This window comes from Lactuca sativa, chromosome 3, assembly GCF_002870075.4.
Source record: "Lactuca sativa cultivar Salinas chromosome 3, Lsat_Salinas_v11, whole genome shotgun sequence".
NCBI classification, from domain to species: Eukaryota; Viridiplantae; Streptophyta; class Magnoliopsida; order Asterales; family Asteraceae; genus Lactuca; species Lactuca sativa.
The window spans coordinates 243,600,006-243,672,094 of record NC_056625.2 but is presented as its reverse complement, the minus strand read 5'-3'; the positions used below and the strand labels follow the sequence as shown (position 1 = coordinate 243,672,094).

The 72,089-nt window shown below is 36.0% G+C and overlaps 2 protein-coding genes across 4 annotated transcripts; both read right to left on the bottom strand.

Moving 5' to 3' along the window:
- Positions 1-34,860: 34,860 nt before the first annotated feature.
- LOC111883531 (pirin-like protein) lies at positions 34,861-37,437 on the bottom strand. Its single transcript, XM_023879856.3, has 7 exons — positions 37,044-37,437; positions 36,918-36,967; positions 36,771-36,809; positions 36,495-36,523; positions 36,341-36,403; positions 36,071-36,174; positions 34,861-35,594 (listed from the first exon to the last, which is right to left on the bottom strand). The coding sequence occupies exons 1-7, from the start codon at positions 37,394-37,396 to the stop codon at positions 35,111-35,113; spliced, it is 1,122 nt and encodes a 373-aa protein (XP_023735624.1). The 5' UTR covers positions 37,397-37,437; the 3' UTR covers positions 34,861-35,110.
- Positions 37,438-49,022: 11,585 nt separating this feature from the next.
- On the bottom strand, positions 49,023-54,029 carry LOC111883528 (uncharacterized). Of its 3 annotated transcripts, none has more exons than XM_023879853.3 (10): positions 53,904-54,029; positions 52,753-52,900; positions 52,498-52,666; positions 52,037-52,107; positions 51,633-51,770; positions 50,594-50,685; positions 50,148-50,419; positions 49,986-50,071; positions 49,790-49,891; positions 49,023-49,378 (listed from the first exon to the last, which is right to left on the bottom strand). In XM_023879853.3, the coding sequence occupies exons 1-10, from the start codon at positions 53,969-53,971 to the stop codon at positions 49,217-49,219; spliced, it is 1,308 nt and encodes a 435-aa protein (XP_023735621.1). In that variant the 5' UTR covers positions 53,972-54,029; the 3' UTR covers positions 49,023-49,216. The 3 variants fall into 3 exon arrangements, with proteins under 3 accessions (XP_023735621.1, XP_023735619.1, XP_023735620.1); XM_023879851.2 differs by having other exon boundaries at positions 53,759-53,992; XM_023879852.3 differs by having other exon boundaries at positions 53,831-53,989.
- Between the last annotated feature and the right edge of the window lie 18,060 nt (positions 54,030-72,089).

Sequence of the window (72,089 nt, the reverse complement as noted above, 5' to 3'; positions counted from 1 at the left end):
AACTGAAGAGGTAAAGAGTGTAGAATAATATCTATAGCCAACTCTTCATCGAAGTTGACATTCAACTTCAGCAAGCAGTCCACTTACATTTGCATCTTTTTCAAGTGGGTCGTGATGGACTCTCCATCCTTCATTTTGGTCATGATCATGGAGGCATTGATCTCATAACCCTCCTACCGACCACTTTGAATGGCACCTTTCCTCAAATCCCGGTGCATTTCATAAGGACAAAAGTCCTCATAGGACTTCTGAAGCTCAGCAGTCATGGTAGCGATCATTATACATGACACTTTGGTCATGTCCCTCTCATGAGTTTTGTACTCAACAATTTGTTCGGGAGTAGTAGTTGATTCATCAATCTCATTAATATCTTTATCAAGGACATATTATTTGTCATCATAACGAATAAACATTGGGATGATTCGAATCTAATCACTGAAATTCAATCCATCGAAGATGACCTTCCCACATAAGTTCATGAGGGAGAAAAAGCCATAAGGGATTGGTTTGGAAGCATTTTTTCAAGTAGACATCCAAAAATAAAGACAAAGTTTAGATTATATAAGGATCCTTAACATAACACCCAAAATGGAATATTAAGGCTAGGACCCAACACAATATTCTACAATTCGGAAGAGGATGTCGTAATCCAATTGTAAAATATTTGAAGGTAGGTAAATGACGATTTACCACTTTCCACTATGAAAAACAAAATTGAAGATTAGGTTTTAAATGAATTGAAATTCCTAGATTCTTTTGAGATTCATTGAACTCTTCAATGACATGTTTAAATCTTGATTATTCCCTTCAAGTTTGTGACTGGGATACCAAGGATCACAAACAAGGTGTGAATAACCATGCAAATTAGCTTGGTACTCTCGATTTTACAAATCACCTAATTAATATGTCGGTTAACCACACACACTCCATTGATCCATGATTAACACCAAGCTACCCTTTGCCACACATTGATAATGGTACACGAGACTATCACAGACTTAGCTTTTCTCTTTACCATTTGGTCAACCGAGTTGACTATGGCCGATCCCTTTCCATTGGGAAGAGAATGCTTTACTGGATATCCAATGTCATCATTGTCAATGTCCATAAAGTTTTAGGAAGTTGATCTTAGCAAATAGATAAGATCGTTAAGGGTCTTGTCATAGTCTGTTTCATAGGTGTCCCAAAGGAACTCACTATGTGACTTAGAAAGTGATTGAACCACCAACTTTCTCAAGACTTTGACACCCAACTCTCCCGGCTTGTCGATATGTGACTACATCTCCAAGATGTGCTCACACCTAGACCTTGCCTTGCCAATAGGGCTTGAGTGACCTTAAACTTTTCAAGAACTTGTGGGTTGGGGAGAATAATTGGAGGAGGTGAAAGAAGTATGATTTCCAAAGGACATCATCTTCATTTAGGAAACCTTGTTTCACTAGATTTGGGAAGATCATAGGTGTCTAGTACAGACATCTTTTGGGAGATATTCAAGATAGTTGATTTAAAGTCCTTAATATGACACCCAATATGAAATATTAAGGCTAGGACCCAACAAACTATTTTATAACTTAGAAGAGGTATGCCGTAATCCAAGCTATAAAATATTTGAAGGTAGGTGAATGACGATTCACCAATTTCCACCAAGATAAACGAAATGAATTATTAGGTTTTAATTGGTTTTGAAACTCCTAGATCTTTGAGATTCATTGAACTTTTCAAAGGCATGTTTCAATCTCGAGTGTGCCCTTCAGGTTTTGTGACTGGGATGCCGAGGATCACAAAACAAGGTGTGAAGTAACCATGCAAATTACTTGGTACCCTTAAGTGTTTACCCCTCAATCGATGTGCCGGTTAACCACACACGCTCTACCGATACTATGATAAACACTAAGTTACCCTTTGCCTACCTTGTTAAATACGAGTTAGTGTGCCGGTTAACCACACACGCTCCACTAACCGACTTAAACAAAGTGCAAAGTGTAATTTCATGGATTAGCACCTTATTCACATTTTTCTAAGTAACTAAGATTGGGTATTATTAAGAGTTTAGTTACTTAGTATTTATCATTAATACTTTTAATGAAGGGTTAATTACAGTCTTGTCAAACCCGTTCGGCTAACGACCCTCCACCGGTCAAGCAAGCGGTGGGTGAGAGTGGACACCCATTAAGTTGCCATTTTATAGGCAACAACCTTATACCCACCTTATAGACCGGCTTCGTGAATGAGGCGTACTAGCGGTAAGACTGACTTTACTCTTATACATATATATATTATTAACTTATAATATTATAAAGTATAAGGGTTGAATTTTAACTTTTAAAATTCTAAGGGCTAACTTGGAATTAAAGTATTCATAAGAGAAAACTTTACAAATTCCAAAACTTGAGGGCAAGTTTTGAAACTATTCAAAACTAATTAATTCCATAACTTATGTGTTTAAAGTAGTTTTAATCCAAAAACTCTTCAAGTTCCATAACTTGAGGACAAGTTATGGAAGACTTTAAACTAATAAAAGAATTAACTTTTCTTTATTTTATAACTTATGGAATTAATTAAGGTTACACCTTTTTTATTATTTTATTTTATTTTATTAAATGAAGAGACTCTTGGTCCTCCATAACTTGAGGACAAGTTATGGAGTCATAAAACCATTTAATTAGAACTAGACTCTTCATTTTTGTAACCTTTGCCAACTTTTATGAGTTTTAAGATTCATAAATGTGACTTATAAGTTACATAAACACATTTTATGAACTTCTTTTAGATTAATTTGGATTAAAACCAACTATCACATAATTTTATTCATTAATCTAAATTCACTCATAAAACAAGGTAACACAAAAAACTTTTGGTGATCCATAACTTATTCTTAAGTTATGGAATCCTTTAAAACATTAACACCAAATTTTGTAACTCCATAAAAACTTTGAATCAATTTTTTTAAAAACCTTTTCATATCCATAACTTATGGAGGTTTCAAAAATAAAACTCTTTAGATCAAACTTTTAAAACTAATAAAATAATCATATTATTTTATCTTTTATTAAATTTGACCTAATTCAACTCATAAAGCAAATTATTCAAATTTTACAAATAATTAGTTTTTCACAAGAACAAGTAATTATCTTAAAATTTGACAAACTTCATGTTTTTTTTTCAACTTTGAAAATAAAATATTTGCATCAATATAACAGAAAACAACCCGTGTCTCTGATACCACTGTTGGGTTTTGAGCATTCTAACCTTGGATCTATGTTTTCTCTATTATACATGCAAATAAGAACATCCAAGGTATTATCCTAATCTAGCATACAAAAACTATGAATGTAACAAGATAGAATACATACCTCTTGATGTAGCTTGATGTCTTCAAGCTTTAAGAGCTTAGCCCCAATAGTGTGGAAGCCTCAAGTGGAATCACAAATCACCAAGACACCTTGGAATACTTTAGAGAATATGATTACTTGGTTCTCTCTAGTGAAATTGGCTAGCCCTTCTTTAGTGTATCCACACACTAGTGCCTATTTCACCAACCAAAGACATCTTTATATAGTATGGAGGATTAGGGTTAAACCCTAATACCCATGACCTTTCATTTCCTAGGATCCATGGGTTAAACAATCCATGGACTATCCATGAAAGCTTAGCCCAACCTAAATGAACTTGGCCCATTCCATATATATAAGAGTCCATATTTAATTAGTTCCTTTTGATCACTTAATTAATTATAAATTAATTCTTGATCAATACTAATTAAATAATATGATTCCATATTAATATATTAGAACTTATAATATATTAATATTAGTCATAAACATACTATTCTCTAAAGATTATCCATATAAATTGTGTCGGTGAAGTGCAACCCAAATGGACCATGCCGGGTCGGGTCAAGTACATACCAAATATAGTTATGGACTTAGACATTAATCCAACAGTCTCCCACTTGGATAAGTCTAAAACTATTATTGCGTATGACTTCAAACCTAACTGGCAATCGTAGCTCTTAAAGTTGTTGTCGAACTCTGATCTTGTCAACGAACTTGTCCATTAGATAAGGGATCATATATTCCTCCATTCTAGATATCATATGGACTGAGACATGGATTATAATCATTCTCTCTGTCCATTTGTTGTTTCCCGATTTCCGATTTATGACGACTGACTAATTGAACAAATCAAATCAGTCCTGGCCCGGCCGAGCACTTCCATTTGTCATCATCAAATCATCGAGGGGACCACAGATATCGCTTTTATCCCGAAGGTAAAAGGAATGGATAAACTTCGACTCATATGGCTTGTTCTACTACTTGTTGAATCATACACAAAGGCACGTTTTATAGCACCGAGTTACCAAATGCGTTTTCGTGCAATCAATGTACAACCAACTCATAGTAACAACTCATATCTCTAGGTTTGAAGAATATAAGATATTATTGTCTCATGATCACTTGTGATAAAATCCATGAAGTGATTCCAATGAGCGCGGGTTGAATCCAATACTCAGAACTTATGAGCACTCATGAGTGTTGTAGCCCTTTGTCCAACACCTTAGACCTCTACAAGCCAACCCATGACAGTCTTAATTCATATCTACTTCCAACATATGACCGACTGTGGATGTTTGAATAACTTAGTCATTCAGGAAGAATAACCCAGTTTATTCGGGAAGTCAAAACATGCAAAATAAAACACAATAATAATTGAATCCAATATGGTATCAACCCTTTGAACATAAATAAAACACCTTTTATTTATCACCATATGATTACACATTATTCATTGTATACTGTTTCAGCTATCAACTTTATTCTTGAATTTAAAACAATAGTTGTCCCATGCTCCAAGCATGTACACTATGTTTTCTTAAACACTAGTCATGCCACACACCAAGTATGCATACTATGTTTGTCTATGATCTTTATTTTGTGAACTAGATCAATTGAACATAACTTCAATGATTCTCTTTTCACACTCCCAAATCCTTACTGCAAATGCAAGAATTCCAAATTCATGCCATTTACAGAAATCTGTTAGATTCTAAACTTATATGCATTGATCCTCTTGTAACGATTATGCACAAAGTCACAAAGACTTGGCAACAATCATTACAGAGTATTCCAAAGGAGATCAACTCCTTGAAATATCCTTCTTGCATTAAGTTTCCTTAATCTTACACAGATTGAAAATTCTAACTTTGAAACATTTCCAGATTCCATTTTGACTATCACTTCTGAACAAGAGTTGCCTCCTTACAGATTATGTCAGTATGGTCCTTCCAGAATTATCACTATACTTCCAATTGTCCTTGAGTAACCAATCTTTGGTAAACCTTAGATTGTCCTCGACAATTGTTTAATCCTTTTATTCATATCCAGTTCTAAACCTTTTCCCTTCTTAATGCCCTAGGCATTTTGGAAAATTTTAGAACGGATGAATATAGCACATGTAATCGATCCTATATCCGAAGCATATGGGACACGATTCATGATGTCTTACATAAAGACTAAACCAGTCTTTTGCTATAATATTTCCATTTCAATTTGCCAAGTTCTCATAATTCAGATTATGAAAAGGGATGCCGTAATCATAATCGAATTTTAGAACGCATATAATGGACCCATATACAGAATTTCCTTATGTTGAGCCATTCCAACATGAAATTCATATATATCCTTGACTAAATGATTAAAACCTCACGATCTAAGCTTATAGATTTGAGATGAAGCATAATTTCCTCTCCCTTAATTATAGCAAAACAACTTTTTCCCAATTGAAACTTTTGTTTTCTATAATTAACATTGCTAACTTGCAATACTTATCATAATTATCATGCTCCCACTAACATGATGATTATTAGCATAACACTTATGCTCCCACTAGCTTTGACATGTACTCAGAAATCAGCTGGACAGTCTGAAATTTAGATTCATACACCCTTTCCGTAGATAGCTCACCTGTGTGTCTAAGCAATTTCAAGAACCATGAAAAGGGATACCGTAATCATAGTCTCAATTGCTTAGACATTTGCCATTTCTCACAAGTCCATGTTAGTGTGCCGGTTAACCACACACGCTCCACTAACGACTTTTGAAAATGCAAATAACACAATTGATATCTTCGTAAAATCTACTTAGTGAAAGCGTTTCCTCACCATCATTTTCATGAACCGGAGAGAAACCTTATGACACTTAGATTTATATGGTGTATGAGTTCCTACCCATATGAATTTGTCAAACCATAATCACAAGACAAAGATAATGACAAATCCAAAACCATATGGATTGAACTCAATCTTAACTTCTTGCCACCTGGCAGCTCAAGGGCCTGCCATTGCTTCCAAGTTGTTATGCAACAAACTAAGAACTCTAAGAACTCATATGCAAAGCCAACTTTAACTGGAATAGGCACAGATATGTCAACACGATAGGTTATAAACCTCAAGTCGTGTGCTAGTGAAGAATTTCAGGTTTTATTCTTGATTATTTCTTGAGACTTTCAAGACCTTTAAGACTCCCACTGTCCTCTTGACATATAAGACTCCCTTGTCAAACATCCAAGAGATAGTGCGGATTCTAATCAAGAAAAACACTTTACCCAATTGGCCTAAGTTGGTCTTTGTTTTATCCAAAACATCACAACTTACCAATTTCAAATGTACAAGAGTAGAAAACTTTTACTCTTACATTTGATAAGTGTTTTAAACCTTCTTTAAGACATGTCACTCAAATGACAATCTTGGAGTATGACTCTAAGACTTGTATTGGAACGAAGTATGACTCATCTTCTTGATTTAACCATTTCAACAATTCAAGTTCCTCTTCTTAGTCATAAGAATGCACTAAGATTTCCTTAGAGAACTAATTTTGATATGGTTTCTTAATCATTAAGATGATCACAAAAACTGATACTAAAGTACTCTCCCATCTTTTCAGATTTGAGAAACTTTTATCCTTCTGCCTAATTTGATTCTTCTTATTCGCTCTGCCTTACATTGGAACCTTTTCCAATGTCTCAGAGTTACACTTAAGCATGTAAGTATAATCATATTTACTGAGCTTTAGTAAACTATGACGAATAATCTTATCGATCTTTTGTGGTGGACTTAATCAGTGCACAAGACTGTGTACTCCATCCTTTAGTCCTTCACTTGACTCACACATCCATGTGAACCAGTAATTAGTCTTAATTTTTCCAAAACTTGAAAGTTCTCATTCATCATGCTATATAACTTGCATGATTCCAAGTCCCGGTCCAAATGAAACTTGGGTGATGAGAATCTTTCCTTATTTGGTAAATATAGACACTACCACAAATGAAAGAATCAACTTCATATTTCCACTCTTGCTCTTAATGGAATCATATAAGCAACAATTTTTCCTCAAAAGCCATTGTAAGGATATTTTAAAATAAATAAAATCAAAAAAAATTTCTTTTATTTTAAAACTTTTCGGAAAAACTTATCCTTACAATCCATATGAAAACTTGCTGTTATCTATTCCTAAGCAATATCTCATAACTCCTAAGAAGTTGCTCAAGAATCCGATCTTCAAACTATGCGATAGAAATCCATCTAAGCCATCAGATTCAGCATATTCTTTCTTTAAGTTTCTTCACTTTTCTTTGATTCTTAAAACATCACCATGTGACCCAGTCACATCATGTATCAGGAATCTCAGAATAGAAACTTAACAGAGTTAGATAGTGGTCTTTACCTGAAGTAGAGTCAAACTTATTGACTTTAACATCCTTAGGTAAATTTGGCAGCTTCGCAACCAATGCCCCTTCCCTTGGAAATATAAACATATGGACCCTTTGATAATGGTACACGAGACTATCACAGACTTAGATTTTCTCTTTACCATTTGGTCAACCGAGTTGACTATGGCCGATCCCTTTCCATTGGGAAGAGAATGCTTTACTGGATATCCAATGTCATCATTGTCAATGTCCATAAAGTTTTAGGAAGTTGATCTTAGCAAATAGATAAGATCGTTAAGGGTCTTGTCATAGTCTGTTTCATAGGTGTCCCAAAGGAACTCACTATGTGACTTAGAAAGTGATTGAACCACCAACTTTCTCAAGACTTTGACACCCAACTCTCCCGGCTTGTCGATATGTGACTACATCTCCAAGATGTTCTCACACCTAGACCTTGCCTTGCCAATAGGGCTTGAGTGACCTTAAACTTTTCAAGAACTTGTGGGTTGGGGAGAATAAGTGGAGGAGGTGAAAGAAGTATGATTTCCAAAGGACATCATCTTCATTTAGGAAACCTTGTTTCACTAGATTTGGGAAGATCATAGGTGTCTATTACAGACATCTTTTGGGAGATATTCAAGATAGTTGATTTAAAGTCCTTAATATGACACCCAATATGAAATATTAAGGCTAGGACCCAACAAACTATTTTATAAATTAGAAGAGGTATGCCGTAATCCAAGCTATAAAATATTTGAAGGTAGGTGAATGACGATTCACCAATTTCCACCAAGATAAACGAAATGAATTATTAGGTTTTAATTGGTTTTGAAACTCCTAGATCTTTGAGATTCATTGAACTTTTCAAAGGCATGTTTCAATCTCGAGTGTGCCCTTCAGGTTTTGTGACTGGGATGCCGAGGATCACAAAACAAGGTGTGAAGTAACCATGCAAATTACTTGGTACCCTTAAGTGTTTACCCCTCAATCGATGTGCCGGTTAACCACACACGCTCCACCGATACTATGATAAACATTAAGTTACCCTTTGCCTACCTTGTTAAATACGAGTTAGTGTGCCGGTTAACCACACACGCTCCACTAACCGACTTAAACAAAGTGCAAAGTGTAATTTCATGGATTAGCACCTTATTCACATTTTTCTAAGTAACTAAGATTGGGTATTATTAAGAGTTTAGTTACTTAGTATTTATCATTAATACTTTTAATGAAGGGTTAATTACAGTCTTGTCAAACCCGTTCGGCTAACGACCCTCCACCGGTCAAGCAAGCGGTGGGTGAGAGTGGACACCCATTAAGTTGCCATTTTATAGGCAACAACCTTATACCCACCTTATAGACCGGCTTCGTGAATGAGGCGTACTAGCGGTAAGACTGACTTTACTCTTATACATATATATATTATTAACTTATAATATTATAAAGTATAAGGGTTGAATTTTAACTTTTAAAATTCTAAGGGCTAACTTGGAATTAAAGTATTCATAAGAGAAAACTTTACAAATTCCAAAACTTGAGGGCAAATTTTGAAACTATTCAAAACTAATTAATTCCATAACTTATGTGTTTAAAGTAGTTTTAATCCAAAAACTCTTCAAGTTCCATAACTTGAGGACAAGTTATGGAAGACTTTAACCTAATAAAAGAATTAACTTTTCTTTATTTTATAACTTATGGAATTAATTAAGGTTACACCTTTTATTTTATTTTATTTTATTTTATTAAATGAAGAGACTCTTGGTCCTCCATAACTTGAGGACAAGTTATGGAGTCATAAAACCATTTAATTAGAACTAGACTCTTCATTTTTGTAACCTTTGCCAACTTTTATGAGTTTTAAGATTCATAAATGTGACTTATAAGTTACATAAACACATTTTATGAACTTCTTTTAGATTAATTTGGATTAAAACCAACTATCACATAATTTTATTCATTAATCTAAATTCACTCATAAAACAAGGTAACACAAAAAACTTTTGGTGATCCATAACTTATTCTTAAGTTATGGAATCCTTTAAAACATTAACACCAAATTTTGTAACTCCATAAAAACTTTGAATCAATTTTTTTAAAAACCTTTTCATATCCATAACTTATGGAGGTTTCAAAAATAAAACTCTTTAGATCAAACTTTTAAAACTAATAAAATAATCATATTATTTTATCTTTTATTAAATTTGACCTAATTCAACTCATAAAGCAAATTATTCAAATTTTACAAATAATTAGTTTTTCACAAGAACAAGTAATTATCTTAAAATTTGACAAACTTCATGTTTTTTTTTTCAACTTTGAAAATAAAATATTTGCATCAATATAACAGAAAACAACCCGTGTCTCTGATACCACTGTTGGGTTTTGAGCATTCTAACACTTCCTAAGTGTACATGCAACCCTAAATACCTTGGATCTATGTTTTCTCTATTATACATGCAAATAAGAACATCCAAGGTATTATCATAATCTAGCATACAAAAACTATGAATGTAACAAGATAGAATACATACCTCTTGATGTAGCTTGATGTCTTCAAGCTTTAAGAGCTTAGCCCCAATAGTGTGGAAGCCTCAAGTGGAATCACAAATCACCAAGACACCTTGGAATACTTTAGAGAATATGATTACTTGGTTCTCTCTAGTGAAATTGGCTAGCCCTTCTTTAGTGTATCCACACACTAGTGCCTATTTCACCAACCAAAGACATCTTTATATAGTATGGAGGATTAGGGTTAAACCCTAATACCCATGACCTTTCATTTCCTAGGATCCATGGGTTAAACACTCCATGGACTATCCATGAAAGCTTAGCCCAACCTAAATGAACTTGGCCTATTCCATATATATAAGAGTCCATATTTAATTAGTTCCTTTTGATCACTTAATTAATTATAAATTAATTCTTGATCAATACTAATTAAATAATATGATTCCATATTAATATATTAGAACTTATAATATATTAATATTAATCATAAACATACTATTCTCAAAAGATTATCCATATAAATTGTGTCGGTGAAGTGCAACCCAAATGGACCATGCCGGGTCGGGTCAAGTACATACCAAATATAGTTATGGACTTAGACATTAATCCAACAGTCTCCCACTTGGATAAGTCTAAAACTATTATTGCGTATGACTTCAAACCTAACTGGCAATCGTAGCTCTTAAAGTTGCTGTCGAACTCTGATCTTGTCAACGAACTTGTCCATTAGATAAGGGATCATATATTCCTCCATTCTAGATATCATATGGACTGAGACATGGATTATAATCATTCTCTCTGTCCATTTGTTGTTTCCCGATTTCCGATTTATGACGACTGACTAATTGAACAAATCAAATCAGTCCTGGCCCGGCCGAGCACTTCCATTTGTCATCATCAAATCATCGAGGGGACCACAGATATCGCTTTTATCCCGAAGGTAAAAGGAATGGATAAACTTCGACTCATATGGCTTGTTCTACTACTTGTTGAATCATACACAAAGGCACGTTTTATAGCACCGAGTTACCAAATGCGTTTTCGTGCAATCAATGTACAACCAACTCATAGTAACAACTCATATCTCTAGGTTTGAAGAATATAAGATATTATTGTCTCATGATCACTTGTGATAAAATCCATGAAGTGATTCCAATGAGCGCGGGTTGAATCCAATACTCAGAACTTATGAGCACTCATGAGTGTTGTAGCCCTTTGTCCAACACCTTAGACCTCTACAAGCCAACCCATGACAGTCTTAATTCATATCTACTTCCAACATATGACCGACTGTGGATGTTTGAATAACTTAGTCATTCAGGAAGAATAACCCAGTTTATTCGGGAAGTCAAAACATGCAAAATAAAACACAATAATAATTGAATCCAATATGGTATCAACCCTTTGAACATAAATAAAACACCTTTTATTTATCACCATATGATTACACATTATTCATTGTATACTGTTTCAGCTATCAACTTTATTCTTGAATTTAAAACAATAGTTGTCCCATGCTCCAAGCATGTACACTATGTTTTCTTAAACACTAGTCATGCCACACACCAAGTATGCATACTATGTTTGTCTATGATCTTTATTTTGTGAACTAGATCAATTGAACATAACTTCAATGATTCTCTTTTCACACTCCCAAATCCTTACTGCAAATGCAAGAATTCCAAATTCATGCCATTTACAGAAATCTGTTAGATTCTAAACTTATATGCATTGATCCTCTTGTAACGATTATGCACAAAGTCACAAAGACTTGGCAACAATCATTACAGAGTATTCCAAAGGAGATCAACTCCTTGAAATATCCTTCTTGCATTAAGTTTCCTTAATCTTACACAGATTGAAAATTCTAACTTTGAAACATTTCCAGATTCCATTTTGACTATCACTTCTAAACAAGAGTTGCCTCCTTACAGATTATGTCAATATGGTCCTTCCAGAATTATCACTATACTTCCAATTGTCCTTGAGTAACCAATCTTTGGTAAACCTTAGATTGTCCTCGACAATTGTTTAATCCTTTTAGTCATATCCAGTTCTAAACCTTTTCCCTTCTTAATGCCCCAGGCATTTTGGAAAATTTTAGAACGGATGAATATAGCACATGTAATCGATCCTATATCCGAAGCATATGGGACACGATTCATGATGTCTTACATAAAGACTAAACCAGTCTTTTGCTATAATATTTCCATTTCAATTTGCCAAGTTCTCATAATTCAGATTATGAAAAGGGATGCCGTAATCATAATCGAATTTTAGAACGCATATAATGGACCCATATACAGAATTTCCTTATGTTGAGCCATTCCAACATGAAATTCATATATATCCTTGACTAAATGATTAAAACCTCACGATCTAAGCTTATAGATTTGAGATGAAGCATAATTTCCTCTCCCTTAATTATAGCAAAACAACTTTTTCCCAATTGAAACTTTTGTTTTCTATAATTAACATTGCTAACTTGCAATACTTATCATAATTATCATGCTCCCACTAACATGATGATTATTAGCATAACACTTATGCTCCCACTAGCTTTGACATGTACTCAGAAATCAGCTGGACAGTCTGAAATTTAGATTCATACACCCTTTCCGTAGATAGCTCACCTGTGTGTCTAAGCAATTTCAAGAACCATGAAAAGGGATACCGTAATCATAGTCTCAATTGCTTAGACATTTTCCATTTCTCACAAGTCCATGTTAGTGTGCCGGTTAACCACACACGCTCCACTAACAACTTTTGAAAATGCAAATAACACAATTGATATCTTCGTAAAATCTACTTAGTGAAAGCGTTTCCTCACCATCATTTTCATGAATCGGAGAGAAACCTTATGACACTTAGATTTATATGGTGTATGAGTTCCTACCCATATGAATTTGTCAAACCATAATAACAAGACAAAGATAATGACAAATCCCAAACCATATGGATTGAACTCAATCTTAACTTCTTGCCACCTGGCAGCTCAAGGGCCTGCCATTGCTTCCAAGTTGTTATGCAACAAACTGAGAACTCTAAGAACTCATATGCAAAGCCAACTTTAACTGGAATGGGCACAGATATGTCAACACGATAGGTTATAAACCTCAAGTCGTGTGCTAGTGAAGAATTTCAGGTTTTATTCTTGATTATTTCTTGAGACTTTCAAGACCTTTAAGACTCCCACTGTCCTCTTGACATATAAGACTCCCTTGTCAAACATCCAAGAGATAGTGCGGATTCTAATCAAGAAAAACACTTTACCCAATTGGCCTAAGTTGGTCTTTGTTTTATCCAAAACATCACAACTTACCAATTTCAAATGTACAAGAGTAGAAAACTTTTACTCTTACATTTGATAAGTGTTTTAAACCTTCTTTAAGACATGTCACTCAAATGACAATCTTGGAGTATGACTCTAAGACTTGTATTGGAAAGAAGTATGACTCATCTTCTTGATTTAACCATTTCAACAATTCAAGTTCCTCTTCTTAGTCATAAGAATGCACTAAGATTTCCTTAGAGAACTAATTTTGATATGGTTTCTTAATCATTAAGATGATCACAAAAACTGATACTAAAGTACTCTCCCATCTTTTCAGATTTGAGAAACTTTTATCCTTCTGCCTAATTTGATTCTTCTTATTCGCTCTGCCTTACATTGGAACCTTTTCCAATGTCTCAGAGTTACACTTAAGCATGTAAGTATAATCATATTTACTGAGCTTTAGTAAACTATGACGAATAATCTTATCGATCTTTTGTGGTAGACTTAATCAGTGCACAAGACTGTGTACTCGATCCTTTAGTCCTTCACTTGACTCACACATCCATGTGAACCAGTAATTAGTCTTAATTTTTCCAAAACTTGAAAGTTCTCATTCATCATGCTATATAACTTGCATGATTCCAAGTCCCGGTCCAAATGAAACTTGGGTGATGAGAATCTTTCCTTATTTGGTAAATATAGACACTACCACAAATGAAAGAATCAACTTCATATTTCCACTCTTGCTCTTAATGGAATCATATAAGCAACAATTTTTCCTCAAAAGCCATTGTAAGGATATTTTAAAATAAATAAAATCAAAAAAAATTTCTTTTATTTTAAAACTTTTCGGAAAAACTTATCCTTACAATCCATATGAAAACTTGCTGTTATCTATTCCTAAGCAATATCTCATAACTCCTAAGAAGTTGCTCAAGAATCCGATCTTCAAACTATGCGATAGAAATCCATCTAAGCCATCAGATTCAGCATATTCTTTCTTTAAGTTTCTTCACTTTTCTTTGATTCTTAAAACATCACCATGTGACCCAGTCACATCATGTATCAGGAATCTTAGAATAGAAACTTAACAGAGTTAGATAGTGGTCTTTACCTGAAGTAGAGTCAAACTTATTGACTTTAACATCCTTAGGTAAATTTGGCAGCTTCGCAACCAATGCCCCTTCCCTTGGAAATATAAACATATGGACCCTTTGATAATGGTACACGAGACTATCACAGACTTAGATTTTCTTTTTACCATTTGGTCAACCGAGTTGACTATGGCCGATCCCTTTCCATTGGGAAGAGAATGCTTTACTGGATATCCAATGTCATCATTGTCAATGTCCATAAAGTTTTAGGAAGTTGATCTTAGCAAATAGATAAGATCGTTAAGGGTCTTGTCATAGTCTGTTTCATAGGTGTCCCAAAGGAACTCACTATGTGACTTAGAAAGTGATTGAACCACCAACTTTCTCAAGACTTTGACACCCAACTCTCCCGGCTTGTCGATATGTGACTACATCTCCAAGATGTGCTCACACCTAGACCTTGCCTTGCCAATAGGGCTTGAGTGACCTTAAACTTTTCAAGAACTTGTGGGTTGGGGAGAATAATTGGAGGAGGTGAAAGAAGTATGATTTCCAAAGGACATCATCTTCATTTAGGAAACCTTGTTTCACTAGATTTGGGAAGATCATAGGTGTCTATTACAGACATCTTTTAGGAGATATTCAAGATAGTTGATTTAAAGTCCTTAATATGACACCCAATATGAAATATTAAGGCTAGGACCCAACAAACTATTTTATAACTTAGAAGAGGTATGCCGTAATCCAAGCTATAAAATATTTGAAGGTAGGTGAATGACGATTCACCAATTTCCACCAAGATAAACGAAATGAATTATTAGGTTTTAATTGGTTTTGAAACTCCTAGATCTTTGAGATTCATTGAACTTTTCAAAGGCATGTTTCAATCTCGAGTGTGCCCTTCAGGTTTTGTGACTGGGATGCCGAGGATCACAAAACAAGGTGTGAAGTAACCATGCAAATTACTTGGTACCCTTAAGTGTTTACCCCTCAATCGATGTGCCGGTTAACCACACACGCTCCACCGATACTATGATAAACATTAAGTTACCCTTTGCCTACCTTGTTAAATACGAGTTAGTGTGCCGGTTAACCACACACGCTCCACTAACCGACTTAAACAAAGTGCAAAGTGTAATTTCATGGATTAGCACCTTATTCACATTTTTCTAAGTAACTAAGATTGGGTATTATTAAGAGTTTAGTTACTTAGTATTTATCATTAATACTTTTAATGAAGGGTTAATTACAGTCTTGTCAAACCCGTTCGGCTAACGACCCTCCACCGGTCAAGCAAGCGGTGGGTGAGAGTGGACACCCATTAAGTTGCCATTTTATAGGCAACAACCTTATACCCACCTTATAGACCGGCTTCGTGAATGAGGCGTACTAGCGGTAAGACTGACTTTACTCTTATACATATATATATTATTAACTTATAATATTATAAAGTATAAGGGTTGAATTTTAACTTTTAAAATTCTAAGGGCTAACTTGGAATTAAAGTATTCATAAGAGAAAACTTTACAAATTCCAAAATTTGAGGGCAAGTTTTGAAACTATTCAAAACTAATTAATTCCATAACTTATGTGTTTAAAGTAGTTTTAATCCAAAAACTCTTCAAGTTCCATAACTTGAGGACAAGTTATGGAAGACTTTAAACTAATAAAAGAATTAACTTTTCTTTATTTTATAACTTATGGAATTAATTAAGGTTACACCTTTTTTTTTTATTTTTTTTATTTTATTAAATGAAGAGACTCTTGGTCCTCCATAACTTGAGGACAAGTTATGGAGTCATAAAACCATTTAATTAGAACTAGACTCTTCATTTTTGTAACCTTTGCCAACTTTTATGAGTTTTAAGATTCATAAATGTGACTTATAAGTTACATAAACACATTTTATGAACTTCTTTTAGATTAATTTGGATTAAAACCAACTATCACATAATTTTATTCATTAATCTAAATTCACTCATAAAACAAGGTAACACAAAAAACTTTTGGTGATCCATAACTTATTCTTAAGTTATGGAATCCTTTAAAACATTAACACCAAATTTTGTAACTCCATAAAAACTTTGAATCAATTTTTTTAAAAACCTTTTCATATCCATAACTTATGGAGGTTTCAAAAATAAAACTCTTTAGATCAAACTTTTAAAACTAATAAAATAATCATATTATTTTATCTTTTATTAAATTTGACCTAATTCAACTCATAAAGCAAATTATTCAAATTTTACAAATAATTAGTTTTTCACAAGAACAAGTAATTATCTTAAAATTTGACAAACTTCATGTTTTTTTTTCAACTTTGAAAATAAAATATTTGCATCAATATAACAGAAAACAACCCGTGTCTCTGATACCACTGTTGGGTTTTGAGCATTCTAACACTTCCTAAGTGTACATGCAACCCTAAATACCTTGGATCTATGTTTTCTCTATTATACATGCAAATAAGAACATCCAAGGTATTATCCTAATCTAGCATACAAAAACTATGAATGTAACAAGATAGAATACATACCTCTTGATGTAGCTTGATGTCTTCAAGCTTTAAGAGCTTAGCCCCAATAGTGTGGAAGCCTCAAGTGGAATCACAAATCACCAAGACACCTTGGAATACTTTAGAGAATATGATTACTTGGTTCTCTCTAGTGAAACTGGCTAGCCCTTCTTTAGTGTATCCACACACTAGTGCCTATTTCACCAACCAAAGACATCTTTATATAGTATGGAGGATTAGGGTTAAACCCTAATACCCATGACCTTTCATTTCCTAGGATCCATGGGTTAAACACTCCATGGACTATCCATGAAAGCTTAGCCCAACCTAAATGAACTTGGCCCATTCCATATATATAAGATTCCATATTTAATTAGTTCCTTTTGATCACTTAATTAATTATAAATTAATTCTTGATCAATACTAATTAAATAATATGATTCCATATTAATATATTAGAACTTATAATATATTAATATTAATCATAAACATACTATTCTCAAAAGATTATCCATATAAATTGTGTCGGTGAAGTGCAACCCAAATGGACCATGCCGGGTCGGGTCAAGTACATACCAAATATAGTTATGGACTTAGACATTAATCCAACAATATATATATATATATATATATATATATATATATATATATATATATATATATATATATGCAGAATATAAAGGGTCATGTGTAACCCTAATCCATACCCATAAGCTTATGATCCACCCATTTGATTTGGATAACCACTACATGGACTAACCCATAAGCCCATTAGAAATCAATCATGGACCATTAGCCCAATCCATATGTATCAATTTAATTAGTCTCTTTTGATCACTAAATTAATTCTTAAATTAGTTATTCATCAATACTAATTAAATAATATGATTCCTCAATTAATATATAATATTATAACATATTAATAAATCATAATTAACCTCTTACTCAAATATCCTTCCTAACATATTGCTTTGATGAATGCAACCCAAATGGACCATGCTACTATCGGGTCAAGTACATACCAATTATAGTTATAGGCTTAGACACATTTTCCAACAGTATATGAGCATACAAGCAACCATCAAGAACACCAACCACCCTTGAATCTTGACCACCAATTACTTTCCCAACTTGTAGAAACACCAAAGGAGGAAGTAAGGAGTAAGGAGATGTTAGGGCTTCATTAAAAAAGAAGGGGCTGCAAGAATGAGAAACCCTAGAGGGTTAGAGCATTTATATAGGGCACAAAATCTAAGATTTAGGGTTTTGTGCTAGAAGAGGCTACACGCTGCATTGCACAAAACCCCTAAAAGTACTTAGGATAAAAATGATTAAGGAAGAAGCATAATTGAAACTAGGTGTTACAATTCTACCCCTATTGAATCAAATTTTGTCCTTGAAATCTATTGCAATAAATAAGTTAGTGTAGTGCTCACTAATATTCTCCTCAGGCTCCCAAATCTAATCAGAACCCTTCCAGTACTTCCATTACACCTTCACTAATCATACTTCCTTGTTGCACATGGTCTTCGTCTTTCTATCTAAAATTACTATCCGTCTCTCCACATAGTTCAAATGCTCATCCACCTGAATATCATCCAATGGAACCACTGCGGTCTCATCTTCTAAGTGTTTCCTCACCTAAGATCTGTGAAAAGTGTTGTGGATCTGGCTAAGATCCTCGAGTAGATCAAAATGCAATCAAAATAATAGTTAATGACCTTTGACACTCTTTGTAACACAAAAATCACGAAAAAATAAATCCAAAACATGAGTACTTTTGAAATTAGATGGTAACAAATGAACTTTTCAGGATTTCCCCGTGTGAGAAGAATTACAAGAACTAATCAAATATTTGTTGCTAAAAGGAAGACAATAAGCAGAAAGCATGCAATTCAAAATCTATGAATGAGGATACCGAAGTCTTTTATGTCATTTGGTGAAATTGGCACCAACAACGGAGAAAGAGCTTTAAGAACTAGATAAAGAGGAAAAAGCAAATGGAGCAGATCCCACTGTTACTTGGATCCATGAAGAAGGTCATGAGTGTACGCATGTCCTTAATTTCAAAAAAAGAGAATGAAATAAGAAGAACACATTATTATCAATATAAAAAAAATTAAACAGGAAGAGGGTTTTTTTATAGCTATAAATGAAAATTTTGAGAAAGTCAAAAGATTTTTTTGGGGGAAATGAAATTTTTTAGGGCCAATGTATAATATAGGTAATCCCTTACCATTGCCAAAACGAAGTGCATCATTACCATAGTAGAGCTCAGAATTATCATGGCTAGCAAGGTCCAGAACCACGTGATTGTTGGAGCTACTATTAGGAAGCCATGTAGTTGGAGTTGTGATCAATAGTCAGCATAGGTTGTTGATGGTTGTTTGGGTCATACGCCGTTGGGTCACAATTAGTACACTAAGATGAAATGTGACCGATTTTAGGTACCATAAACTGTATTTTGATTTAATGGAAACTAAACTCACCTTGATTTCCTCCATTGTTGTTTTCGTAGTTGCGATTGTTTCTCGAGTTGTTTCTGAAGGGTTTTGAGCATTCTAACACTCCTAAGGTGTACATGCAACCCTAGAAACCTTGGATCTATGTTTTACTAAGATACATGCAAAAATGATTTTCCAAGGATCTAAACCTATCTAGCACAGCATGGGGAACTTTTAAACATAAATGCTAGAAGAAGAACATACCTTTTTGTAGTTTGGATTCCTTGAGAACGTTGTGAGCCTAACACCTCAAGTGTGATGCCTCAAATGTCTCACACGACACTACAACACTTGGAATAACCTTGAGAGAAGTACACTTACACTCTAAAATCAGCTAGCCCTCTATCTTGTAGAAGTAGTCCTGATTTTGCTTGCATAGGGGCCTTTATATAGTTGTGGCACAAGTAGGGTTACACCATGTAAACCCTAATTGTCATGGCTTTCCATATTCCATGATCCATGGGTTTGTAACCTCTATGGATTATCCATGGAGCATGTTATGGGTTTTAACTCAATCCATACAAACAATGGATCATTAGCCCAACTATACAAGAATAGATGATTTACACAATCAACCCCATATATTTAATTAGTATCTTTTCGATCACTTAATTAATTCTAAATTAATTCTTGATCAATACTATTTAAATAATATTATTAATATGTTAGAACTTATAATATATTAATAAACCTTAAGTGTTATTTCTCTCATTTAGTCTATCCAAGTGTTACAATGTCATGCAACCCAAATAGACCATGCTAACCGGGTCAAGTACATTCCAGGAATAGTTATGAACTTAGACACCTAATCCAATAGTCTCCCACTTGGATAATTCTAATAACTATAACTGCAAGAATGACTTGAGGAACTGATCAGCAATCGTAGCACTTTCAAGGTCTCACGGAACTGAGATGATGATGATACGCCATTTAAGATAAGTGATCATATAATCCTCTGTTCTAGATATCAGTCGGACAAATACATGGAACAATGTCTTGCTTATTTTCTAGTAGTTTGTTTCCAGATTTCCGATTAGTTTGACATAGAACTTAATCGAAAACATCAATTTAGTTCTGACCGGGCCTGGTACATAGGTAAAAACAAAATCATCGAGGGGCCCAAATATCGCTTCTAGTCCAACAAGGAATAGAAAAACTTCGACTCATATGCTTGTTCTACTACTTGTGGAATTATACACAAATGCATGTTTTATAACATCGAGTTACCAATGCATTTTCATACAATCAATGTATAACAAACTCATAGTCAACAACTCATATCTCTAGGCTTGAAGACTTATATGACATTACCATCTCACGACCACTCGAGATAAATTCCATGAAGTGATACAAGTGAGTGTGGGTTGAATCCAATACTCAGAACTTATGAGCACTCATGTGTGTTCTTAGGATGTCATCGTCAATACTGGTACACAAGCATAAACAAGTCTTAATAGGCCTTACAACAATTTATTATAGTATGGCCTACAATTTCCTCAAATCACTCATCATCCAAGTTCCTTCGTACCGCTACCTATGATACAAGAAACTGAGTGGTTCAGGCTTTGGGGGTTTGGTGAGCACATAGGGTTACCCACAATAATTAAGTTCTTTAATTACGTATTTCAGATCAAATAATTTACCTGGTTACCCCTTCTCGTTATTCTTACATATTGATCCTAGTATACTGATCTCAAGGAACATATTCTAAGGATAATCATCATCAATGGGTAGACAATACTACTTAGGGGATTCCTTAAGGAATATGTGTCCATAAGGCAACTGGGGGGGAATAGACTACATCAATGGACATATAGTTCACTAACACCTAAAACTTGTGAGCCTGCCAGCGTTTCCAATGAACTGTCTAGAATAGTCTTTGGTCATCATCTATACTCTGCCTGATGACTGGTTCATCAAAAGACAAGGCTTCTCATCATCATCTCATCATTTTCATCACCCGTCACTACCCAATATATTTTATATAAATATATGATTAAATCAAGTAAAATCATATAATTAATTTAACACACATATCAAGTAATATACATAGTATGCACACATAGCATTTAATCATCTAAATATTTTATATCTATGCGTAAGCTAAAAGTAACAATGTACTCACTTATTAGAGTGGATGACTGGAAAGTTGGGCAGCGCTTCGCTTCAACACTTGACTTTTCCTTTTATGTGACCTAGGTTCACTTATCACTAAGTCTTATTTTAATATTTCTTGCGACTAATGATGGTCTTGATTCCTTAACAATCCTAAAGTCTACATCAAGATCTATCAAGTAAGGAACAACCAGGTAGGATTATATCGGAGGTAGGGTCCGTTTGGTATATAGAGAACACCGTTTTGAAATCCCACTTTAAACACCTCACTAAATCCAGCCTAGAAATCATCCCCGTAAGTAGATCAATTAGTAATATAACATTAACGTCACTGACAAATCATATTATAAATTCATAACAATAACCAAGAATTTAATATAAACTAAATAATATTGAATGTAGTCTAACTTATAGATATTCCTAGATAGAAGTTGGGGACTTGCATTGACAGAGCTTCGACTTTATAGATAATATTTGTCGAGCTCCTAGGGGTCGACGCTCCAAAACTCAAATACAAAGGGAATTTTTGGGCTAAATATGAGAGAAATCGAGTAGAAGGTGTGGAAATGTTCTGAACTTCGAAAGTTGTTTGTACACAAAAAAAAAAAGGCAGGGCGCACCACACACCCTATATGGGCACGTTGCACTTTATGTCGGAGGACGTACATGTCATTCATCTAATGGTGAAACGTGGCGAGATCTTAGGGACTGTTAGAGACGCACGACACCCTTTGTCTGTATGCGCAGCTGCACGTAGACTTTTATCAAATCTATGAAAACTAATATCTTCTGCATACGACCTACTTTTTTGACACGTTTTATATCCACGTGTAGCTATCGACGAGATCCACAAATTTCATTTAAACTTCGTCATCTAATTTTGATATTATTTTTAAAGTTATATTTTTTTACCATGTTGAGACTGTTAAAGTCCATTAAAAGTTTATAACTCTTTCGTCCGACTTCCATTCTAACTATCTTCATGTCGAAGGACTCCTATTAACTAGATCTTCTATTCTCGTTTAGATTGTTTTGGAAAAAAAATAACAATCTAAAATTCGATTTTTGTGCTAACATAGTTACACCGAAAAATTAGAAAATCATAACTTCCTCTCATGAACTCATATTTAGGTGTTCTCTGTATGCACGCTCTCGCACGCTCTCGGTTTTATGATTACTACGACTTTCATTTAGATCACTTAGGGTAATAAGAGATCTATCTCCGATTCACTATTTACGAAGCTCGATGTCGTATCGGTTTGAACACGAAACTTCAACGAATCGTATGTTCTTTGTTCTAATCCTGATTTAAGCATTTCTTATATCAATGTAATCATCATCACAACTACTTCGACTTTCATCAAGGTTATTTGGCCTAATTATTATTCTATTTAGGATGCGTTTTATTTCTTATTTTGTTATATCGCATTAAGAATGTATACTACATATAACTGTACATAGAACACATAATATTCAATAAACCCCTTGTTCTCATCAATCATCATCTCCACAAGTTGAATCATAGTGGGAACTTCTCCTGTGAACTTCCTCAAATAACACACATGAAAGTTTTTATGAATACCTTCTAGTTCTTTTGGGAATTCTAGCTTGTAAGCTTGGTTTCCAATCCTCTAGAGAACTTTGGATGGTCCAATGAATCTTTGAATCAACTTTCCTTACATTCCAAATCTAATAAGTCCCTTTCATGGAGAGACCTTAAGCAACACTTGGCCTCTGATTTCAAAAGTAATCGTTTTTTACTTCTTATTTGCATAGCTCTTTTGTTAGCTTTGAGTTACTAGCATCCTTTCTCTGATTATTTCTAACTTCTTAGCAGTCTGATGGACAATCTCAAGGCCCATAAACTGCTTCTCTTTGCCTTCAAGCCAACAAGACGATGTATGAAACTTTTTTCTGTACAGCTCATGATAAGGTTCCATCTTAATTCTTGAATGGTAACTATTATTATAAGAGAATTCCACCAATGATATGTACTCATCCCAATTACGTATAAATTCCAAGGTACAAGCTCTCAATATATCGTCCAGTGTCTTAATCGTTCTCTCTCTTTGACCATTAGTTTGTGGATGGTAAGCAATACTCAGACACAACTTTATACCCATCTCTTCATCTTAGCTCTTCAAAAATCGAGAAGTAAAATGACTGTCACGGTCTAACATAATTGTCAAGAGAACACCATGATCTTTCACTATCTCTTTCCCGTAAACTTTTGCAAGTTTTTCCATACACCATCTCTCATTGGCTGCTATGAAATGAAAACTCTTCGTGAATCGATAAACAATCACCCAAATCATGTCATGACTATTCTTCGTCCTAGGCAATTTGGTAACAAAATTGATGGTGATGTCTTCCCATTTACCCATGGTTATTGGTAAAGGTTCTAGATTCCCATATGGTTTTTGATGTTGTGCCTTAATACTCGCGTAGTTTACACACTCGGCCACATAATTAGCAACATCGAGCTTCATCATCGGCCACCAGTAATAAGGTTTCATATATCTGATGTTGTGCCTTAACACTCACGTAGTTCACACACTCGGCCACATACTTAGCAACATCGAGCTTCATCATCGGCCACCAGTAATAAGGTTTCATATATCTATACATCTTGGTTCTACCTGGATGAATTGGGTACATGGTCTTGTGAGCTTCTTCCATAATAAGATCCCTCATTTATCCCATATTACGCATCTAAATTTTGTTTTGGAATACCTTCAATCCTTGACTGTTTGTACCAAACACTAACGTTTTACCCAAACATTCCTCCTTTCAGTTATATCCTTTCAACTCTTCAATATAATATTTATTGATACTCTCTACAGTTGTCGAGAGGATTATAATTTTCAATGCTCTTGGTATTTTTCTCTATGGGTTTATTTTTCTACTCAAAGCATCTGCTATGACATTTGCCTTACCAAGGTGGTAAAATATATCACAGTCGTAATTCTTGAGTAATTCTATCCAGCATCTTTGTCTCATGTCTAACTCCTTCTGATTAAATATATATTGGAAACTCTTATGATCAGTGAAAAGTTTTCCCTTTGTGCCATAAAGATAATGTCTCCATATCTTCAGTGCAAAACCATTGCTGCTAACTCCAAATCATGAGTGGGGTATCTTTTCTCATGGTCTTTTAGTTATCTAGATGCATATGCTATAAATTTATCCCTCTGGGTTGGAACACAACCTAATCCAACTCCAGATTCATCGTTGTAAACTGCAAAATCTTCCACTCCATCGGATAATGCGAGAATTGGTGCTTCACATAATTGCTTCTTTAGCTTCTCAAAATCTTCTTCATTCTTCTCATTCCATGTGTAGATAGTTCCATTGTGGGTCAATGTTGGTGATATAGTAGCTTGAAGAAAATCCTTGGACAAACCTTCGGTAGTATCCAGCTAATCCTAGAAAGCTACAAATCTCAGTGGGACTTTCTTGTTGTTCTCAGTTCATCACGACTTCAATATTTGATGGTTCAACCATTATACCTTCATAGTTAGCCATATGATCCAAGAATTGAACCTGTCAGATCCAAAAATCACATTTTTGAGAACTTTGCATACAACTTCTTCTTACTTTTTGTAAGTTCTTTCCATGCTCCAGCTGGCTCTTTAAGTAAATCAGAATGTCATTGAAGAACACCATTATAGATATATTAAGGAATGGTTTACAAACTTGATTCACCAGATCCATAAACGTTGTTGGAGCATTAGTTAGTCTAAACAACAACTAAAAACTCATAGTGTCCATATCTTGTTCTAAATGATGTCTTCTTAATATCTTACTCTCGTACCTTCAGATGATGATAACCAGAGATCAATCTTCGAGAAGTATCTTGCGCCTTGTAATTGATCAAACATTTCATCAATTCTAGGCAATGGGTATGTATTCTTCACCTTTGCTTTATTCAGCTCTCTGTAGTCTATGTGCATCCTCATACTTCCAGCCTTCTTCTTTATGAATAACACCAAAGCTCCCTAGGGTGAAAAAATATGTCAAATGAAACCTTTTTCCAACAATTTCTGTTATTGAATCTTAAGCTCATTCATCTCTGTTGGTGCTAGTCGGTATGGTGCTTTTTCTATCGATGTGGTTTCTGGTAACAAGTCTATCTGAAACTCTACCAGTCTATAAGGGGGAAATCCAAGAAGATCTTTAGGAAAGACTTCTAGGAAGTCATACACCACTAGTATTCTTTTCATCTCCTTTTTCTCCTTCTTCTCATAGATCACAAATTCCAGATATGATGTAAATCCTTTGGCCAAACACTTTCTAGCTTTCATCAGGGAGATGATCCCAAAATTCACTTTGCATTTGTCCCCGTACACCACAAATGATTCTCTTCCAGGTAGGTTTACTCTAATCATCTTCTTTCTACATAGTATCTCGACATCATTCGCATTAATCCAATCCACTACTAATACTATATGGAACCTGTTTAACTTAATGTTCAATAACTCCTCGTGAAACTTATTCCTATTCAAGTCAATGACGATGTTCTTCATGCATTTACTAACATGTATAAATTTGCCACTAGCTACCTGGACTATTAAGGCATTACCTAGTCTATCTACAAGAAATGATTGTCTTCTACCAAATTTATGTGATATAAAGGAGTAATTAGCTCTGGAATCAAACAAAACATTAGCAGAAAAATAAGTCACTAGAAAGGTACATGATAGGACATCGACTTCTTCCTTTGTTGCATCCAAATTCATCTGGAAAGATCTCACCTTTGGCTTCAGTAATATATTTGGCTTGGCAGCCTTTTTCTTCTTCAGGCAATCCTTCTACACATGCCCCTCCTCTCAACAACTGTAGCACACTCTCTTGTTGAATGTGCACTCATTGGAGTAGTCACCGGTCCTCCCGCATTTGAAACAAGTCACGTCATTGCTGCATCTTCCAGAGTGCATCTTCTTGCACTTCTTGCACCACTTTTCTTCACCGCTTCCCCCAAACTTCTTGTTATTGGGGCCAAATTTCAAAAATCGTCTCTTATTGTTGGATCTTGAAGATCCTCAAACTTCCTTTTCTCTCCTACTTCCACTCTCTTCGGACCCTTCTCTCTTGTTTAGGTATCAACATTCTTAGCTTCCCAGATGGCAGCTTTCAAAGTGGTTTCTAGCTTCACCGTTGGACCGAAATCCATCGATATTCCTCTAGCAAGCTTGTTAATCTTGGAGAGTTTAGTAGGATCCAAATAAAGAACAAGCTTCAGTTTCTTTGTAAAACTTGCAACATTCTCGTTGACGCTCATCTTGCCCTTTTTAGGTTCTAGAATTCGTTGTTAATCTCTAGAAGATACTGCTCAAAGTAATGCTGCATTTTTATTTGCACCAGAAAGTCTTCCCAAGACATCTTGCTAGCTTTTCCCTTAGGCATAGTATCAATCAGTAACTTCCACCAGCTTAATATTTAGTCTTCAACTGTCTGACCACAAGAACATTCTTTTGCTTGTTGCTACAGTCGCAATTTTCAAATACCATCTCCATCTCAGAGATCCCATCCATGACATCCACCGGTGTTGGGCTTCCAGAAGTAGTCGGTGGCTTGGATTCCATGAAATCCTTGTACTTGCATCCATGTCCATCGTTTCCTCTATCAGATTGGTCTATTCTAACTACATGTGGTTCAACTTGACTGACAGTTCAATTGTAGTTTCCTTCCTCTGACTGTTCTACGTTTAGATCAAGTTGCAAAACAGTTCCAATTGGTTCACCATAATATTGCATAACATTTGTCTCATCTCCTCCCTTTTTTCGTCCATCATATCTCAAATCATTGCTTGGACTCCTCCCATCGTGACAGGTTCAGCTACTAGCACCGATCTAGGTGCACGCTCGAGTACACGGGGCTCAAACTGCTGATTCTCATTACCTATTCCGCTTTGAGTTCTCACCATGTTGATCTAAACACCAACGCAAACATTAGAGACAAGAATATTAAGATACAGAAGGTTCGGACGCATAATACTCCTTATTACTCCGCAAATTTACATACCATTTCTAATATTGTAATTAAACGTTTAGAATCTTGAACATATAAAATTTCTAAATCTAGGTCGGCTACAGACCATTGATTTATTCAAATAATAGCATCCTAGGCATGCAACCTAAAGCATCTTAAGGCATCTTATCGCTATAACATGCTTTTACATAATCATTTAGCACATAAAAGCAATTTAGGCATTATTCCTAAAATAAACTAGTGCGTGTGTCATTTTAGGCATACTACCTAGAATATAGTAGACACTCATCTTACAATCATCGCTTAGCATTCCATGTTTAACTCTAGAAATCCTTAATTATTCCTAGTTCGCTTAACATAATGCTCTGATACCAACTGTGACATCTTCATTTTCACAGCCAATTTAAAACTTTTTATTTAAACTTTATTTATTTTAGAGTATAAATATTAATGTGGAATTTCTCCCAAATAATATTTAAAGGTAGTGTTTCTGAAGAAACATGATTCAATGATAATAAATATATATATATATATATATATATATATATATATATATATATATATATATATATATATATATATATATATATATATATATATATAAACATTGGGATGTTATTGTCAATACAGATATATAAGCATAAACAAGTTTTAATAAGCCTTACAACAATCTATTATATTATGGCCAATATTTTCCTCAAATCACTTATCACCCAAGTGCCTTCGTACTTCTACCTGTGATACAAGAAACTGAGTAGGTTAGACTTGGAGCCTTGGTAATTACATAGGGTTTTCAACCCACAATAATTAAGTTCTTTAATTATATATGTCACATCAAATAATTTACACGATTACCCATTCCTGTTATTATTATGTATTTATCCTAATATACTGATCTCAAGGAACATATCCTAAGGATCATCCTCATCAACGGGTAGACAATACTACTTAGGGGATTCCTTTAGGAATATGTGTCCATAAGGCAACCATGGGGAGATAAGGTACAGAAATGGACATATAGTTCAGTAACACCTAAAAGTTGCGAGCCTGCCAACATTTCCAATAGACTGTCTAGAATAGTCTGTGGTCATCATCTATACTCTACTAGATGACTAGTTCATCAAAAGTCAAGGCCTCTCATTGTCATCTCATCATTTTCATCGTCAATCACTACATAGTATATTTTATATAAATATATGAAAATATGTATATGATTAAGTAAAGTAAAATTATATAATCCATTTAACACATATATCAAGTAATACAGATAATAGGCACACATAACATTTAATCATCTGAATACATTATATCTATGTGTAAGTTGAAAGTAGTTATGCACTCACTTGTTAGAGTGGATGACCGGAAAGTTGGGTAGCGCTTCACTTCAGCACTTGGCTTTTCCTTTAATTTGACCTAGGTTTAATTATCACTAAGTCTTAGTTTAATATTTCTTGTAACTAATGATAGTCTTGATTCCTAAAAAATCCCAATGTCTACATCATGATCTATAAAGTAAGGAACAACCAAGTAGGATCATATCAGAGGTAGGGGCCATTTGGTATATATAGTATACTCATTGGAAATCTCACTTTAAACACCTCACTAAATCCAGCCTAGACATCATCCCCGTAAGTAAATCAAGTAGTAATATGACGTTGGAATCAATGACAATCTTATTTATAAATTCATAACATTGACTATGAATTTAAATATAAACTACACTAAAATAATATTGAATGTAGTCTAACTTACATATATTTCCTAGATAGAAGTCTGAGAATTGCATTGACATAGCTTCTATATGATAGCTACTATTTGTCAAGCTCATAAGGGTCGCAGAGCTTCCCTAAAACTCAAATACTAAGGGAATTTTAGGGCTAAAATCAAGAGAAATCAAGTAGAAGGTGTGGAAAAGTTCTGAACTTCGAAATCTATTTATACACGAAAAAGGTTGGGTATGTCGTGATTTATGTCGGAGGACTGCGTGGCAATCGTGTAACGGTGACACGTAGCGGGATCTTAGGGGCTGTCAGAGGCACGTCGCACCCTCTGTCTGTACGCGCAGTTGAACGTGGATTTTTACAAAATCTTTCAAAACTCATATCTTCTTCATACGAGCTACGTTTTCGATGTGTTTTATATCTACGCATAGCTATCAACGAGATCTACAACTTTCATTTAGACTCTGTTGGCTAATTTTGAATTTATTTATAAAGTTATATTTGTAAAAGGCTTAGACTGCTGAAGTCCGTTAAAAATTCATAACTCTTTTGTCTGACGTCCATTCTCAGCTGTCTTTAAATCAACGGACTCCAATTAACTAGATCTTCAATTCTCGTTTAGATTGTTTTGGCTAAAAATCAACCAATCTAAAATTCGATTTATGTGCTAACATAGTTATGCTGAAATATTAGAAAAAATCATAACTTCCTTTCATGATGTCAGATTTAGGTGTTTTCTATATGCACGCTCTCGGTTTTACAATTATTATGACTTTCATTTGGATCACTTAGGCTAATACACGTTCTATCCTTGATTCACTATTTATGAAACTCGATGTTGTATTGGGCCGAACGCGAAACTTCAATGAATCGTAACTTCTTTGTTCTAAGTTTGATTTGAGCGTTCCTTATATCTCCGGAATCCTCATCACAGTTCGACTTTCATCAAGGTTATTTGGCCTAATTATTATTTTATTTAAGATGCATATTTTATTTTTTATTTTATTATACCGCATTAAGCACGTATGCTACATATAAATACACACAGAACACATAATACTCAATAATTCTCTTATATACTTCATATAAAGGTTACAACTGTTGACCACTACAATTGTTTCTTCTTATTAATGCCTAGCGAGAAACGCATACGTTATAGCTTGTCAAGCTGTGATTTTGAATGCTTGAGGCGTAAAAAAACAGTTCATCATATAATCATGATAATAAAGAGAGAAAGACAATAAATTTCTTCAAAATCCATGGGAAATTGCCGAGCCAGAAGTGTCACTTTAGCCCATTGTATTCATTACAAAGACCAGATATTACACGCATGACCAAGTCTTTTTCCTTAACAGGTTCACCAATATATGCAAGAGCATCAACATACTCTTATGCCCTTGTGAGATAGGCGGAAAATGTTTCAACAGCAAGTATTTATAATTCTAGTAACTGGGTCCTTAGGGAGGAGGGAGTTGTTCCCATTGAACCCACCGAACCCACTGAACCCACTGCCACATCAGCTTTTCTCTTTAATTTTTCTTCATCTTTCCGAACCCACAACACACGGAAATCCTATCTTTTTCAACCCACTCAATTAAAAAAAAATACTAAGCAACTAAGGTACAAGTCTTAAAACATATGGTACAAGAGAAATGAGAGAGAGAGAAAGTAAAGAGAGAGGATGAAGTGGGTTCGTGAAACCAATTAAACAACCCGCCGAAGAGGGAGTGGTACCGGCGGTAACTCTATTGCTAATTAAGATTTTACCTTTATTATTTTGTATATATTTTTTTAATTAAGTGGGTTGAGTGGGTTGAGAAATATAGGATTTACGTGTGTTGTGGGTTCAAAAAGATGAAGAAAAATCAAAGAGAAAAGCTGATGTGGCAGTGGGTTCATTAGGTTCGGTGGGTTCAATGGGAAAGACTCCCTCCTCCCTTAGGGTGTACTCCTAGAAGACGTGTGAGGGACATAAGCTTGTTCCAAAGATAATGACATGTCACGAGAGGTACTGCCGAGAACATGTTTAAAGAAGGCGTCTGAAATAGCAAAGAGCAGTAACATGCGAATATGGGAATCATTAGAGAGCCATATTGAGAAATTAGGATTTGGCTGTGACCTTAGATCCTAGTCAGAAAGGGTCGTTGATGATACACAATGAATAAAACCATAAATGTAGCCAAACAGATTGTTGGTAAGTAGAAAGGGTTGGATCATCATCTTCGGGTGACCATAATTAGTTGGAGACAAGGTAAAACCAAACTTGTGTGAGTTATTGTATGTCTTCTCCGTTGTGAAGAAGGCAACAATCAAATCCATTGAAGAACATGTCGAAAGAAGAAAATAGAATAAGCAAAGTAATAAAAACAATCCCAAATTGGCGGTGCTAGGTTTTAACCTAGATAATGGCGGCAATATGGTTAACCTCCGATACCAAGTTGAACGAGATGATTGTATTTGGTAATTTTATTAATTAAATAATTGACAAATACCAAGGATATAAATAAAGTACATATTCACACGTTAGTCCCTCTAGAACACTTCTTCATTATTTATTCTACCGTCTAATAGTAACTTAATGGAGAAAAAAGATGCGGTATCAAAATCAAAATGTTTTGTAAAATTAGTATCTTTTATATGCAATTTGACAATATTTTATTTAATTCTATTTATGCTATGCAACTAGTTTTCTTAGATTATTCAGTTGTAAACTATAATCTACCTTCTTAATAAAAGAGTCTCATCTGCCACGTGTCACTTACAACATCAATTTCCCTTCAATGTTAAATTTCATTTTTGCCCCTACTTCATATCACACTGTCGATGACATGTACATGAAATCAATATAACGTTTCCGCTTATCGTTCACATTCATCAGAAGGAGAATCAAAGGAGAAATCACGGAATACTCACCGAAAATCTTCACTAAATTAGCATTATGAAGGTAATCCATTCCAATGTTTATTCGTCAACTCCCTATTTATTCCGATTTGTTTAAGGTAATTCCACAATTTTTAACCCTAATTTTTTTTAGATACGCTTTTTATCTGAAGTGAACTCCTTTCACTTCTCCAGTCCTCTATCTGGTATCAGTGTGGTTCTGTTTTGTCTTTCAGTCCTCCTGGGTTTTCCTTCAATATACTCGTCATGAAACTACATTTGATTCAAGGTTTGGAGATTATTTTGTTTATTTTTTCGTTTTGTAACGATATTTTTATATCATCATCAAATTCGATTCCATTTATTTTGATAGCCACACATCCCGTAAACGATATGAGGCTTTAATCTATCTTTGATGCTTTCATAATCTTGATTCTTTGTTGCTACTCTTTAGATTTCTTCTAATAGAGTTTCATCCAATGATTATTTTGATAGTAAAGTATCAATTTTTGTATTCAGGTTTTAATGTATCTATTTGGATTTATGATGAAATTTGATGTTTTTCATAGTTTTCTGAATGAGTTTAAGCTTTCTGAAATATTTGTTGTGTCCTGACTCCTCTCCTAATATGTTCCATTTTACTATTTAGTATGCCTACCTTGCCCTATAAAAAGACGACACCCTCCAGGGGATCTAGAATACGACTTGGTAAATCAAAGTTCGACATCTGAACTTTAATATTATATGGAATCACACTGTACTTGAAGGGTGTTCATGAAGTTGAATTTTATGGAAGCAAGAAAGTGATGATTACTAATAAAAAATGCACGCTACTTGAAGCAAGAAAGTTTTATTTTATAATAGCAAAAATGATATCTGCTACCAATTAAAGAGCATTTTCACATAGCAGAGATGTCTGTTGCCGATCAGGTTCTTTTTTAAAAGGGATTTTGTTTGTGAAATAAGATTTGCATTATATGTTTGGTGTTAATTGTTTATATTAATTTGGAATTTCAAACAATAATGTTCATTCTTACACTGAATTATGCTTCCAGATTAGAACCTGGATATGGCTATACTCCTCTGATGAGCCAATTACTGTAGTTTGTAGAAGTTTTAGAATAGTTAGGAAAGGTAATGTTAAATGCAGAGAATTGGTGGTTATATCTAGCTGGGTGTATATTGGTAAATTCTATTTTTTCATGTTTTGTTGTAGGTTTAGCTGGTGTTATGAAGGAAGAAATGACAAACGGGAAGACAAACATTTGGATTTGTAATCAATGGTTGATTGATTGATTATTGATAAGTGGTTTTATAGTTTCGTTATTGTTTTCTTATGTTTCTACTCACTGTGCTTGGCACACCTAGGCTGCCAGGGGATAATGGTTTCGCAAGCCTTAAATGTTCACTGACAAATGTAGGTAAAAACATACTTTGCTATCACTGAATGGTCAACTTGATCTCTCCTTTGTCATACTAATTTTTAAATATGGTAATTTAAGTGTTCTTTATTTAGGTGAAATTAATTATATGTTGTATTTTTTTTTTATATATTTAAAGGCGTATTTGGGGACAAAACTTGAATTTGAAGTGTATAATTTCATTGACTAAATGATATTGTGCTCACATAGATTACTTTGTAGAGTAATCCCTTAGATTGTGTTTGGTACACTTGACTTGATTGGGCTATCTTTAACCGTTTGTATGTTTGTTTTTTAGGTGATAGAAATAAAAGTTTTTTATTACAAGTTTTTAATTTGTTTATAATGCTTTGGTATATGATCATTTATATTTGTAACTGGTGTTGATTTCAAGATAAAAAAGAGTTTGATCAACTTGAATTTCAATATAAAAGTAAACAAAACTTATATCTTAATAGTTTAATAAAGTTTTATAATTCTTTCACCTGTGGTTTCTATGGGTTGTAACCTAGTTATATATACAATTAAATGAGAGAAGCCTTATCTACAGTAAAATAGTAACTTGTTTGACTTTATATTTTTGTTATATTTCTTTATAGTGATTTGACATTTTTGGTCATTGAAGTTCAAACTTTTACACTTGGACATAAAAAACACAAAAAATCTTCTTTACACTTTTGCCACCATATTTTTCCAACTTTAACAACTTTCACACAATTGCCACAACATTTTTGGCAATTTTCTTTTTTTAAATCCAACCAAAGTCCAAAAACCGCGAAGCCGGGGACTCTTTTCTAGTTTAAATAAAATTTGAACATATGTAACGGATTTAATATAGGGCCGGAGAATAATAAGTTTGGTTTTTTAGCATTGTTTTTTTATGTACTTTTAAGTGTAAAATAAATTTATCATTCTTACATGGTTAGTGTAATTCACTTAGGCACATGAGAGTAAATCGACAGATTTAACTTCGTGACAAAAGCCAAAGATTGAATAATCCAAGTTAATATGGATATATACTCGCAACATATTCTATGTTAAAAATAAAAGTTGAGAGTTCACTTTTATATAACTATATTATTAAATCTACATTATTACAATGATTTTTGCTTTATTCAGATAAGATCTACAATCTAGTTCACTTTTGTATAACTATATTATCAAATCCACATTATTACAATGATTTATGCTTTATTCAGATAAGATCTACAATCTTTTTTAATTTATCAAATTTATCTATGAGAAAAACACTAAACCCCAAAAAAAAACTTTTGTAAACAAAGAACAAGATAAACACTAACCCCCAAAAAAACCTTTGTAAACAAAGAACAAACAAATGACTCCAACATTGTATTACTATTACACATCTCAACCCATTTACTGAGATCTCCAATACTTAGCCATTTCAAACCCATTTTGGCAATATTGATAATCTTGTAAAGTCTTTTCAATCTCATCTTGTGTGTTCATCACAAAAGGCCCATACTGAACCACAGGTTCATTAATCGGTTGCCCTCCAATCAACACGAACCTCAATGGGTTCGACCCGTGGTTCCATACACTGAGCCCATCTCCTTGACTCAACACCAAAACATGGTGAGCCGATACTGGTTTCGAATCCATGGACCCAAATACTCCTTGTCCTTCAAGCACGTATACAAATGAATTCCAAGACTCGGGGATTTGTTGATGGATTTGCGCTCCGGGTTCGAGAGTGAAATCAAGAAACATTGTGGGAGTTCGAGTGTAAACTGGTGATTTGACCCCCATTGACTCTCCGGCAATGATTGTAACTTTGACGCCGCCCCTTTCGACTGTCTTGATTTCTTCTCGTAACAATTCTTGGTAATTCGGTTCAACCCTGTATTCGAGAAATATTATGTTAACATAAGATCAGTGTTTCTGTAAAAAAAAATGTTATTCTTCCAACAACTCTTTAGCCGGGCCCACACCTCTATGTAAACCAAGTAGACCCATGTATACACAAGTAACCTAATCTATATTAGAATTGAAACTTTTATACTATGATTGTGACAGCTTAAGACTCGAACATTGACTTTTTTATTCAAAAATGGTTTTTGTTTTTCTTGGGTACATAGTGGTCCATTAAGTGGTTGACATAAGAGTCATGTGAATTAAAATTCAAATATTATAGTTGCTAAGACTCGAACCCTTGTTTCTACGATATGATCATTTATCCAACAACTTCTTAGTCGACCCACACAATATATATATATATATATATATATATATATATATATATATATATATATATATATATATATATATATATATATATATATATATATTATTATGTGAAGAATTTAGTGTTCGTACATTTTGTCTTTGGAGGAAAGATTGATCCATAGTTGCAAACCGGTTTGGACACCTGAAGCTGCAGGCATCTCTGAATGAATAATCCCTCTTCCAGCCGTCATCCACTGGACCCCACAATACACATGTACATTAACATCATCATTAATCACGTTTCCTTTTCATATTATAGCAAGTAAAACAGATAAAATGTCTTTTCAAACTTACACATTTAATATATTTTATAAAAATATCCATTAATTAAATTCGTAACACAAATGAATAAAAAATTACCTGCACATCACCCGCTCTGATTGTACCCTTATGCCCAGAAAAATCTTGATGCGTAAAAGCTCCCTAAAACAATCCAAATAGTTCATGTCAGTTTTTATTTAAAAAAGTGACCGAAAATAAAATAAAAAAGAAATAAATATTACAAAATTGGTACCTCTAGCATGTATGTAACAGTCTCAAAACCTGTACCAAATATAATATTAATAAAAATAAGACTTCATAAAATTATTATATCATATTATTAATAATTAAAACACCAAAGAGTAAGGATGTTTAAGTAATGGTTCTTTTATTTTATACCAAAAAACTGTAGTAATTTATGCAAAATATATAATTAAATAAATCTAATTATGATATTTAAAACTAGTTCAATATAAAATATATTCCTTTTGATTATTTTTGTGAAACAAAAGAAGAAAGGATCATATACCTCTATGGGGATGATCAGGGAATCCTGCTGGAGCTGAAACTGAACAAAACAAAGATTTAATCAATTGTCAGATTCTTTCTATATGATAAAACCATAATCAAAACTAGTAATTTCAAGTTATAATCATCCAAATTAAGCAATAATTACCAGAAAATTCATCCAACATAAGGAAAGGATCCAGCGACTTCAATTCCGGCCTGCAAATCAAACCCCAAAATCAGTAATTCCAACAATGCGAGAAGATCAAAACTATAAACAAACCACAATCACCACCTTCCGATGCTTCTCCGAACAACAGCCCCATCGCCTTCGCTCTGACTCTTCGCCAACACCTTCTTCATCACCAATCTCGGCGCACTGAACCCAACTTCCTCCGACGCGGTGGTCATGACGAATTTGCTGCGATTTCTGCCGGAAAACGCCGTTAATCGTGTAGTGAGATGAGTTGTGATAGTGGATGTTAACGATTTGATCATGTATTTCTTGGAATCTGTAATTTGGGTTTGATATGGGGTTATTAGGGTATATATATAGTGTGTGTGGGTGTTTGACTTGTGGAAGGCCAACTCAGGGTGAAGGGGGTGGTGGTGTCGTGGAGGAATTAGGTGTGCACCAATCGAGACCATCCTTTTGATTCGTTTCCCATTACAGGAAACTCATATGCGATTACATCATAATGATGCATATATACCGTATGCAATTTAAGTTTAGAGGTCTTTTATGTAAAATAGAAAATAAAAGTGATTTTTAATAGATTTTTGGTTTTTTTTTTATTTGCACACCACACAAACATGTCTTTACGGGCGTAAGTAGGGCTGATAATTTTCGACACGATTCGCGACACGACACGAAATAAATGGGTTTGAGTTGAGTTTTTCAACCCGCCAACCCTACACCCATTTATTAAACGGGTCATATATCGGTTTCTTAAAAAATAAACGGGTTGACCCGCCAACTTGTTTATATTTTTAATAAAAAAAAATTTAATAAAAAAAATTATCTTATTTTTAAATGTATTTATGTATCAAGTATTAATATTTATTATTTAATAAGTATTATATAATATATACAATTGATTCATAGACCATTTGATTATTTTGACATTTTGACTCATGGTGGATGGTTTAAGGTCGTAAGTCGTAACCTATAAGGCTAAGTATGTAACATGTTTCTATAAATGTTTTTAATTTTTATTTGGATGTTTAAGACTTAAATGTCTAAAATTCGGACACACAAACCCAAATCTGACCCACGAACCCGCCAACCTGTGAACTCGTATAAATAAATGGGTTGACGGGTCATATATGAGTTTATGTTCCAAATCCGCCAACTCGTGACTTGTATATTTAAATGGATCGTATTTTGGTTGACATATTTTAACCCGCCAACCCGAACACTACACAATTGTCAAGCCTAGCTGTTAATTTTGTTCAAGACTACAAATGTAAAAGAAATAATTGTTCCAAAAAAAAAAATTTGGTACAGATATGAAATAGTCTTTTAAACTTTAAGACTTTTTTCTTTTTTTTTTGCCTAAAAAAACCCAACCTTGATTTGATATATTTAGTTTAAATATATATGTTTATATTTAAAAAAATATATATATATTTATTTATTTTTACAAAAAGATAAACATAAAAAAAACAAGAACTTTCCTTTTTCGTATGTCGATCTATACAACAAAAACTCAGAAAATAAATAAATAAATATAAACCCTTTATGTCATAATTTGTCGAATTATTTGCTTTGGGTTCTCATTGAATTTCAAATTTTCTAACAATTGTCACGTCATTATTATAATAATTAAAATATAATTAAATAATGAATTCAACGGTTAATCTCTTCTAAGTATAAACGGTGTGAGCAACGTCCACATCCTTTTTTGTGACGTGGCAAGTCTAAAACGCTTTGTTCACGGCTAAACCCCCCCCCCCCCCCCCCCCCTCTTTCTGTTTTCGTCCGTTACAAGTCATTTCGTTGCCCCCCGTTGCCCACATAACGATTGATAACGTGATATAACAATAATTTTTTTGACCGTTGGTGAACGGTCTATATCTAAAAAAGAAATTTTTTTATTTTACATATAAATAAAAATACAAACATAATTTTTAAACATACAATTTTCTCTCATCTTCATACTACTTTCAACTTTAAAAAAAAAAACCCCACTTTTCCTTGCAACCAAATATGGAGCAAAACCCAAACACCTCGCCTCCAAACACAAACACATTCATCCCAATGGGGTTCGCACAATACGAAAGTTATATAAACCTATTCAACTCAAACTCAGCTCAATGCGATTTCCAACATCCCCTTACATGCAACAAAACCCAAAGCTTCAACAAAACATATTCAGTGCTTTCACTTCCATGCAACGAACAACCACACAACCACCACCATAAATTGTTCCTGAAACACAAGCGGGAGCCAATCGAAAAAAGGAGAGGGAAATGAAAAGGGAAGGTAGTTGTGGGTACGGAAGAAGATCCTCCATTATGGTGGACATCGGAGGAGGAGTATGTGTTGGCGGTGGCGTGGTGTGGGACTTCAGAGAGTCCAACCATCGGAAATGATATGTGAAGAATTTGATTTTAGGAAATCGTGCTCGGCAAATTTCACGCGCTTACGAAGAAACAGTCATATCGCAATATCGATATGCTTAGTAGCAAGTGGACTCCGATCAGTTGCCGATGCACCAAGTTTAATGAAATTTTCATGAGACTAGAATCGCAAAAGCAAAGTGGTGCAAATCATTTTGATTTGTACAAAGATGCGCGGGAACAATATCAAGTCGAAATGGGGCTTGTTTTCGAGCTTGAAAAAAATATGGGAGATTGTTAGGCAAGATCCAAAATGGATTAAAGCGATAACACAATCAGAGGCAAAATCAAAGAGGTCTCGCAATCTTAGTTCGTTTGACATTTCCAGCGCACGAACTAACATCGACCTCAACACCGACATGAATGACATCCCCGATGACATTGAAGAGACCCTCCCTCTTTACGCCGACCAATCGGACGCGACAAAGCGAAACACGCTCGATGTCATGCGGACGAAACTGACAGAAAGGCACATGAGTTGGCAGAAATGAAAGCAAAGTTCGACCAACACAATCTGGTCGCCCAATAAGAGGTTGTTGTGCAACGTGAGCACTTAGAGTTTTTTCGTAAGCAAGCGGAGAAAGATGAAATGGTGAAGGATTTTCCAATTCTCCAGACTAGCAAAGAAAATATGGGACTACGAGAAGTGCAAGTGCTCCAAAAGATGAAGGAGAAAATCAAAAAGCAACGACTAGTTGATTGTTTTTTAGTTTTTAGAACATTTTTTTTTGGCGTGTAATTTTTTTTTAAGTTTTTAATGTTATGGTTAATCTAGGATTTAATTAAATTACATGTTGAGTTTTTTTAATTAATCCTACGTGATTAAAAATAAAATTGAAAAAAAAAACAATAAAAAAATGATGACGTAGAAAGTTAAAGATGTCATAACTAATTGCTAATTTTCTTCATTTGTTGTTATAATATCATTTTGACATGACATATGAGATGACACTTTTTTGGATGAGATAACTAATTGTCCATACCTACTAGCCTAATAGTTTTTTTTTTAATTTTAGATAATTTATACACATCTATTCTATAAACCCCTTATATTTAATTATTACTTTTTTAAACACACATTTTATCTTTATTTTATTAAAAAGTATTACAATACATTGTTTCAAATAAATATATTACAAAATATCGTAACAAAAAATTAATACGAAAAAGCTATTACATGAGTCATAAAAAACTATTGAAAAAATTTTATATAATCATTATAATTTTATATTTCATTTAAATGTTATTAAATATTATAAAAACAATTAATTAGTAAATAAATAAAATAGATTTAAAACTAAAATAGATTTAAGAATACAAAATAAAATATAATTAAAATATAAGAGGGTTAAACGACAAAACCTAGAAATATATCGACAATTCAATATATATTGAATGGTCAATAAAAAAAACTCTTTGCTCCAATGATAAAAAATAGTTGATCGATAATAATAAGCTTTAAAAAAATCTTCATTGGAGATGTTCTAAACTCAATAAAATCCTAAGAGATGTTGATTGTATTTATGTTCTAAACTCAATAAAATCCTAAGAGATGTTGATTGTATTTGATATATTATAATTTGTTTATGATTTGGTATAACCAGAGAAAATATAATTATTTTTTACTATAATTAAAACATAAATTACTTAAAACTTAAAAGAAAACCTAAATTATTAATTTTTAATTTATGATAGTAATCCTTGATTTGTTTTATTTTATTTTATTTTATTTATTTTGTATAGTCCATACATGATACCCATTTTATGTATATTTTTAAAGATTCATTTCCTAAAAACATTTATAGATTAGTTACCATCTTAACAATATTTTGGTTCAAGGGTATAATTTTAAGTATTTTATATAAGATAGTTGTAAATATACTTTTTTAATCTGTTGGCAATATATTTTATAAATAATTAAAATCGTTAAAAACCAATTGTAAGAGTTTAGTCTTAATATATCTTAATTGTTAATGTGATGAAAATGAGAAGTAAAATTTATAAATCCCAATGATTTCTTCTAAAATGTTGATTTTGTAAATACAAATCGTATACTGAAAATGGTTTTTAAATATGTGTTTTTCTTAAATGTCTGATATTATTATAAAAAACAACTAGCCATTATAAAATATTAAATATAAACACAAATAAGAAAATAACACTATATTCAAGACAACTAAAATTGACACGAGGTTTGAACTATTTATAAGAGAAATTAATTTTTATATGTCAGTCTTCATAAAAAGACACCTCGACCTTTTTCAAAAATAAATGTATTTCGGACTTACCAAATCATACATAAAGTATAGTAATTCAAATATGTGTTTGTCTAGGACATTTGACCTTTGCTTACATTTTTTTATAATGCAAATATAAATAAAGGAAGCCGCCAATGGTCTTACAATCAGTGTCATTGAAATTGAAGTCAAGTATTCACAACATAAAAATATAAATCATCATTTTAATAATAGTTTTTGCAATTTGTAGATTCTCAAGGGTCGAGAAAAACCTTGCAATCGGAAAAACAATAACCGAAGATCTCGCCAAACATTCACGCGAATGGGATAATCCAAGAGGCGACATCTTCCGAGGGATCTCAAATGGCAAAAGCTCTGATAGATTGGCCGCTTTAAACGCAAAGCTCGACAACATAGATCGAAGCATGAAGAAGATAAATAAGATGGTCCACGTCATACAAGTCGGATGTGACAATTGTAGCGGTGCACATTTAACTAAAGATTGTGACTCGAACGAGAACGATAATAAGAATGATCAAATATGCTACTCGACCAGGGACGATTATGTTGAGTGTTTATTCAAAATTTAGTTTAAAAAACATAATATTTACTTACTAATGAAAATTAATATTTCCAAGAAAGAAATAATTTCTAATTAATTATAAGAGTTTATTTAATATTTATTAAAATCAATTTCTAATAATAATCAATAGTATCAAGTTGTTGTTATAATGACCATTTACAATCATATATTATCTAGCTATATCATTTTATAATGACTATTGGACATATAGATCTTTCAGATTATGATATAGATTGGAGGCAGCCAAAAAAAGAAAGGAAACCAGATCTGGAAGCTCATTTAGATTGATTTGTTGAGGCATCCAAGAAACGTTAAAATAAGGTCCAAGCAGCCATGAGTAATCTTCAAGCCTCGATCTTGAATATTGAGAGGCAAGTGGGCCCATAGCAATTTTCACAATGTAACTATGCAGCCTAAGTGTCGCTACTTAGAGACCAATCGCAAGAAACTTCATACTTGTGACGCAACTCCATAACTGACCACAATGCAACTATCTTGTTTCTGAATTTTATATTGATGTTACAACCTCTCCGAATCAGAAAAGGTCCGAGCTTTTTCCTAAAAGTCCTGCATATGAAGAGTTCCAAAAGTTAGAAAGACCTAAAGTAAGCTTAGTGATTGATGAGTGTGATGAAAATGAGTATGGTACAAAGAAGGAAATCTTAGCAAGGGTAAAATAGAAGGCTACTACTAGGAAGGGTAATAAGGTTAAATAGGAAAATGCAACAGTTTGCCAAAGAAAAGGACTACAAGAAGGTTGAAGAGGGAGAAAGCTCAAAGAAAAATGAAAAAAAATGCATATAAGAAGAAAATGGCTAATAACAAAAGAAGGAAGCACGAACTGAAGATGAACAAGGAGGTATCTTTCCAAATAACTAAAAAAAACTTAAGTGGAGGTTAGAGTCTGGCTCACGTCTTGCAAAAGAAGTGCTTGTCAGGAGGCAAACTGACATTTGGTTGGCATTTTATTTTTAAGTTTTTGTTTAATTTTTAGTTTTTAAATACAATTTTCCCATTTGATTATCATATGTTGCTTTGATGTTTTTCAGATAAAGGAGGATATGGTTAGAAAAGATTAGAGTATGACAACATTCAAGTATGGGGTGGATTTATGTCACACCCCCGAACCAGAATGGCGGAAACGTTCGGAGGCAGTGACTTCGTTTTTGCAGTATCATAACAATTGTATATAAATGAAACATAGCAAATCCAAACATCATACATCAATATAACAAGCTTACATTGTTTTACATCATGTTTATGTTCTCAAATTTACACAAAAGAGACATCAGTAAGCAAATTCCAAAATACAGCAAATAATCCTAAGTCCGCGATCCATAACTTGCTTATTGATTACCTGAGAATACAAGTCGTTTCAAAAGCGTCAACATAAAATATGTTGGTGAGTTCATAAGTATTTTCGTATAAAACTTTGATGATAGTTTAGAAATCCAGAAAATCCAATATTTTCTTATCAAAGTAGTTGTAAGTCTTGTTTCAAATCGAGTATAGTTGTATGTTTGTCTTAGTTCATCGTTCTCGAAATCGTATAAAATCATTTCCTCCAGAAAATCCAATATTTTCTGATGTATAAAATATTAGCTTTAACAAAAATCATAACACTTGTGTGAAAAAGGTCTCATTTGAGGTAATCACAACATAGTTGATTGTAAACCAAAGGTGAAATCTGTATAAATACATTTCGTATATATTCTAGTGAGTCGTTATAACCATACTAATATGACGGAGTGCCTGTTATGACGCTATTCAGGCGTCGGTTTTGTTTAAGACATTTGTCACCCTAGACTGGTCGGTCTAGCTATAGCGAACAACGATGGTGTTGGGTGTCAACCCTGTATAGATCTATACACAAATTCCCGCTCCCCCTCCAGGAGACTTTGGTTATAACTCTTACAGGGCTTTAAGCGTACACTATTATATATAAATATATGTACTGTGAAGATTTTTCTGACTAGAATACTAACAGCTTTCTGAGCAAATTGTTGAAATCCATTATTTACTAAATAAATAATAATAGTTGTATTCATTGACTAGATATTTAATTTCGTTTCGTTTGTTGGAATTAATCCACTTTGAATATTTATCAAAATGACCCAATATTATCGAAGTCGGAAAATAGCCCTTCCCTTTATAAATTACTAGTGAGACCCAATTTGTCGGAAGGTGTCAAGTTAGATTTATATAAAACTACGACTTGTGTGGAGTTATGACAGCAGCTTTTGACATGCAAATATTTCTGTCACAAGGGCTCTATTTGTATATAGCAAAACTACAAGTGTCATAAAAATCCAAGTCATGAAAAATCCCAGGTACATCAATACAGTCATCCAAATCAGTGTATCAAAAGGTGAAAATCATAAAAACTACGAACTGGAGTTTACAGTCAAGCCTCCACCTTCCTGCGATCATCCGAAGTACCTGAAACACATTAATCCACAACTGTAAGCATAAATCTCAGTGAGTCTTTTCCCAAAATATCCATACAGCACAGCATAATAAACAACTATGAGTTATCAGCAACCATAGAGATCATCAGTAATCCCAGTGGGCTAACTGTATGCCCTGTGGAATAGCAACATGTTCTAGGGGTTATCAGCATGTAACGCCCCGATTCTCAGGTATTTCTCAATTATAGTTTCTTGGTTTTGGCCATACTCGACGAGTTAGTTGCCCTACTCGTCGACTAGCAGCGGGATTGGATCGCAAATTAAGTGACCGACTCGGCGAGTCCACTAGTGGGACTCGGCGAGTAGGAGCTGGCAAGTGAAACCCTGATTCTCGGGGTTTGTGTCCCTATTTAAAGGAGCCTTAGCCTCCCTTGGGCCTTTTTACAGTCTTAGAGAGTCCCTGAGAAGTCTGATTCGTGTGTGTGTGTGTTTTGGTGAGTGTGTGAAGCTTGATTTGAAGATTTTAGAAGGAGAAGGCTTGAAGGAAGAGGAGGTTGGACCAAGTAAGGTGTGGAATCAGCACTATTCTCAGTTTTCATCTTCCAGAGGTATCCTAAATCACCATATCTTCTGTGAGTTTTCTTTTAATGAAGTTCTAGGGTTTTCTATGAACCTTAAGGGTTGATAAGTTGAACAATAGGTTGGATCTGAAGTTGTAACTTCAGATCTGAACCCCCTCTAAGCTCTAGCAACATAAAGTCACAGAATTGGTCATGTATGAGGTCCCTCTTGGGCATGAAGCCCCCATTAAGAGCTTAGATTTGGCATTTAGAGCTTTTAAAGCAATGCATGTACGTAAAGTTTGTGACTTTACGTGATAAGTATGCCATAGAAGCCTAGATCTATGATTTGGAGCCACTGCATAGCTCAGAATAAGTCTGTATGGAAAAAGGACCGAACGGACTCGGCGAGTCTGATGAAGAAAGTCGTGAAATCGACAAGTTGGATGAACAATTCGGCGAGTCTGATGAAGATCCTCATGAAACTCGACGAGTTGATGAACAACTCGGCGAGTCGGATGAATTTCCCCCAAAGTCATGCACACGCGTGTACCCGTCGAGTTTCGTTTAGGAAACCCGACGAGTTGCTTTAGAGTTTAGTCGAGAAACGAGGGAAACTCGGCGAGTAGCCGAGGGAACTCGGCGAGTCAGGTCAACATGGATTGTTGACCTTGACTATTGACTTTGACCATTGACTCGGGTTGACCCGTTGACTTTTGAGGACAGTTCTAGATGGATCAGAAACTTACGAATACAGCTCATGATGAATATAGGTGGTGGAGTTCGTGATAGTGACCTGAGGGTTGGAGCTTAATTCTGTGAGTCGACGTTGCAAGGTGAGTTATCCTCACTATACTAAGGGTTCTAAGGCACCAAGGCCGGCCCATTTGATATGTTACTTGAGCTGTGTTAGATGCTGAGTATGACTTAGTGTTGCATGCTAGTGGTTATGCCTGTTGGGTAGGTCTATAGGACTACCTGTGATTTTATATGATTATTGCATGCTCGATTCTTATGATCTATGTGTTTGTTACATGGGATGGGTTGAGGTTGTACTGCTTCGTACGGTAGCCAACAAACCTTAGGAGCATTCTAGTTACGGGCTAAGGGAGACTTGTACTGTGGGCTCGTGGGTATTGCAGTCTGTAGGGCTGTGAACCCGTTATGTGCTGTTCTGTTCAGTCGTTATGTTATGATATTGCTATATCGTTATGTGGATTGTATGTGTGTTGGTATTTTGGGGGTAACTCACTAAGCTTTCGGGCTTACAGTTTCAGTTTATTGTTTCAGGTACCTCAGGGGATCGCGGCAAGGCCAAGGCGTGATCGTACAACTCCTCCTATTATGTTATGTTTCTGGGAAAGACTCTGATAATCAATGTTTTGAAAACAAAGTTGTAATATTTTGATGAACTTGACATGTTTTTAAAAGTTTAAATTTGTTTGAAATTTTGGATGTTACACACCAACCCTGGGGATTCTCAAAAATCCCAATTTATCAGCAATACAATTCATTGCATACATAAAAATAATCAACAATTAAGACCCAATTGGTCACAGACAAAATTACCACACATGCAAATGCAGTGAGAAGACTCACCTCACAAGTAGCAGCTAAGTACAACTCACACAGGGTACACAGATACAAAATAAGCACTTAATCAGCAATAAAGAAATACCATTTTCAAACTATGCTCAAAACCTAATTTTAACCAAAAGTCAGCTAGTCAAAGTCTACGCTCCACCCTCCTACACCCCGCGTACCAACTGCAGTACGCATGGCGTAGAAGCTACGAGATTACAGGACAACATTAAGCTACGACTAGCGTAGCAAGATGTACATCCCGCGTACTAGGTCTAAATGCTAAATACTCCATTAAGCTCTCAATTCAGACTGTTAACTCCTCAAACTTTCCAATAAGAACTACAAGGACGTCTTAATGGATGAAGTCCACGACTTTATCCATTTGCATGTCATAAATGAGTACTAAACCAAGCCCTAAGTCCATGAAATGTACCAGTGCTCAAGATCTCATGCATAGGGTGAAAGGGAGCGTTTAAGCTTGCAACTTTATGGTTCTACAACCCTAAAAACATCAGGAAGGGGTCTTCAAATGGTTTGGAGTAGAACATACTCACTAGGACCAAATTTATGGGACAAAAAGAATATAAAATGCATAATAACTAGATCTATCATGAGAGATTGCCAAGATGGAAACATTATACCTCTTGGAGGTGGGAAACAAGCTGAAGAATCTGGATCTACAAGGCTTGGACTCTTAGATGCTTCTCCAAAGATCTTCTTCTTCTTCAAAGGAGCACACATACACACAAACACTTAGAACCTCAAAATCTCTCAAAATGGTTCGGGTTTTGAAAGGCCAGCTTTGGAGGATGGAGACTAGTCATAAGAAAGGTATCAAGGGGTTAAGGTCCTTTAAATAGAGCTCAAAACCCCGAATTTAGGGTTTTCACGCTGCGCCACTACGCCTTGCATAACCAAGGTTACGCCCTACGTAGTGGATAAGACCCTCACATGAGATTAATGAATTACGCCCTGCGTACTTCATTATCTACGCTCTACGTACTTCCCAATTTTCAAAAATTATAACTTTAAAAATCATAAGAAAATATACCTAAGGAATGGGTGTTACAGTAATAAACACACTGCAAAATTGACTGATCGGTACCAAAACATAATAAGTTGATAAGTTCTTTTTTAGTATTTGGCAAATTTTGTTGCTTATATGTAAAATGACCGAAATTGGCATCTTAATTACATATTATTGATTTGTTTCTTTAAAATTAAGAATACATGTGTTATTTAGTTTACACCTTACTAAAGAGTTTCTAATAAATTAAAACAAAACAATTTATTAATATTACTTATTGGTATCATAGCGTAATAAGTATAAAGGATGAACTATTTTTATCTATCACCATCAATCTTTTCCATAGAAGTTATTAGGTAATAGTGTTAGATAAGAACACATCGGTCACTAATTCAAACCCTAATTTTGATCATAATTATTAAGATCAAGTCTGATTTGAGTGACTTGAGTAGCCCTACCATAAACATGGGGAAGCTTAAGGATGATTGATTTTAATCAATGGTTTTTCATTTAGGTTTCGTGGTTGTTATGGTTTTCTAAAAAGAGATACAACTGATATCTTGGAATAGAGAATGCAAAAATTAAGTGACTTAAATCCCATGACAATGAGTTTGAAAATTGCAAAAAAAGGGAAGAATCATCTCAAGAAGCTCTTGGTTTAAAAGAAACAGAAGACCAAGTTATGGTAGGGGATGATTTTATAGGAAAAAAAAATCGAGTTGCCTTACAACTTGGGCTTGTGTGTGTTTCTCCTGCGAATAACGTGTAGTATTTTCTTCGCCTTCTTGAACTTTCAAACTCATTGTTACAAACTTTGAGGCACTTAACCTTGAAGCCTCCAACTCTGCTTTAATCTTTACATTCTCTATTTAGCTAAAACCCAAACCACCAAGAAACATACATGAAGGCATAGTCGCTACAATTCAGCCATCCTTGACCTTTTCCTGTTGTTTATGACATGTCCACTCAACTCACTTGAATCGACCTTAATTAGGGTTTGAATAATCAAATAATAACTTTACTCTAACATTATAAACTATTAAGAACTAATTTTGCAAATGTTTTGTCATTAATACCATAGGCCCTTAAATGTTGCATGTGGATGGCACATAACTTATTCCACATCATCAAAAAAACGGCTTCCTAGTTTTTGGGCTTAAATGTAGTTTTTTAAGTAAATTCCCTAGAATAGACATGATCCAAAGATAAGATGTACGAGTTTGATTACTCTATCCGTTCAAATGTATCAACAATTTTGGAATGAGATGCACAAATTGGTCATTTCAACAAAAAGCCCTTGTACAAGTTTCTAGAACACAAACAACTCAACAACATAACCTCTATACATACAACAAAAGAAACCACATCCAAGACTGAATTATACAAATATGAATAATTGAGTAATCATTATACAAATAAAATGAGAAAAAATATACAAACTTTTTTCTCAAGAGGCCAAATGACTAGGAGAATTGTTGAACATGGTATGCCACATGAAGGCTCTTGAAAGCACCATCTCAAGTTCTTGGTGACCCCAATTTTCTGTTGGTAGATGTTGAAGAAACATCACCATCTCTTGGAAATCGAGTTTTTGGAGCTCTTTTGACCACTACAGTATAAAATTCAGATATGACATGACATAACAGACTTTGTACTTTGTACTTTGTACTGTGAGTGAGATTCATGTTGATGGGACATGTATTTTTTGTCCCATCCAAATGTCAAACAAAATTTACTACTTTTGTCTTATTGACAATTTGACATCAATTTCAGCCCATGACATGACTAGACAGACTGTACTATGTTTTTCATGTAGTGGGCTGTGACAGGTCTGTCCCATGTCCATGGGATAGACCTGCAACTTTTTGTCTCGTCTAAAAAACGAGACAAAAAGTTGCAACTTATGTACCGGTGACATTATTCTGATGTAGAATAATGTCAACCACAGTACAAAAGCCAAATAGGAAGTGAGATTAGAAATATGAAATGATTATTAGAGAATAAATATAAAAATGCTTACCGTCAAAAGAAAACTGGCAAATATATAGATAAGGAAGTCGGGCAATGCATCACCTTCAGCAAGATATGTGTCCCATAAACGGTTCACAAGGTGGAAAGGAATCTATATATTAATTAAGACATAAGACATTGCATTGTAAAACATAACACATCAAAGTATAAAAAGAAAAAAATAAAATAAAATAACAAGTATATACCTCTCGTATCAAGAGACAATTAAACCAACGGAAAGAAAACTGTAGAAAATCAAGCCCTTGCGCTTCCATATGCCTTGCGATAGGTTCTAAAAGCTCAAAACAAAATAACTTGTTATTTATTATTTATTAATAAAAAAATGAGCAATGTTTTAAAGTGCATACCATCGATTCGAGTGACCAAATCTTTGAGCTTAAAAACAAGGCGTTGGATTCCAGGTTGAGCAAATGTATAATGATCTTGCATGCCATCAAGTAATTTTGAAAGACACCAATAACAATCAGCTTCAATATTAGAGATTGTTTCTTGATCTAAATCAGAAATTCTCCAATTATCAACACTTCCTTCTAAATGTTCTGACAAAAAAACTACCAAAAAAGGTGTAGCAAGATCATTTATTCCCTGCACATATCCACTTGCTGGATGCCGAATTGCCCTGAAACCATATAAATAAATAATCTTAAAACAAAAAATATATTTCAATTTCAATAAAGAAAACACATATATAAGCTTACCACATTAAGTCCATTAAGTTGAAAAGAATTAGTATTGAGAAATAAATAACTATGTTCTTTTTTTTTTTAAATGATTATAAGAAAGAAATTCTAACCATGTGTAGAGTATCCTCTCCAAGGATTTTTGGACTTCAGGTTGTTGGAAGAAAGTAACATCAGGCACAGTTCTAGGACAATCAACAGCAATCTACATAAATGATTAATTAAATATTTGAGAAAATAAAGACACGTGGAAAAAATAGATGAGAACAAATTTAGAAAAAAAAAAGTAAGGACTTAAAGGATTATAACATTCTTCTTTCATTTGTCCCTATTACAGCATTGTACATCGAAAATTATTATTATTATTATTAATTATGTCTAATTTGAAACTTGAAATGAACATTAAAGTTTTCCATTTCAGATTTTTGCCACAAAGGTTTTGGATATTGGCAGATTTAGTCCCTGAGCACTTTTGTATTTCATATTTTAAGCCACAAAGTTTTTAATATTTTACCAAATTTAGTCCCTAAGCACTTTTGCATTTCAGATTTTTGCCATGAAGGTTTTGGATATTGGCAGATTTACTCCCTGAGCACTTTTGTATTTCAGATTTTAGCCACAAAGTTTTGAATATTTTACCAAATTTAGTCCCTAAGCACTTTTGCATTTCAGATTTTTGGCACAAAGGTTTTGGATATTGGCAGATTTAGTCCCTAGCTACAATTTCGTAATTTACAGAAAACGTCCCTGTGAAGTTTTCTTTACAGAACCAGTCATTTTCATATGTTGGCAGGTTTGGCCCCTATGTAGAAAATAAATTACAAAAATTATCCCCGTAATTTACAAAAAAAGGTCCTTGTGCATTTTTCTTTTACAAAAATAGTCCCTACCTAATAGAAAATTCGCAGATTCGCATACCGCCCCCCCGCAATATATTGCCATGTTTTGTTTTCGTCCCTACACTTTTTTGGTTTCACACTTTGGCCACATGACTTTCGTATATTTGCAGGTTTGCTCCCTACATTTTCGTAGTAACTTACTAGTTCTATCTAATTATATAAAATTTTACTGTTGTAATCAAGTAGATTATTTAAAGTATAATATTCTAATAAGAAAAAATAAATGAAAGTAGATTGCTATTTCTTAGCATACCTGTCTAAGCATATTAATCTCTTCATCTGTACGTTCATTATCTGAAACATCATAAAATTGCGCAACACAATCAAAATACTCTGCACGTTTTCTTCCTACAACTCCCTCCCTTCTGTCTGAATTAGGGGGTGCATATCCCTGTTTTAAATTCATCACAAACATAATTTTATTTAATAATATTTGACAAAATACAATACAAGGGCAAATTCGTAAAATGGTGGACTTCATTTCCTTGACTTTCTATATTAAAGTCAAAAAGTAACACTCATATATAGCTTAACAGATTATGATATGAATCGTATTATATCGTGTCTCCATTTTACGTTTATCTTGATGATCATTTTTTTTTCTTTTTACATTTTTCTCAATAATTAATTAGATTAAAGTGAGAAATTTAAGATTACCAAAAGAAGCCTCCAAACTTTAGGGCGTAGATAATGTGGCACACCACTCCATGCTAATTCACGCAATTTGTCTACAAAATCATAGTTGACAAATATTATTTTTATATATTATACACAAAAATATAAACAACTAGATTATAAAATTAAAACTAAGAAAAAGGGAATTTCATTAATGTAATGTACGAGTGGAAATCATCGCACATGCATGTAAATGAATCAACTTTGTCTGTGCTATATTGATGTATATGAAATAGGGGCAAAAAAGGTCGTGTAAAATGACTATTTTGCCCTCCAGTTTCTTCAATGAAAACACTAATCATTCCTTCGTCTTTATAAGATTCGAATCCCCAAAAAAAATAAAGCCCTCAAATTTTATTGAAATATTTGACCCCTCAATAGTCCTAAAATCATAACGAAGTTTAACAATTTGAAGAAAATACTTTCTACAAGATGTGGAATACCTAAAATGACATTTACGCCCCCCAACTCTTTTGTGAACTTCATTATCCTAGCAGTGTCTGTGGCTCTTGTGCTCATTGTAACCCTTGGAGTCTCTTTAGATGTATTCTCAGAATTTGATATTGTTGATTTTAACTCGTTTGCATCTGGTTTACTTCTATGAACTTGATCCTACAAAAAGAAAAAGTTAAAAAATATATATATATATATATCTATTATTCTATGAGTTAAAATTGAATTTATTATCAAAAATTCACCTCATTTGTATCATCATTGTGTTTGCTTGAGCCTGTAATATTCTCAGAGGGACTGCTATCAACACGAGGAGAGGGTAGAATTGTAAAATCAGCAGGATCCGATCTTGTAATCAAGATTTTACCAGGAAAGCTGCGACCCTTTATGAACCTTAGATAAAAAACAAGAAATCAAGAATCATATTTCATAAATTATTAATTTTTATATAGGGCTAAATGCAAGAAACACCAATGTGCGCTTTCATTTATACATAATAAGCAAAACACTGAAAGATCTACTAAATTATATTGCACTTTAATCTTTTGTTTGTTATTTATGACATTATACTTTGAAAGATCTACTCAATTAGAGCATTGTACTTTAAATTATTTGGTTATTATGACATTATACTTTGAAATATCTACCCAATTATAGAAGTGAAAATTGCCTTATATTTCAATGGCAATGCTATAATTGAGTAGAATTTTTGAAGTGTCATGTTGTATTAGGAAAGAAAAAATGAAAGTAGAATGATGTAATAGACAAATAGGCAACAGTGATTTGCTATTTTCTTGCATTTAACCCTAAATGTTGGGTTGAGGTCATTTTGTTTAGTTTAGGTCCATTTTTGTTGTTGCTAATCTTCTTGTTCTATGTTGAAAGAAATCCTAAATACACATTGTACAAGAAAATCATACAATCAACTTTAGATAATAATAAATCCAAATTAAGTTGCACATCAAGGTAAACGAACTAGGATCAAGAGTAACATAGAATTGGTTCTTTTTTTTCTTTCAGTACTAGAGACAACAAGATTCATATCGCGAATACAAACATTAACCAGGGAAACCCTAATTCCAAGAATTCTATAAATAATCGTGCAAATTCTCACTCCGGTATGAAATCAAGTACGAACATCTATTTCAAAATTGAAGCAGCAGATCATAAATTACTAATTTCTACAACTGATCAAAGAACTATAGTCATTCGTTTCAAGTATGAGAAATTTAACAACACCGGCGTTAATACCCTAACGATTTGCTGAAATAAGTCAGAAACGATGCCGATTTACAGAGTTGGAATATGGGTACACGAGCATACCCTTGTACATTACGGAGAGTTTGATTGAATCTTGAATCAAGGGTTGTGAGATTGTTATCAATGGGAGCAGTACCTTGCTTCGGATCTTGGTTTTTCAAATCGGTGTTCATGGTTCTTTTTGGAAATAAACCATGGTTTCATGTCACTCGGTCTTCTTAGGCCTTTATTGAGACCCGGAGGCACACTCGGTCTTTCATGGTCTGGCAAGTGAAAAAGTTTAGTTGCCTCCCTTGATGTTTGGTCATTTTGTTATAAAGCTCCCTAATTGTCAATCTTTAGCTTTCCTCTCCTTTGATATCTATGCAATATAAGAGGTAGATCAATCAACTTTCAACTTAGTATTGTTTTACCATTATTAGTCATTTTTATTGTAAGTATTTTTAGTTTTAGGTTCATTAATCTCGACATATTTAGGTTTATCTGAGAATTTATGTTGTATCAATTTATGTATCTATGTTACCGTGACTAATAAATATATATAAATTAAAACATCGGAATAAAATCATAAACCTTGAACCGTTTTCAGATAATTTAAAATCAAATAGTCAAATAATTAACGATCATTTAGGATTATACATCTAAGGTAAGGTAAAGGTGTTTTGATGTAGGGTTGATTAATCCATAGATAAAAGGGACCCATTTTCATCTCCTCTAATGGTATCCACATTAGACGAATTCTTGTATAACATTTGGTACCAATCCTTGATGGGAACTTTGGGGTTTAAGATAGTCGGGGTCAACCCAATAAGGGGCAAGTTACACAATGACTCATGTCTTCCAAATTCTTTAGGTCTCTTTTTCATATTTTTCAAAAGGTTACTTATTATAGGTATTTTGTATTTTGGGAAGCTAATCTAAATGGTAAAGTAAATTAGGGCACCAAGTATTTGAAGTGATTCTTGATTTTCTCGATTCTTAAGGAAGCCGGAAGCACAATCGAAGCGTCAAGTGTATCATTTGTCCTTCACATATCATCTAATCATAAATTGTATGAAACACTACAACAATCACACTCCCGAATAATCAGATCTCAATGAAGTAAATAAGCAACCGAAATATGTTTCTTTTTCTTGCATTCTTGTCATCAACACATGCGAGTTTTTTTTTATTGAATTCTCGCCAACGGTTTAACTATTGATGTGGAAATTTTGTACCGATAGATATTGCAAATAGAATAATGTGTATCTATGTTCATAAAATTATTAATTTATGTTTATGTATAATTATGAATTTGGCAATACATAATTGATGCTTTTGTACTTTGGGTACCATTTGATGTGCATTCTAATTGTTCAATATAATGTCTCATTTGTTTTTTTGGTCATTTTTTGTGTTTTGTGGTACCAATTATCATGGGGTCAGTTTTTTGTGCTTTATGGTGTGACAACTGTCAATTTTGGTCAAACAAAATCAACAAAAGTCAACCAAGTCAATTCAACTCATATTAGAATTTCAGGAGAAATGTGATATTCACTGATGAATGTACTATTGACAGGTTATAATACAAAGTACCTCTCTTGTTGTCAGTTATTGAATATAAACCCTAATTAGGGTTAGTAACGTAAAAATTCGATAATTCAATTATATATTAATTGGATATAAATAATATTCATAACACAATGTAGTGGAGTTCATAAACCTTATACTACATGACAAATTCATAACAAATGTTACATATACAAATTTTTGGTGAATTCGTCACCAAATGCGACAACTTTTATACCCGGTTTAAACACTCAAACGTTAACGAAAAGAATTAAGAATTGTCCTAACTCTTATGTAAAGTGTTATTATTTTTATGTTAGAAATTTTTATAATAATTTGATTTAAATGATTCAAATTAAGTAAATATACATCATTTTTACCGTACTTTTTATAAAAATCACCAACTTTTATAAAAGTTATCCATTCTTTTATAAAAAAAAATAAAAGAAACGCCCTTTGTCTTATATAGTGATGACATCTTTATTAAAGAAATAATATTTAATAAAAGTCAACCCCTACACCCTACCTCCCCCCATACTCACCCCAAACCCCATCTCACCCCCTCACCTTCCCCCTATGCTCGCATTGTACCTTTACCAAAGGTACCTCCACCGTCCTCTCTAGAATGGTCACTGGCCTCTCCACATAATTCAGGTGATCATCGACCTGAATATCATCCAATGATACCACTGCATCCTCATCCAGTATGCACTTTCACAATTTTAAGACGTGAAAAGTGTTGTGAATCTGACTGAGCTCCTCTGGAAGATCCAGTCTATACGCCACCTTGCGAACTCTGGCAATAATCCGGAACAGTCCAATAAATCGGGGACCCAACTTTCCCCTCTGTCTAAAGCCGATCACACCCTTCTAGGGTGAGACCTTCAGCAATACCATATCAACGACCTAAAACTCCAACTCAAATCGACGCCAGTCGGCATAACTTTTCTACCGACTTTGAGAAGTCTACAATCGCTGTCTGATCTGTTGAATCTTCTCTATGCTCTACAGAACCACCTCAGTCCGACCCATGACCCTGTGGCCAACCTCGCCCCAACAAACTTGGGTATGACATCTCCATCCATATAACAGCTCAAAAGGTGGAGCACCAATACTGGAATGAAAGTTGTTGTAGTAGGAGAAATATGCAAGGGGTAGGTGGGAATCCCAACTCCCACCAAAGTCAATGACACAAGACATCAACATATCCTTGAGGGTCTGAATGGTCGACTCACTCTGGTCGTCTGTCTGTGGATGGTAAGTTGTGCTAAAATGCAGTTTCGTTCCCAGTTCCTCATGAAACTTCTGCCAGAAACGGGAGGTGAATCGAACATCACAGTTTGACACAATAGAGAATGGCACCCTATGGCAAGCAACGATCTCACGGAGATACACATCGGCTAACTTCTCGGCCGACGAATTCTCCCGAATAGCCAAAAAATGGGTGTTGTTGGTCAATCGATCCACGATGATCCATATCACATCATAACCCATCGTCGTCCTCGACAACTTCGTAATAAAATCCATTGTGATTTGCTCCCATTTCCACATGGGAATCTCCATAGGCTTAAGCTTGTCATGCAACCTCTGATGCTCGGCCTTGACTATCATGTAGGTCAAGCACCTCTTGACGTACCAAGCGATCTCTTGCTTCATGCATGACCATCAGCAACTCAAACTCAGATCTCGGTACATCTTGGTGGCCCCTGGTTGAATGGAGAAACGAGATTTATGAGCCTCCTCCAATACAATCTGTCTGACCCCACCAGACATTGTGTCTTTACTTTTTTAATATTATATATATATATATATATATATATATATATATATATATATGAGTTTATATACTTTATAAGGATATATATATATATATATATATATATATATATATATATATATATATATATATGTATGTATATATGTAATTTTAAATTTAACAAGGATATCTATGTAATTATGAAAGTTTATAGTGATATAGATAAAATTCTCCTTATTTTTTTTATGGAGATCACACAAATTGATGGTTATTTGAGGGAAAAAGCTATTTTGTTGAAATTATCATGAGTTTTTTTTCTATTATATATATATATATATATATATATATATATATATATATATATATATATATATATATATACACACATACTAGTAGGATACTTGCGCGATACGGCGGCGACAAATTATTTCTTTCTTTGATTAGTGCTCTTTCTGTAGACTGTTTTAGGATAAAAATGTGGTAAAGCGGAGGATAGTTTCTATCTGTGATTGTTATAGAGTGTTTCATATGTTAATTAATTATTTTCATTGAATATTCATTGTAGCGAAAAGTTTTTTTGACAAATAATTTATGGGCGGTGATTAGTTTCGTTTTGGAAAAAAAATTGCTGAAGAAATCTTTTTTCTTTTAACGTAGATCGGGTAGATAGAATGTTAATAACTCTAACTTTTGCCCAATCTCAAACCTTGGGCTTCTACTCTAAGAGGAAATAACCTCTACCAACCAGGTTAACCCCAATTGAAGAGGTATCTTGCTTGAATGTTAGGGTAGCATGCATGATCATTCATGATTTCCTGATGAATAGGCTATAACCTCTACCAATTTTTAAGCATCATTATAACACCTGGTTCCTGGCACACATTTAAATAATAATTTAGTCATTTTTATAAAGCAACTTGACGAGTTGGTAGCCCCAAACTCGACGAGTAGAGAATTAAATGGGACACGGGTTTTAAGCAATCTACTCGACGAGTTGAGAGCCCCAACTCGACGAGTAGCGCTGCTAGAATGAAACCCTAATTTCGGGGTTTTGCACCCTATTTAAGCATCTTAAACCCCACTTGTTGGCCTCATTTCCAGCGTCCAAGTCCCAAACCCTAGATTCAGAAACCCTAATGCATTTGTGAGCTTGTGAGCCATTTTTGAGTGAAACTTTGTGTGTTTTGAAGCTTGTGAAGGAAGGAGAAGCTTAGGGATTCAAGAAGAAGATAGTAGATCCAAAGACTTCATTTTTTCCTCATCATTTTCTGGTAATCAAGTCTCAAACTTGTCGAAACATCCAAAAAATACGGTCCAAAAATTTCATTTTGAAACTTAATATAAAACCAAAAATCATCCATAATCATAAAGAAAATCAAGTACCATGTATCTCAAGACATCATGTCAAATACTATTATCAAAATCATATGAGAAAAATATCAAAGTCTAAACATCTTAGGATGAAACTGTGATGTGTGCCATGCGATCATCCCGAGCCCTTCCCCTTGCTAGTGGAAGTACTTGAAACCAAAACTGAAAACTATAAGCACGAAGCTTAGTGAGTTCCCCAAACTAACACATACCATACAAATATCATGCAACCAAGAAAGACCAGCCCCACCCACTCTCGTGGAGATTCAGGCCCCACCCACACTCTGCTGTGTTAGAGATTCGATCCCCGCCTACACTTCGTTGTATAGGAGATTCAGGCCCTGCCCACACTCTGTTGTCTAGGAGATTCAAGACCCGCCCACACTACATTGTCTAGCAGATTCGGGCCCCGACCACACTCCACTACTAACATGCATACAAGTATCTGTGACAACCCGAAATTTTTATTCTATACAACCATTCAATTCAATAGAAGTCAGAACAATTTCTGCTAACTTTCAAGCTTTTTGGAATAAGTTAGAATGTTTTAAAGTTAGTGCTTCAGAAGTTAAAAGGAGATAGGATGCCCTAGGGTTTATTGTACATCAACAAACTTCTAAAAACTCTCAGAGTTTGGAGTTTACGGCCCAAATGGTATTTGGACCGTAAACCCTAATGGCTATATAAGTGAGACTTAGTTATTTTATCACTTTTTTCACAAACTCAAGATCCAAACTCAAATCCTCTCAAGTAGCATCTGAATTTTCCTTCTTGATCTTCAACTTGTAAGTGTTTCTAGCACTAATAAGTTGATATCTACCTTAATCTAGTGATCTAACACACTTCCATCCGTGAAATAATTCCAAAATGTCTAGATCTTCAAAATCCCTAAGAACACATACTAGTGTTCTTGGACTTTTAGCACCTTTTCAAGCTTCTACCTAGTAAGTACTTCTATCCTAGAGTATTATAAGACTTGTTACACTTCTAAACATCAAGAAAACACCCAAGAAATTCAAGATCAAAGGTGTTTACGGTCCAAGATGTTCTTGGACCGTAAACCCTAAAAATGGTGCCAAAGTGTGCCCTATTTCCTTACAAGCCTTAGAAACTAACCTAGACCCTTACTGTAACGACCCAATTTCCCGTCCATAAATTTCGTTTTTAAAACATTACTTTAGAAAAAATTAATAATTAAAAACATTGTTTGATCAAACCACATCACAACGTAAACCATGTCTAAAAGCCAAATCATACAACCAATCGAAATATCAGAGTATAAATCCCAGAGAAATCTTGTAAATGCGGAAACCAGTGTGTGTGCATGATGTGCCGCTACCGCGCCAGCTCCTTCCCCTTTGATGAAGAGGTACCTGAAACCAAAACTGTAAACTGTAAGCACAAAGCTTAGTGAGTTCCCCCATCGTACCACATACCATACAACACATATCATACATACTGCCAGGCTATTCTGGGGTGCCTGACTACCCGGTACGACCATTCTGGGGTGCCGACTACCCGTGCGGCCATTCTGGGGTGCCGTCCTACCCGTGTCAAGCCGTTCTGGGGTGCTGACTACCCGTGTCAAGCTATTCTGGGGTGCTGACTACCCGTCGGTCGTGACAACCGATCCTCGGGGACTGTTTCACCCCCTACTGCTACTTACACATATATCATACATAACATATTATCAGACATATATGGGGTGTCTGGGCTACCCTTCGGTCCTAACAGCCGAACTCGGGGACTAGTCCCCTCCTACTACCTCTATCGCATATAACATAACAAGCCAGCATGCAAACATATCATCACATACTGTCAGACATTTCTGGGGTGTCTGAACTACCCTTCGGTCCTAACAACCGATCTCTACTTCTATCACATATAACATATCATGCTAGCATATAACATATCAGGTAGTAGCAAACCTAGATGATATCACAAAGACAATCATCTAACATACGACTCCTATTGGTAGGCCGACATTGTGGCCGTAGACCCACCGCTACTGGAAGGTAACTCACCTCGAAGCAGCTGCTGATCTGATCGGGGACTGACAGTCTACTGCTGCTGCTGCTGCTCCCGAAATCCTCCGGCTGTAATTCCCACAACATACTCAATCAAACACTGCTAACTGTCCTTTGGGTAAAATGACCATTTTACCCCTGATCATGCCCTAAGTCAAAGTCAGAGTCAACTTTCAGTTGACCCGACTCGCCGAGTTGGCTCGCCAACTCGCCGAGTCCCTGTCCAATCGACTGACCTGGATCCTGTCTCTACTCGTCGAGTTAGGTGTTGACTCGACGAATTCTCCTTCCAAACTGATGTTCAAGTCCTTCATCCTACTCGCCGAGTTGTATGAACAACTCGCCGAGTTCATCTTCATCCGATGAACACTTATGCTGTGACTCGCCGAGTTGTATGAACAACTCGCCGATTCTGATCTTGATCTAAGGAGATTGCCTTGAACTCGCCGAGTCAGGGCAATGACTCGCCGAGTTCCTTCATGGATGAGTTTGGCTTCCAACTCACTGAGTCACACCCCGTGACTCACTACTCTACTCGACACAATGAAAAGGGGACAAACTTGGAGACTCGCGAGCAGACTCGTCGAGTCAGATGAACGACTCACCGAGTCATTACCATGCAGTCTCTATATGTTCGATTTTGCTTGAATCCAGCTTATGCTATCCACAGATCTGGGTTCCTAGAGCATGAATAACACGTAAAGTTTCCAACTTTACGTGTAGATACTCACTAATGAGGGTTTTAGGGCTCAAAATGCACCAAAAAGGGTAGATCTAGGGAGTACATGCAACATGGGTCCATAAAGGCAGTAGATCCAAGCTCCTGGAGCTCGATCTCACCTAGATCTAGAAGTTACCCAGCTTATTACGAGTCCACAAGCATATATAAGCTTGGAAACGGATCACAAAGGGCTTTAATGGAGCCATAAGTATGAAAACATGGGGGAAACGAGCCATACCTTAGTGAACACTCTGAGATTGCTCAAAGGTGCTTGACCTCCTCTTCTTCTTCTTGATTTCCTCTCCTTCTCACTCCAAAGCAAGAACCAGGTGCTACAAATCTCCCCTACTTATTTTAGACTTCCTCCTCGAAGTCTGCTGCTCGATCCTGAAACAGCTCGGGGTAATGCTCCATCATCTCTTCCACCGGCTCCCAAGTCCACTCCGATCCCTTCCGGTGCTGCCATTGCACCTTCACGAGTTCCACTCGCTTGTTCCTCAAATCCTTCGACTTCCTGTCGAGGATTGCGACTGGGCGCTCAATGTAATTCAGGCTGTCATCAATCTGTATATCCTCTATCGGCACTACTGCCGAATCGTCCACTAGGCACTTCCGCACCTGAGAAACATGGAAAGTGTTGTGGATCTGGCTGAGCTCGATTGGCAGATCCATCCTATATGCCACCTTGCCCACCCGGGCTACAACCCTGAACGGTCCGATGAATCTCGGGCCCAACTTGCCCCGCTTCCTAAATCGAATGACGCCTTTCCAAGGCGACACCTTCAGGAGAACCATATCCCCGACTTGGAACTCCAAGTCGGATCGACGCTTGTCGGCGTAACTTTTCTGTCGACTCTGAGCAGTCTGAAGCCTGCTCTGAACCTGCTGGATCCTCTCGGTCGTCTTGAGCACCACTTCGGTGCTCCCCATGACCCTCTGACCAACCTCTCCCCAACATATCGGGGTCCTGCACCTCCGTCCATACAACATCTCGAATGGAGGGCGGTCGATACTCGCGTGGTAGCTGTTGTTGTACGAGAACTCAGCCAAGGGAAGATAAGTATCCCAGCTACCACCGAAGTCTAGCACGCACGCCCGCAACATATCCTCCAGAGTCTGGATGGTCCGCTCGCTCTGACCATCTGTTTGCGGGTGGAAGGCGGTGCTAAAATGCAAACGAGTGCCCAACTGGTCATGAAACCTCTTCCAAAACCTGGAAGTAAAATGCACATCCCTGTCCGAGATAACCGATACTGGTACCTCGTGCCGCGCCACAATCTCCCTAATATAGATGTCGGCCAATTTCTCAGCCGATATGCTCTCCTGAATCGAAATAAAATGAGCACTCTTGGTCAATCGATCCACGATGACCCAAATCGAATCTACTCCACGCGCGGTCCTGGGAAGCTTCGTGATAAAATCCATCGTGATATCTTCCCATTTCCACAACGGGATGTCCAACGGCTGCATCTTGCCATGCGGTCTCTGATGTTCGGCCTTGACCTTCCTGCAGGTCAAGCACCGCTCGACGTACCAAGCCACATCCTGCTTCATGCAGGGCCACCAATAATCTAGACGAAGATCCCTATACATCTTCGTCGCCCCTGGATGAATAGAGAATCGGGATTTATGCGCCTCCTCCATCCAGATATGGCGCACGCCTCCGTGATATGGCACCCACACCCTACGGTGTAGTGTCAATAATCCCCGGCTATCATAATCGAAGGAGGAAAGCTTACCCACCACACGCTCGCTCTTCCGATGCTCCTCCTTGATAGCCTCCTGTTGAGCCTCCCGAATCTGCTCCAACAAGGGAGTCACTACGGTCATCCTCATGCAAATATCCCTGATCGGCGCCGCCTTGCGGCTAAGCGCATCGGCCACCACATTGGCCTTCTGTGGGTGGTAAAAGATCTCACAATCATAATCCATCACCACGTCCAACCACCGACGCTGCCTCATGTTCAGATTCGGCTGGTCCATGAGGTACCTCAAACTCTTGTGGTCCGTGTAGATGGTACATCGAACCCCGTAGAGGTAATGCCGCCAAATCTTGAGGGCAAAAACCACTGCCCCCAACTCCAAATCATGCGTCGGGTAGTTCGCCTCGTGAGGCTTGAGCTGCCTCGAAGCGTAGGCAATGACATGCCCCCTCTACATCAGTACCGCGCCCAACCCTGACATGGACACGTCACAGTAAACCACAAAATCCTCTATGCCCTCTGGCAGGGCTAAGATTGGCGCCTCGCACAATCTCTGTCTCAGTGTCTCAAACGCAGCCTGCTGCTCGGGTCCCCACCGAAAGACCACGGATTTCTTCGTCAGTCGTGTCAGGGGTATGGCTATCTTGGAGAAATCCTGAATAAATCTCCGGTAGTAGCCTGCCAATCCTAGGAAACTCCGAATCTCAGATGGAGACTTCGGAACCTCCCACCTCATCACGGCCTCGACCTTGGCCGAATCGACCAGAATCCCGTTCTGGTTGACAAGGTGTCCGAGAAATTGCACCTCGCGCACCCAAAACTCACACTTGGAGAACTTGGCATACAAGCTCTCCCTCCTCACGGTCTCCAATACCTCTCTCAGATGCTCCTCATGCTCCTCCTGTGTCTTGGAATAAACCAAGATGTCGTCAATGAAAACTATCATAGACCGATCCAGCATCGGTCTACACACGCAGTTCATGAGGTCCATAAACGCAGCAGGAGCATTGGTGAGCCCAAACGGCATCACCACGAACTCATAATGGCCATAGCGTGTCCGAAACGCGGTCTTCTGTGTATCCTCATCCCTGACCCTCATCTGATGATAACCCGAACACAAATCAATCTTGGAGAACCAAGATGCTCCCTGAAGCTGGTCAAAGAGATCATCAATCCTCGGGAGTGGGTAACGGTTCTTCACCGTTACCTTGTTCAGCTCCCGGTAATCTATACACATCCTATGCGACCCGTCCTTCTTTTTCACGAACAGAATCGGGGCTCCCCAGGGTGAACTGCTCGGTCTAATGAATCCCTTGTCTAGCAGCTCCTGCAGCTGCGTAGACAACTCCTGCATCTCAGGAGGAGCCAATCGATACGGTGCCTTGGCTATCGGAGCCGCACCAGGAACGAGGTCAATCCTGAACTCCACCTGTCGCTCCGGAGGTATCCCAGGAAGCTCCTCTGGGAAGACATCTGCGAAATCTCGCACCACCGGAACCTCTCTCACTGTCGCCTTAACCGCCTCCCGGGTATCCATAACGTACGCACATATCCTGCGCATCCCTGCTGAAGGTAGAATCTAGCCCTCGCTGCTGAACACACTGTAGGTCCACACTGCGGCCTCTCGCCATGAATCACTAACTTTCCCCCACCTGGGGTCCTGACTCGCACTAGCTGATGTGCGCAATCAATCACCGCCCCATTAGGGCTCAACCAATCCATGCCTATAATCACTTTGTTCCCATGCAACGGAATGGGAACCAAATCCACCAAAAAACACTCCTCGAATAACCTCAGAACACAATCCCTGAACACCGATGACGCTCGCACCGATCGTTCGTCAGCGATCTCTACCTCCAAAGGGCAATCCAACATGCCCGAAGACTCAGTGAACTTCTTGCTAAGCGCAAGAGAAACAAACGATCGGGTAGCACCTGAGTCGAACAACACCTGAACTGGGATACCGTTCACATGGAACGATCCTAACACACACACACACACACACACACACACACATATATATATATATATATATATATATATATATATATATATATATATATATATATATACCGAGCACATATCAAAATCATGACGTCATAAAAATAAAATAGAGGGAAAGAATCATACCCGTCACCACATCGGGTGCGGCGCGTGCCTCCTCGGTAGTCAGCTGAAATGCCCGACTCCTCACCACTGGAGCCTCTGCCTTGCCCTGTCGGCCATCAGTAATCCGCAGGGTCGCTGGTGCTGGCGCCTTCACTGACGCTGTAGCTGTCAACTGGGGACAATTGGCCTTCTTGTGGCCTCTCTGGTTGCAGTGGAAACACAGCAACTCCGATGTCTATAACACAGGTGTAGGGGCGGTACAATCCCTTCTAAAATGCCCCGTCTTGATGCACTTATAGCAGCCCGACGATCCCAGTCTACATGCCCCCTCATGAGGTCTGCCGCATTTCCTGCAGCGGATCGGTCCTGACTGGCCTTTCGGCCTACCATCTGATCCCTTGGGCTTCTTCCCTGAAGCCCCTCCTGTCTGTCCCTCCTTTGATTTCTGTTTTCGGATATGCTCCAAATCTATCTCCCTCTCCCTCGCCCTGGTAATCATGGAGTCCAAGGTGGGGCAAGCTGAAAAACTAACGTGCTCCCGGATATCAGCCCGGAGCATGTCATGATAGTGGGTCCTCCTCATGTCCTCATCGCCCGCATACTGGGGCACCAACCGTGCCCTCTCCCGGAACTTGGCAGTGATCTACGCCATAGTCTCCGTCGTCTGTCTCATGTCCAAAAACTCCCTGGCCAGCTGTTGAAGCTCGACAGCCGGCGCAAACTCTGCCCTGAACCTGGTCACAAAGTCCGACCAGGTCATAGCCTCGATAGATGAGGCTCCCAACGAGTCACCCACTGACTCCCACCAATCTCGAGCTCGGTCTCGTAAACACCCTGCTGCATACCTCACCTTCGACCCCTCGGGGCAGAAGCTAGTCAACTGTGCAGACTCGATGTCCGCAATCCATCGCCTGGCAGCAATGGGGTCTTTCACCTCGTGGAAATCCGGTGCACCACTGCCCCTGAAGTCCTTAAAGGACAGCGTGCGAGATCCCGACTGGCCAGATGCCATGTCACTCCTGAACGCCCTGAGGCGATCCTCCATCAACTCGATGATCCCTTCCTTGATCGACCCGAAGATATTGGGGGTCGACTCAAGGATACCCCTGGTGATCTCTGACGCGATGAACTCGCGTAGTCCCTCATTTACCGGCTCGGAACCTGATCCCGAACGTGACCCCTCTCCTGAACCGCCATCTATCGGCCTCGATCGAAGTACCACCATTCTTCAATACATAAATAACAATTATTAGCGATACTAATACTTCTTGAGGGATCACATCTACTACAAGTTCCCTGGTCTCATCTTGGCCTCCCTTGGTTCGTGTAACACCCGCAGATCCGGGCTAGTCAATTTTGAGGCAATAAGTGTCGAAAACGACTTTTTGACAAAAGATTATTTAGAATAAATAATATTAACCAAGTTGTAGAATATTTCTCAAGGTTTTCGTACATATAAAGAACGCCGAAATCCGAGTTATAACGAAGAAGTTATGGCCCGTCGAAGTTTTACGACAAAACCGGCACGACACCGGGAAGCGTAAATAGTGAATTTACGATAGAGCGAGATTTAGCCTTAGCAATCTAAACGAAAGTCGTAGAATATGTTAAACTAAGAGCGTCGATAAAAAGAACGCCCAAATCTAACTTCGTATGAGGAAGTTATGATTTTTCTAAGATTCGGCTTAGCAGTGCACGGCCCGAAACTCGAATTTTAGTTCGAGCGGTTTTTGGCTTACGCGACCTAAATGAGAGTTGAAGATCTCATTAATAGAAACTCAATAGTAAAAAGATGGATGAAAATGGAGTCCGTATGAAGGAGTTACGAATTCTTCGCGGTCATTTAACAGTCTAAACGCCTCCTACTGTTAAATTTGAGATCGGTTGAGAATTAGCCGACGGAGTCTAAACGAAAGTTGTAGATCTTGTTCTTACATACGCGTGGATATAAAGAACATCAAAACGGAGCTCGTATGCGAAAGTTACGGGGTTTAGAAGTCAGCAGGGTGCTGCTGTAGAAAGGGTGACGTGGCTGAATATGGGCCAAGACTTTCTCCCCAAGGAAAGCCATCAGGTGATGACACGTGGCACTGACTTGGCGAGTCAGTAAACCCACTCGGCGAGTCCATCAGGATTTCACCCTATAAATAGAGGTGTCGGGTTCCCTCATTTCCTCACCCCTCAACCCTTTTCTTTCTCTCTCTAAACTCTCTCTCTAAGCCTCCCTAACCCCCCAAAGCCTAGGGTAACTCCCTAGCACGAGGCGGAAGCCCCGGAGCGCCCGACGGCTCCAAGAAAAGAGCCTTTTGGCTCAGGAACGCTGCTCTAGCGAAGTCCGTTTTTCGAGAAAACCCGCTGTAAGTGAGCTATACCTACCCTATCTTTAGCGTAGCTTATGTTTCGATATAGTAATGTTATTAGGTCTTTAAAATAATTATTTGGGCTATTATTATGAGTTATATTGAGTGTTATTTAACGCTTATAAAATAATAATAATAGCTAGACTATTAATTAGTCGCGATTATCATTAGACTAAACCCTAGTGGTGTTGATACTAGGTTATATCGAAGGAAATTGTTTTGAGAGTATCGAAGCACTGTCCGAGTGCTAAGTCACCACCTTTCAGGTGTGATGAGATTTGTAATCGAGTTTAAAATAGATTCAAGTACGAATTAAGGAAGAGTAATAACGATGAATACGAGAGTAAATAGAATATTTGTTCAGCTCGTATTATGCTTTTGAATTTACAGATTACAATGAATAAACTGTAAATACTGAGTGAAAAGCTCTTTTTAATCACTTAGTATAGACCCCTATTTATAGGAGAACAAAAGCATAACAATACTAACGACTAGACATTAAGACTACTCTTTATAATGCCTTAGTATAAATAACATTACATCCAAAGACTCCTTCTTACGAAGACAAAATAAACTTTGTAACAATCTAACTGACACTTCGACTATTACAACATTTAAGCCCTAACAATCTCCCCCTTTGGAATCAAGGTCGAAGTCTTCAAGACGTCAGTGATTGAACGGCATACATCAACACTCTTCGGATTTCCATGTACCAAGAGATAACTTTCTTCATCTCTTTCTTATCTCCTTCCGAATTCTTCTTGCAATGGTTCATACGAACAATTAAGTTCGTATATTGCGAGTTGGTGTATCTCTCCACTTCGCAAGTTTGAAATAAGAACCTTTTAGCTCTTCCAGCTTTGTGTTTTCCGGCAAAAACAATCCCTAATGGCTTTAAACAAATTTCACCATCTTCGTACTTGTTCAACTCATTTTGTTTCTTCGTTGGTGCCATTGGTGCAGTTATGTCGAAGCCTTTGACAGTAGCAAGTTCGACATCTGTTTGAGCTAAGCACTCAAAATAATTCTCCAAAAATATTTTAATGTGCTTGCACCCAAGACTAAAAACATCTGGTTCTGTGTCTTGGAGAAAAGAAAATGATTTGTCTTTGAGCATCAAGGCAATGTTGATTAGATCATATGTGTTCATCAAAGGAAAGTCTGCCACTGTGAATTCTTGTAACTTTCCACTTGTTCTTGCCACAGTGTACTTCAAATTTTCGAACTTCCCTTCGAATATGACATCCCTTTTTATAGATATCACCTTCTTAATCTTCTCCGAAGACCATACTTCCTCTTGAGCCTTCGCCAATACTGCATGAAACCTTATCTTCATCTTCTTTCCCTCTTCGGTTTCCATTGATTTTGTTTCAGCTTTGAACTGTGGCATAACGAACATCATTTCATTGACTGGAAAGTCAAGTTGACCAAAGTCTGTGTTCGTAACCACATAGCTCTTTTTCAGAACCTTTTCAAAAGAATACATGTGATCAAAAATCACCCTGGATTCTATTGTTTCGTAGTTGAAAACTTTCGAAGGATCACCCTTATCAACATTCGAACCATCTAAAGCTCTTTGTCTCATTATACTTTGAACATGTCTCATTCTATCAACCTCAGCTGCCACCTCAGCTTTCTTCTCTTTATTTGACTTCTCAATCATAACTCCTTTTCCCTTGTCTTTAATGTCTGACGAAGCCATATTCTTTGAAGAAGAGACATCAATTTGTTTCTCAATTACAATACCTTTTGATGTAGGTTTTGAAATTGGAACTGTTGTAATCACAGTCGAAATAACTGGATCAACTGAAACAACAGATGGCTTTACTACTACTTTCGAAGGATATACTTTTCCGACTACCTTCGTATCTTCAGTTGTCTTCATTTGTTCTCCAGCCTTTGTATGATCAATCTTTTCTCCCCCTTGCACCCCTGTGAAAGCAGGTGGGGCATCCGAAACATTTGGTAAAAGACTCGATATACGAAGTAATGGAGCCAAATTCTTATGTAAGATGGCTTCGAATTGAGAAAATTTTTGAGACAGAAATTCTTGAGAAATAATCGAAGAAACACTCTTCGAAGACAAGTCTTGTAATTCTTTCAGCAACCTTACCAATTCTCCAAAGCTTTGTTCTTCTTTGGCAGAAATATTTATCAGTTGTGGATTTATCTTCTCAAACATTTTGACAAATTTGACAACAGCATCACAAATAATGTCAATTTTCTCATTTGCTAAAACATAATCTTGCTGAGCAGTCTGAACTTCCTTCTGCATGTCTTCACGAAGTTCTCTGATCTATAAGTTGACATCTTCTCGTACTTTCTTGACTTCCTGTACGAAGAGCACATGACGCTCCTTCGTAACAATCTTTAGATCCATCACCTCCGTCACAAAATCAGATCCCAGAGAATTGATTCGATTCTCTGTAGAAATATCATTCTGATCAACCTTCTCAAGAACTCGACTCTCCGAATCACGAATTAACCCTGATGCCTTCGAAATCACCCTTTCTTCCATCAGCTTCAGTAAGGAATCAACTTCCATTCTTGTAACTCCACCACTGCCCACATCTGCTTGGGATTGCAAGATAGAATTCAATTTCAAATTCAAAATCTTGAACTGCTTCATGGTCATCAACATGTGGTCAGGGAAATCTTCTTCGGCTTGATCAAAATGAAGAGCTTCGAACGTTCCTCCAAAGCCTTCGTTATCGGTTTCATCATCAACCATGGTTTCATCAATAGGTGAGGATGGATGAGGTGGATCAGTTGATTGAGTTGAGAATATGGTGGTGAATGGTTGATCCATAATCGATTGAAATGTTGGAGAATCAATTGTTGATGTAACCTGGGTTAAAGAAGTTGGTGCAAGAGGCTTCGCATCATCAGGCTTCGAAATACCAGCAGGCAGACTAGTATCTACTTCTTTTGAAATTTCAATCTCTGGTGTCTCAGGAACTTACTCTACTTCTTTGATTCTTTGATTTTTCTTCAAAAACTTTGCAAGATCTTCAGCCCTTCGTTTCTGAGATGATGGAGACACCGGAGCTGGAATTTCCCGAACTGTGACCCCCTGATGAGAAAGTTGCGTTTTCTTCGCAAGCTGAGACTTTCGTTTGATTTTGATTTTTCGAAAAACACCCGTCTTCGAAGGAATTGTTTCTTTCGAAGGAGACGCTTCAATAACTGGTGTATCAACTACTGAGGTTAAAATTTGAGAAACCTCTTTGACTTTATCAGCTGTAGCCACTGGAATTTTCTTCTTCTTCTCTTCCTTCACCACTTTTTCCGAAGACCGACCATCTGCCTTCTTCGATTTCTTAGGCTTTTTCTTCTCTTCTTCATGTAATACCCCGGTAAAGACAGTTGTGTCAATGGATTGCAAATATGACACCAAAACTGCATTCGTCGGATCCACCTTCTTGAGCATCGCATCCGGAATACGAGCTATTGATGTAAAGATGGCCGGATCATCATTGACTTCCTTCGGACTACTATACATGTGAAATACCGCCTTTTCTTCGAATTCCGGAACTTCGATTTTCTCCTTGTGATAAACATACTGTATTATTAGACTCCAATAACGAGCACAAGAAATTCCCTGCTTCGCACTCGTCTTTGAAATGCTATTTACGAACTCTGTCCACAACTATTCAGAGTAATCAACCTGCAAATCATAGTATAACCCAGCAACCATTGCATATACCTCCATCCTTCCTTTATCAAGACCCACGGTTCTTCCAGTAAGACATCGAAGGAAAATTCCAAATAAAAAATTCCATACCGTAGGTAATCCGGATTTCTTGAAGTCACTAATACGCGTCAAAGGAGGTTGATGGCCCTTCTCGTTAAACATAAACACTAATTGAGAAGAAGACACTTCATCATATGGACCAGAATTTGGAATCCCCAAAATTTTGTAAAACAATCTCTTGGATACCCTAATACGCGTATCATTCACCATAGTGAATTCCACACAACTTGTCTCCTTGTTGTATGATGCAGAGGAACCCGCCTTTGATAACTAAGAAATTGGAACAACAAAAGAATCGAACATTGCTTTAGACAGGACTGAATTCTGTAAAGCAACCACCAGCATTTGGAGTTCCTCCTGATATTTTGACAAATCAGATTCCACTTGGTAGTTTGAACCCTGGATTTTCAGAATCGGAATGCTAACAACTTCGTCTATGGTTGGTGATGATGTAGTCGCCATTGTTGAAGATAAGAACAGAAAAGGTATGAAGAAGATGACTTTTTGAAGAGATGAGTTGCAAAGAGAATTTCGTATGACGGAATGTTTGATCGCATAAAGTGTTATTGACTCCTGATTTCCCTTTTTATATGTAACCCTAGAATTTTGAATTTGAAGCGGGATGCATTAAATGCTTGCTGACATGGCACCTTGAAATACAGACTTTACTCATCAAAAAGTAACAAACGTAACTGTCAGCACGCCTTATACGCTTATCGTATACCATACGTCACTAAGAGACAAGACTGTTTGATATTCCCCAAGAGAATTGTAACCGTCGGATTCCTTCGGAATAGAGGGCAGGCTCTTTCACTTTTGGGGTTTAAAAAGAGAAGTCATATGCCAGAGTTTCGAAATCATCAGTTTAAGTTGGTTTTACTCAAACCTCAAGGATTTCGTATGTGCTGTGTTCCAAAAAACATTTAGATGAGAAACAAATAAAATTTTTTTGGAAACTTGTGATGTCAAAAAT

What these genes read in the sequence shown, in the direction of transcription:
- LOC111883531 (XM_023879856.3), bottom strand. Translation starts at nt 37,396, where the DNA reads ATGGTCTCGATTGGTGCACACCTAATTCCTCCACGACACCACCACCCC. An exon ending in CTGTTACATACATGCTAGAG is followed by an intron (nt 36,404 to 36,494) that starts GTACCAATTTTG and finishes GGATTGTTTTAG; the next exon opens with GGAGCTTTTACGCATCAAGA. An exon ending in TCAGAGCGGGTGATGTGCAG is followed by an intron (nt 36,175 to 36,340) that starts GTAATTTTTTAT and finishes TGTGGGGTCCAG; the next exon opens with TGGATGACGGCTGGAAGAGG.
- LOC111883528 (XM_023879851.2), bottom strand. Translation starts at nt 53,940, where the DNA reads ATGAACACCGATTTGAAAAACCAAGATCCGAAGCAAGGTACTGCTCCC. An exon ending in ACAATGATGATACAAATGAG is followed by an intron (nt 52,667 to 52,752) that starts GTGAATTTTTGA and finishes TTCTTTTTGTAG; the next exon opens with GATCAAGTTCATAGAAGTAA. An exon ending in TTTGGTCACTCGAATCGATG is followed by an intron (nt 50,072 to 50,147) that starts GTATGCACTTTA and finishes TTGAGCTTTTAG; the next exon opens with AACCTATCGCAAGGCATATG.